This window comes from Girardinichthys multiradiatus, chromosome 24 (assembly GCF_021462225.1).
Source record: "Girardinichthys multiradiatus isolate DD_20200921_A chromosome 24, DD_fGirMul_XY1, whole genome shotgun sequence".
Taxonomy (NCBI): domain Eukaryota; kingdom Metazoa; phylum Chordata; class Actinopteri; order Cyprinodontiformes; family Goodeidae; genus Girardinichthys; species Girardinichthys multiradiatus.
The window spans coordinates 24,121,317-24,193,405 of record NC_061816.1 but is presented as its reverse complement, the minus strand read 5'-3'; the positions used below and the strand labels follow the sequence as shown (position 1 = coordinate 24,193,405).

The 72,089-nt window shown below is 41.0% G+C and overlaps 2 protein-coding genes across 3 annotated transcripts; one reads left to right on the top strand and one right to left on the bottom strand.

Moving 5' to 3' along the window:
- Positions 1-24,115: 24,115 nt before the first annotated feature.
- On the top strand, positions 24,116-54,194 carry dhrsx (dehydrogenase/reductase (SDR family) X-linked). 2 transcript variants are annotated; one of them, XM_047354940.1, is made up of 7 exons: positions 24,121-24,358; positions 27,402-27,509; positions 30,832-30,900; positions 44,542-44,643; positions 44,803-45,010; positions 45,092-45,299; positions 51,240-54,194. In XM_047354940.1, exons 1-7 carry the CDS (start codon positions 24,259-24,261, stop codon positions 51,420-51,422), a joined length of 978 nt encoding a protein of 325 aa, XP_047210896.1. In that variant the 5' UTR covers positions 24,121-24,258; the 3' UTR covers positions 51,423-54,194. The 2 variants fall into 2 exon arrangements, with proteins under 2 accessions (XP_047210897.1, XP_047210896.1); XM_047354941.1 differs by lacking the exon at positions 44,542-44,643 and having other exon boundaries at positions 24,116-24,358.
- Positions 54,195-63,537: 9,343 nt separating this feature from the next.
- Positions 63,538-67,114, bottom strand: LOC124861204 (ankyrin repeat domain-containing protein SOWAHC-like). The gene has a single exon (XM_047354735.1). The coding sequence runs from the start codon at positions 67,112-67,114 to the stop codon at positions 65,729-65,731; it is 1,386 nt and encodes a 461-aa protein (XP_047210691.1). The 3' UTR covers positions 63,538-65,728.
- Positions 67,115-72,089: the final 4,975 nt, after the last annotated feature.

The following is a 72,089-nucleotide window of genomic DNA, read 5'->3' as shown; positions in this document are numbered from 1 at the left end:
CATCAGCGCGCTTTCCTCTCCTATCCGGTACCTCTGGAAGGCCACGTGGAAGAGAAAGACTTGTGGAAAGGTGGGGGCTTTTATTTGGGTAATGGCGCCACAGGAAGTCCGCAGTTACCCCCTTTCCTGCCTGTGCTGGAAGAAGGTTAATGCACTTTATTTTGAAAAGTTCCAGGAAAGTATGTACCGGAGTTTTAGTGTTGAAACCCATGGCTGTGGTCCCAACAACACACTAAGCTTATGCTTTGTTCTTCGACCTCGTTTAACTTTCTCTTTGCTCCTTCACAGATTCAGAAGATTTAAGTTTTGGATTTTTGTTATTGTGTATTGACCATTAAAGAAAGGAAATGTTTGGTTATGGCAGAAGGGTTGAAAATGTTGTGTCTGGCCGGGGAGGCCAGACCAAACCACCAAGTGCCAGAGCCCGTCCACCCCAGAACGGGCCACGTGTAGGGGCACTAAGTAAAATAATAAACTGATAAAGTTTAGAGCCCATTGATGGCAATTGTTATACTAAAAACCACAAGGATTGGGATACCTCTCTCTGTCAGACTGATTATAATCATTGGAAAAGAGAAGGGGCCATACAGGTAGCAGATATGGAGGGTGTGTTTGCACCTCAACCATAACTGAGCCGGTTTAGGCTAAACCAGACTCCCCCTTACTACATCCAACAGAGAGGGAGGAAGGCGAAGGTAAAAAAAAATAAGGAAGGTAGCTCAGGATAACCTAAGGCACTCTAACTATAAGCTTTATCAAAAAGGAAAGTTTTAAGCCTAGCCTTAAAGGTAGACAGGGTGTCTGCCTCATGGACCAAAACCGGAAGCTGGTTCCACAGGAGAGGAGCTTGAAAACTAAAGGATTTGCCTCCCATTCTACTTCTAGAGACTCTAGGAACCATAAGTAAACCTCCAGTCTGAGAATGAAGTGCTCTGTTAGGAATATATGGAACAATCAGATCTCTGATGTATGATGGAGCTAGATCATTAAGGGCTTCATATGTGAGGAGGAGAATTTTACATTTTACATTGTGCGACATAAAAGAGAACAACAAAATCTTACGTTACACTAAATACACATTTACATACTAAATAAGGATAAAGCATAGACTGTAATATTGTATTATTTCACCATTAAAGTTAATGAAATAGTTTGAACTTGATCCAAGACTTTGTTCCCTTCACAAGATTATTATTGAAGTTGATGATTTCTCTGGTGCCTTTAACATCTAAAAACTCAAAATATGCCAAAAAATAAGGAATATACTTTGATAAGGAGAAAGTCCTGATTCTATACATTTAGGAAATTTCTTTCCATCAAATTTCTACAAGATGTGTTATTAATTGCGTGATTACATTTTCATTTGTCTTTATAGAAGGCAAATCAAAATAACGTGTAACCTATTTTATCAGTAAAACATTAATGAACTACATTGCAATGAAAGGTTGACAGTAGAAATTCTGGGCCCGGCCCCCTTTGAGAACCAGCCCCGTGGAGGGGTATTGAGAGCCCCACTTCTACTTTGCTGCTGATTTTCTCTCACCCGCTCAAACACCCAGTGGATTTCCTTATACACACAAACACTGACTCCCATACAGACTTTCACAGAAGTGCAACACTTTTCTCCATTTCAGAATTGTTCTTCAGTTAAACATTAAGTTAAACCCAAACAGACTTAAATATACCAGTTGACTTTTGATGATTAAGAAAATATAAACACTTTACTTTGTATTTACACAAACGTCTGCTTGCTTCAGGCACTTAACATTTAAACTCAGACTAAAAAAGTTAAAAATTAGATAAAGCCTGGATTCTCACTTGAATTATTCACATTATTTAAATTTTTTAATTTTCTTGCCCATTTTTCCTTTCTTCTTAAATTTAAAGGTAATTTAGACTCCAAGGTAACTGCAGACCACTCCGCACTCACTTGAATTTAAACTTCTCAATTATTCAATCGTAAGTCCAGACTTTGTGAGCGTTTAGAGGCCAACACCCCCAAGGAGTTACTAAAAATCTGTCATTCTTTTGTGAAACAATTTCTTCTCAAAAATAAAGAGAAAAGGGAAAAAAAAAATGTGGATAAACAAATGTTAGTGACATTTAAACCCACATGTATAACAAACGGATTCAACACTTAGACGAACACTTGTTTTCAGAACAGTTCCAAATCTCACAAAAGAAGACATTTAGGAGTTCATGTCTGTTCAAATGATGCAATAAGCCCCAAAATGACAGACTTCACATTTTTATTTAAAAAAACAATCTGATTTGTTTCTATTATGTTCCATATAATAACTGCCCGCTGTCACGATATGGTTTTGGGTTGGACCAAAGCACAGACAAGAGCTTGGGAAGCACATTTCAAAGCAGTCTTCAGCTTTATTCAAAAATGTCAAAAAAAACGTAACAGAAACACTGCAGGTACTAACCAGAGTTGGATCCAAACACTTACATAGACACTGCAGGAGTTCATGGCATGGACAAGGGTAGAACATGTAGAAGTGAACAAGTTGTAATGCAAGGAACCCACAAAACATAATGAAACAAACCAACTAATATACAGAGAGAGAACAAAGGCAGGTAATCAAAGGAACTAAGGACAGGTGAGGCAAGGAGGCAGGAAGGCAGAGGTGAACCTAATACAACTAATTAAGAAGACAATGAGCAGACCTAAAACAAAACTATAAACCAAGATAAATAAAACATAAGAATCAAGAATAAACATGAAGTAAAGGAAACTGAGAACTTTGAGGGAACACCACAACCTAAGGCATAAAGACTAAACAAAATAGAAACCAAAAAGGAACCCTGACTAAAAAGTAAACAAACCTAAGCAAACACTGACTGAACCAAACTGAGGATGAAGCAGGGAATGTGAGGACTAAATACAAACCAAGATGTAAGAATAACTAAAGCTGGCCAAACAGGAGGGAGAACTAGAACTACAGAAACTAAACATAAGGGAACTATGCTACAAAGAATAGTATAAAGGGAATGAACACAGAATATGAATAAACCACAGAAGGGGAACCAGGACGAGGAGGAACAGAGAAAAATAAACAAGAAGAGTGCACAGCGAACAAATACCTAACCCGTTCTACCTAACCTGAAAATGAAAAGGGAAAAAAAGAGGGAAAGTGGTTATTTGCACACATGCGGTCCCGCCACTGCGCAACTACGAGCACAGGCTCAGGCGGGGTGGTAATTTCTGGAGAAGTCCAGAACAGCTGTTCAGTCCAGGAGCATTGGACTGCCTTATGAATGTGATATCTTCACTATCAAGAAGTAGATTCACTCTCACTCAGCTCTTTTTATTAGCTCTTGAACACAGCTTACAACTCTTAGCATATAATGTAGCTTCTGTATGCTTCTGGTTCTTTTATTCTTAGCTGCTCCCCCTAGTGGTCTGGGGGTGGTAACCCAACTAAAACGCTAGAACAATTTGCGTTTCCTGCGAAAAGGCAGTGTGAATGCTGTAAGCTGAATTTTTTAGCTGAAAGCTGGCAGAAACAAGCTGAAATTGACTGCAGACAATCTGCTAAAATTTGATGAATTAGAATAAAACAGAAATGCTAAACTCCTGTTGAAAGCTGGCAGAAAGTGGCTAAGGTTGACAGCAGAAGATCAGCTGAAATCTGATAAATTAGTAGAAATAGCAGAAACAGCAAAGAAAAACTGTCATCTGATCTGTTTAAGCACCCAATAAAACAGCGTAAAAGGTGAAGTTACCTCAAAACTACTTGAAAACATTGAAAAGCAGGAAAGAGCTGCCCATAGATGTGCTAAAAAACATAGACTGAAGCAAAAACATAGTCTTAAGACGTTGAAGTCAGTGCTAAAATATATTAAAAATGGCAGAAAATTCTGAAAAAGAATGAATTGACAAAAAATACGCTGAAGAAACACAAAAACAAACATGAAATTGCCCAAAAAACGCAAAAGTGTTCTTCAGCTGAGAAGCAAGAAGACAGAGAAGCTAAAATGCTAACATTAGCATATTGGCTATCACTAGCATGAAGGCTGATATTAATTTACCCCATCTACAATGCAAAAAGCAATGTATAAGCTAAAATTAGCTAAAAGTCTAATGCTTACTTCAGCCTATATTCAAAAGTCTATGGAATTGCCCTTCAAATTATTCACTCTTGTTCAGGTGTTGGAACAGCAGTAGAAGCTGTTTAAGTACCTGGCATCAAATGGTCACTGTTTTGATGCTCCCCTGGGACCTATGAAGATGGTCTTATCGTCATAAGTCACAGAGTAGTGGTTTCATTCTGGTTCTGATAGAAATTGGACCTGGTTCTGATGGTGGTTTGTTCCTGATTCTGATAGAGGGTTCCTCCTGGATCTGATGAATATTTGTACCTGGTTCTGATAGAGTTCGGACCGGTTTCTGATGGATGCTTGTACATGGTTCTGGTGTAGATTTGTTAAAGGATCTTATGGAGATTTCTGCCAGGTTCTGGTGGAGCTGGGACCTGGATTTGATGGAGGTTTCTTCCTGGTTCTGATGGAGTTTGGATCTGGTTCTGATGGAAATCTGTATCTGGTTCTGGTGGAAGTCTGTACCTGGTTCTGATGGATCTTTCTCCGTGGCTCTGATAGAGTTTGGAACTGGTTCTGATACAGGTTTGTACCTGGTTCTGATACATATTTGTACCTGGTTCTGATGGAGGTTTTTGCCAGGATCTGTTGGAGTTTGGACCTGGTTCTGATAGAGTTTTCTTTCTGGTTCTGATTGAGTTTGGACCTGGTTCTGATAGTGGGTACCTAACTGGTCCTGATGGAGAATTCCTCGTGGTTCTGATGGAGTTTGGGTCTGGTTCTGATGGAGGGTTCCGAACTGGTTCTGATGAATGTTGGACCTGGTTCTGATAGAAGGGCCCTCCAGATTCTGAAGGAGATTTGGACCTGGCTCTGGTGGAGTTTTCTTCCTGGTTCTGATAGGTTTGACCTGGTTCTGACAGACTTTGGACCTGGTTCAGATAGAGGTTTGTACATGGTTCTGATGAAGATTTTTACCAGGTTCTGATAGAGATTTATTTCTGGTTCCAATGGATGTTTTTTCCTGGTTCTGATAGAGTTTCTATCTGATTCTGATGGATTTTAAACAAGGTTCTGATACAGTTTGGGTCTGCTTCTGATGGAGATTTGTTCCTGGGTCTGACAGATTTTGGACCTAGTTCTGATGGAAGGTTCCTCATTGGTTCTGATGGAGATTTCCTCTTGGTTCTGACGGAGTTTTTGTCTGGTTCTGATAGAAACTTGTTCCAGGTTCTGATGTGTTAACAGCCTATATGCAAAAGTATATGAAATTGCCTTTTAAATTTAATCACTGTTGTCTAGCTGTTGGAACAGCAGTACATACGGTTTAAATACTCAACACAAAATGGCCGCCATGTAGTTGCTTCCTATGAAGGGGTCGGGTCAGGTTTAGGCCATAGAAATGAATGAAAAACAATGGAAGTCAATGGACAGTAAAACAGGGATGTGTGTGTGTGTGTGTGTGTGTGTGTGTGTGTGTGTGTGTGTGTGTGTGTGTGTGTCAGGGCTTTTGTGTGTGTCTGAGTAGGAGACAGGGAGAGAAGAAAGGCAGAGTCACATACAGACATATACAGTGGAAGATACACAGGGCTATAAATAGAACAGTGAGGAGTGAATCAGCCATTCAGCAAAGAGTGTCAGTGTAACTTGACACCTGCAGCATTTCTAATGCAGCACCTCACTATCGTCTCCCCGTGGCCTGGGCTTTTAACATGGAGGTGCATGCTCCCGAACTACCGCCCATAACTCGGAAACCGTAAGGGCTATCGACGTCATTCTTGGATTGTTTCTCTCAGAACAGACAGATTTGGTGCTCCTAAACAAACCTTTTTTATGACAAAACGATTAAAGGTATCAAAAAAATTATTTCACTGTGAGGCTCATGTCTCTAGCTCGAACGGTTTACGAGAGGCGGTGATTCAAAAACGTGAGTTTAAGGATTTTTTACTCAGATTTTTTTCTGAAATTCCTATAGATTACCTATATACGGTGTGTTGACTTTGCGTTGCTGTGGGATGTGTTGCCAGAAAACTGTTAGTCCCATGTCCATGAGGGTGACATTTTCTTAATCGCAAAAGAGCATCCTACGTTTTGATGTATAATTTGTGTACGTAGAGTGAAAATTGAGCGAGTGAAGAGAGTTTGTTCATTCTTTTTCAGGGTATTCAAAAATTTAGAGTGTACGCTCTAGCGACACGAACATTCCGTCATTGGATTACAATATAAAACTGAAAATCTGAAAGAATTTTAATAAAGTTTTAATCTAAATTGTAGAAAAACTGTAAAAGATATCAAAACGTTGAATTAAACAGTAATAGCAGAAGGTTGTGAAAGCATTTTAAAAGTTGAATGGTGTTTCTAGCTGAAAGTATGCGGAAGTAGTTAAATGGCAAAAACAGTGAAGTTTTAGCAGAATATTTGCAGTTTCCCATTCATTTCAATGGGAGCAAAAAAAAAAACATAAAAAGCTGAATATTTTTTCAAAAAGCGTATGGAAGCAACCAGAATAAGAATGATAAAGAATAAAGAGAAACAGGATCTCAATAGTGTGACACAACCAGAAAAACTTGCATTTCCGGCGAAAATGCAGTGTGAATGCAGAGATGAACAGATTTTGGTAATACTGTGGGAATCGACTCCAAAACCAAAGCTAGTGCGGATGCTGCTGAAGTTGCTAGTCTTAAGGACAACAAATCCATGTTACACTAAATGTTAGGGGATAGGGTGTCCTAACTTTTTCCTCAGTTATAAAACACATCTTTGTTTAGATATTTTGTTTAATGAGTAAAACAAGGTTCATTTTTGGTTTTTACCAGAAACTATATCACCTTTTTTCCAGAGATGAGTAAATATAAAGAGCAAAATACTGAATAGATTGTCCTGATTTTTTCACATGATTCTAAGGCTGAATGTAAATGATATTTAACTCTAGTGGAAATGTATTGTTTCATGTAAAAATTTTGTATGAAGTTCAGTTCTTTAGTGTCCCACAAGAAGACATTTGGTGCACAACAGCAGTCAAACACAGTCAAGGCATAATTCACACATCAACACAATTTCCACACTTAATTATAATCAAACATATCAAGTATTAAAAAATAATAATAATTTAATCATTGTAGAAGGTTTGGTCAAAGTTGATTAAGAACTTAAATGCACTTGGGACAAAAGAATATTAGTACGATTGTACCTTAAAGTTGTTAACCTGTACCTTCATCCTGATGGAAGGAGGAGAAATTTGTCTAAATGCCAGTGGCCTAGCAGCTTTCCTCAGCTCAAATCTGTCAATTAACAGCTTGAACAGTTCAGATTTTTTTAGATTAAAATCTTATACCTGTCAGAGCGTGGGATTTTGTTTTGTATTTTTTGCCTGCTGTTTAGTCTGCTTTACCACTAGATGCCACGAGTGCTGCTGGCGTCAGAGAGCAACAGGTGCAACCTGTTATCCCCTCATCAGGAGGAGCTTAAAGAAGCTGGGCAGTCAGCACTCCAGCTCCAGAGTTTTTTGCCAATGTGGTAACCCCTTGCTGGCCAAGCTACTGACTTTCTACATTCCCTGGAAGTGTAGTTCTCTGATCTCTTGTTGTGTTCTTTCCCAGGTTATTTCCAAGCCCTGGCTCAGTTCCTGTGAACCTACCAGACCAAGTACTAGAAACCTGAAAGATTCTCCTGATCAAGCTCCAGTTGACTGCCCATGGGTTCTCAATCCTTGGACCAGCCTCTAGCGAATCCTGCCCACCCTCCAACAAACCTCACTGGCACCGGCATCATCTAAGCACGCTCAAGGAGAAGCATCTAGTGGTTTTTTTCATCTCAGACTGACTCAGCCTTAAGGCTGTTCATCTAGCAGTGCTGTTGGAAACCAGACGGCAGCTCCACCTCCCTCTCCGGGCTCTGAGTATATCCCCCCTCAAGCTGGACTCCTCCACTTTCTGTAAGCATCACCTCACATTCAATCACAGACTTTTCCATGTACAATAGCAACCAGTTCACCAGTCCTCTGTTTCTGTGTGGAGTGACGACTCCATTTCCGGTTCCTGATCCATTAACCAAACCTTCAATAAACTTGTTAAACTTTTCTCTGTCTCCTGAGTGTTCCTCTGCATGTGGGTCAAAGCTATTAAAACTATGACAATACCAAATTTATGGGGAAAGTGTTGAGATAATACATTGGACAACAGTGTTATTTTAACAGAGCTTTTAACTCCTGTTAATCTCTTTAATTATATTTAATTGATGGTCTTACTATCAGAGCACCTCAGAGCAGTCAGGTCTTCTGGTGTCAGAACTAAATCTTTAAATTTAAAAAATCAACATTTCACCTCTTTTGAGTTTGAGAATAATTTTAATTGCAAAGTATTACCTTTCAGAGATGATTTTTAGTTTAGCTATAGATTTAAAATTGCAACCTTTTTGGCTAAAGCACCCATTGGTACAGTGTTTGTGTATTGTTTGCATGTTGTCATTTTTTGCTGAACTATTTAGTTTGTATAATTAAAATGTTTTGTTTATTAGTTTTAGAAATATGTTTTATGTTTTTATTTTCGTCTATGTACATAATTGCTCAGTTTTGCTACGTTACAGAACTATGTACATATGTAAGTTTTTGGCTCGACTCATGTTTGTACTTGTTGGATTATGTTACGTTTTGGAGACCTTTTAATTAAAGAAAAGTCTTCCTCTCATGATAGTCTTTGTTTTTTTTCTCTTTTTTTTTTTTTTTTTTTTTTTACCCGCCTCCTGCCCATAGACTGCAGGAAATGGGCACCTGCTACCCCGTGACCCATTATGAAAGAAGCGGTAGAAAATGACTGACTGATTTTTCTTTTCTACCAAAACTTGAACATGGTGTGGGCCAAGATTTAACACTTTCCCCAACAATGTGCTTCCTTGTCTCTTTGTCTCCCTTTTTAATAGTGTGTTTTGTGCTTGAAATGAATGAAAATAACTTCGACATTTTACTAATTGAGCTTAATAAATCCTGAACATATATATGCTTTTTTTCAACTTGATCCTTTCAGAGCCTGGTGATATCTTTGTGCCATACTTCTGCTTTTCCAAAAACTTTCTGTTGCTACTTTTTGAGTTAAAAATGTATTATGAGCAGCAGATTACTAGTTGCCTATATACATTATGTTAAAATAATAGAATTAGTTGACCCCATTTTACATATAATCACATATTTACACATAACTGTCATCCTTGACAAATTGGTTGAATTCTTAATCTGCAGACTATGCTGATGTGTAATTTGTCAGCAAATCTGAGAAAACAAGAATCAAAACTTTGGTTCCTCAACTTCCATTTTTCGGGCCACTTCTATTCAACTTCATGCTCCCGTTATCTCATATTATAGCTTCTTACAACACTTTTAGCCATGGCTTGTATGATGCCATGAAACTCAATGCACTGTCTTGGCAACATGTTCAAACATTGTGAATTTATATTTTATATATATTTATATAGTTCATCATTTTGAAATCAAAACACTTTAGGTGGATTTTATGTGATAGACCAGCACAAAGTTAGGTATAATTGTGTGTAGGAAAGACTACAAGAAAAGTGTGGCATGCATTGAAGTACCATCCCCTGAATAAACATTTTGCAGATCCATCTTTCATTTTGTATGAGTCCCTTTGAACATAATCTTTTAGGTCTTGGCACAGATTCTTATTTTGATTCAGGTCTGTTTTTATACAAGCCTCATGTTGTCATAAACATGGGCTATAGCCTCTTTCAGTATAAATACAATGCCCCTTCTTTGAGTTTTCTCTCCACATTGTCTTTCTTTTTGTCATTCTCTTTTCGGCTGCATCCTATAAGATGAGGAATAGTGGAGTCGATAGACAGCTCCCAGAATGCAATGTGGTGTGACGTCTGTGCTTATTCTCTATAGTCTATTTTCAAATCAGTCTTCTACCATCTTAAACACACATTCAGGGTAATGCATTTCAGTATGATTAATGTCAGTATTAATTAGGCAGCTTAAGCTCATCCAAATTGCTGCTGCTAGAGTCCTGATCAATAGAAAATAAATTTTATTACTGGCGTATAATAAGGCAGGGAATGGCCTTTGGCGCAAATACAGCCCACAGTTTATTTCAGGTTGAAACCATGTAGACTTCACAATGATCTCAGGGGAGGTAATGCAGTAATTTTAATTAAATTCAAATATTTTTGAAACGTTCATTTATTTCAGTAACTCCATCACTAAGTGAAACCCCTTTTGTAGATTAATTCAGCTCAGACTGATGTTTTCGATACTTTATTACTGTTTGATATGACAATTTTCTGCTTCCACCGCATTTTAGAATATTACATCAGACCAATAAAAAAACATGTTTAATACAGAAATGTGGGTTTATTTTAATTTTAGGATGTGAACATTATTTTGTTTTTGAAGTAGGAGATTAACTTCTGTAGGCCTTATGATTAAATGGAATTGCACTGAAATATCACCCGCCCAATTATATTGAATTACATCAAAACACCCTACCCTAGCGTAGCCTAGCCTAGCCTAGCCAAAGGCTTCTCATTAAAAACATCAGCCAGTTTGTTGAAGAGATATAGATATATATTTTCAAACTTTAAGATGAACTGTAGAAGCTACTGTTGTGACAAAGTATTTGTTGCAAAAAGGTGGAGTAGAGCTGCTCCTCCACATCGAGAGGAGCCAGTTGAGGTGGCTCGGGCATCTATACCGGATGCCTCCTGGACGCCTTCCTCGGGAGGTGTTCCAGGCACGTCCCACCGGGAGGAGGCCCAGGGGACGGCCCAGGACACGCTGGAGAGACTATCTCTCTCGGCTGGCCTGGGAACGCCTTGGGCTCCCCCTGGAGGAGCTGGAGGAGGTGTCTGGAGAGAGGGACGTCTGGGCGTCTCTGCTGAGTCTGCTGCCCCCGCGACTCGGTCCCGGATAAGCGGAAGACTACGAGTACGAGTACGAGGTGTAGAAAATTGTGGTTTTCCACAGCCATGCAGATGACTCTCAGCTTATGTCTGTGTTTCAATTCTGAATGACAAGCTTTATAACTACAAAGTTAAGGCTGCCAAATTCTTCTTTTTGGCTGAACCAGGACAAAACTGGGATCTAAGTACATGGTTCTAAAGCTCAGAAAGAAGAATTTATTAGAAAGCTTTAAGCTGCGGGAATGAACCATCAGGTTTGAATTAGATTAGACATTACACTTGGATGTGTGTATAAAACTGGATCTTAAAATCTGAAAATTATTTCCAGAGTAACACAATTTCTCTATCAAACCAACACAAGAATACAAAGCAGTAATAGGAATCGCAAATTTCAAAGTCAAGATGGTGCCAGTGTGTTTCGCTGCTCCTCTGTCTCAGCATGATTTGTGTTTGTTGTGCTTTTAAATTTGGTCATATACTAAAACCTTCTGCTGGTCTCTGCTGGTGTATGATCGGCAAACATTGCTGAACCTGTAACCTCCTTGCTATGACCTAGCCATATTTAATAATGATGGACATTGAACTCTGCCTGTCAGGAATTCCGACTCACCTGTTCCAAGTTTCCACGCTACCCTCACGGCAAAAGTGCTATCGCTGATGTGGAAAATGAGGTGGATGGATGGTAAAATTGAAGCTCACCTTACCGAAGGATTGCTGCTACTTTAACTCACCATGGATTTCAAGAAACTGAGGTGGAACAGCAGTTGTCTACAATAAGTATTACAAATGTTAGCATTTTCCACTGCCTTCATTTTCCAGCTTTGAGCAAACCTCGTTCAAGGTGAGCTTTACAAACCTGTTTTTTTGACATCCATAAACCTGAGTCTTGGTTTAATGAGAGAACTCGTGCCGACAGGAGGGAATGTCACAGAGCAGAACAGAGATGGAAAAAGAACAAACTGCAGATGTCTCACAAAATCATGAAAGAGTGCTTCCATCAGTACCACAACTCTTAAGAGAGAAAAAAAACAACATATTTTGAAAATGTCGAGTCATCCAACAGAAATAACCCTTGTGTTTTATTCAACACAACTAACTCTGTTCTTAATCCTCCTCAGAACTCTTGTTTGGAAGCATCGGCGAAAATATGTAATCATTTTTTGATGTTTTTTATCGAAAAGGTTGCTGCCACAAGGGACCTTATTATATCTCCTGACTCTGACTCTTCTGTATCAGCCCATTGATCTGCTGTTTTTAATCATTTAAGCCTGTGACACTAAAGAATTGTGGAGCCCAATGGCTTATTATGCCTCACCACAGCCTCTTAAAAAGGACTCCTAGTATTACAATGTGTTCTTACCATTATAAATTGCCGTCTTTTGTCTTCAGGTGTGGTCCCTGCTAAACTTAAACTCGCAGTAGTTCACACTCTTCTTAAGAAATCTGACCTTGATCAGTCTGTATTGGCTAATATTAGACCTACGTATTTCTAAGCTGCGATTTGTTTCAGAAATGTCAAATACACTCATTCTTAGATGAAAATGGCATTCTGAAAATCTTTCAGTCTAGTTTTAAAACCCACCACATTATAGAATCAGCATTATTAACACAGTCATTAAAACATCTTGTTGGCACGTGAATATACAATCTTGGTTCTGCTGGACCTAACTGCTGCTTGTGACACTATGGGCCACAACATTTTAATATCACATTTAAATCACTTAGTGGGCATTCAGAACACAGCACTTGACTTGTTCACATCTTATCTGGCTTATTGGTTTCTGTGTGTAAACATTTTAGACTCAGAATCATCCTGCGCGCTAAAGTGTGGGGTCCCACAGGGCTTAATTTTATGGCCACTAACATGTTCATTGTATCTGTTGCCTCTAGGTTACATATTTAGGAAATATGAAATTACCTTCGACTTCTATGCCAACAATTGTCGGCCCTTAAAGCAGGTCAGCTGTTCAATGAAAGCCCTATTGGATTGCTTGGAGGACATTAAAGCCTGGCTGGCCCTAAACTTCCTAGATGTTAATGAAAAGAAAACAGAGGTTAGTGTTTAGACCAAGCGGCCTATTTGAGTCCACCGCTGTCAATTTGGGACCACTTACAACATATTTTAAAACCGATTTGGGTTTTAAGTTACACAGTGATTTTAAAATGGACTGTCAAATTAGAGCAGTTGTAGGGTCCTGCTTTTATTACTTATGGCTTTTGGGAAAGGTGAAATCTTTCCGGTCCAGGCAACCTTTTGAAACCAGATTCAAAAGGTCCCACTTAGTGTAATGGACTTTATGTCCTTGCTCTCCTGCAGATGGTTCAAAACATTGCTGCACGTCTAAACTGGTACTCCAAAAACAGAGCCTGTTCTGGCCTTACTTCACTGGTTGCCTTTGCATTTTAGAGTTCATTTTAAACTTCTTATTTTCACTTTAAGTGTTTGAATGACCTTGTCCCGCCGTACGTCTGTGAGCTTCTCTGACATGAGCTTACCTACTCGGTCAATCAGGTCGACCGAACAATAGCTCCTGCCAGTACCAAGATCTGGCAGAAAACTCAGAGGGGGCAGGGCCTTCTCTGTTGTTGCTCCTCAATTGTGGAATAACCAACCCCTGCACATTAGAGAGGCTCCGTCACTGCCTACTTTAAAAATCGTCTTAAAACCCATTTTAACATTAGCGAGACTTAATTTGACCTTATTTGTTTTAATTGGTTTTATTATGTTTATTTTTTTTAATCATTCTCATGCCATAAAGATTGAGTTCAAAATCTCTTTAATTATATTTAATTGATGGTCTTACTATCAGAGCACCTCAGAGCAGTCAGTTCTTCTGGTGTCAGAACTAAATCTTTAAATTTAAAAAATCAACATTTGACCTCTTTTGAGTTTGAGAATAATTTTAATTGCAAAGTATTACCTTTCAGAGATGATTTTCAGTTTAGCTATAGATTTAAAATTGCATCCTTTTTGGCTAAAGCACCCATTGGTACAGTGTTTGTGTATTGTTTGTATGTTGTCATTTTTTGCTGAACTATTTAGTTTGTATAATTAAAATGTTTTGTTTATTAGTTTTAGAAATATGTTTTATGTTTTTATTTTCGTCTATGTACATAATTGCTCAGTTTTGCTACGTTACAGAACTATGTACATATGTACGTTTTTGGCTCGACTCATGTTTGTACTTGTTGGATTATGTTACGTTTTGGAGACCTTTAATTAAAGAAAAGTCTTCCTCTCATCATGCGGCTGCCAAGCTCTTATCTGCACTTTGGTCCGATCCAAACCAAGAACGTGATACCACCTGTCAGTGGATCACCTGCTTCCTGACTGACTAGCAGCAGCAGGTGAGGCTGGTGGGCATCATCTCCCACACAAGTAATATCAGCACCGGTACCACCCAGGGGTATGTTTTTTCCCCTCTCTTCTTCTCCCCTGTACACTAATGACTGCATCTCAGCTAACCCTCTATGAAATCCCTGAAGTTGGCAGATGACACCACTGTCACTTGTCTGATACAGGACAATAATGAGTCAGAACAGGAGGTGGACTGGTGCGGTCAGAACCACTTGGAGCTTAACCCGCTCAGGACAGTGGAGATGACTGTGGACCTATAGAGAACTCCCCCCACAATGGCTCGCCTCATCACTCTCAACAACACTGTGTTGACTGTGGATCACTTTTGCTTCCTAGGAACCACCCTTTCTTGGGTTTGTAAGAAGAGACAGAGGCAGAGACAGTACTTCCTGTGGCAACCCCAAAAGTACAATCTTCCACAGGAGCTGCTGGTCATTATCTATACTGCCATCATTCAGTCTGTCCTGTGTTCAACTATCACTGTGTGATTTGGCTCATCCACAAAATAGGGCAGGTCCAGACTGCAAGTAACAATTAGGTCTGCAGACAGTATCATCAGGGCTGACTTTCCCTCCATACAGGATCTGTACAGGACTAGAGTCAGGAAAAGTGCAGCTAACATCTCTGCAGACCCCACATATCCTGGACACAAACTGTTTACGTTTTTACTTTTGGGTCAGCGTAGTGCTGACCCAAAAGTCAGCACTACGCTCTGGTTTTGTACTACAGAGCACAAAAACCAAAAACCAGCCACCACAGAGACAGTTTTTCCACCAAGGCTGTGTGTATGATGAATACAATGAACACCTCACAGCCTTAGTAGTGAGCTACTCTGCTAGGAAAATAAATAAGCATATTTGCACTACCACTACTTTTCTTTGTATATAAAATTGATTGTACATACACATACATGTACATACTTTTTCTTTATACTTAATTTTCTTTCCACTAATGTTTATATATTTATTTAGTTTTATCTATGTCAGTACTTTGTCTGCCATGCCATCATGTGTCTGTGTTTGTTTATTTCCTGGTGGGGCCTCTGTTTTCCCTCCATTTATCACACCTGTTCCTAGTCTTCCCTGATTGTCAGGTCTCGTCTCTCATTGGTTCCCCCTGCTGTTCTATTTTGTATATATGCCTTTTTGTTTTCATTGTTCCTGGCTGGATCCCTGTCATACATGTCCTCGTCTTACCCTTGTTATTGTCCTTGTTCCTATCTAGGTCAGGTGGCTCTCTGTTCTGGTCTGGTTTTGTCTTGTAAGTTCCTCGTTTCCATGCCTGGCTCAGTGAGTAAGGAAATATTAAAATCTTCGTCGTCTCCTGGCATCCTTCTCTGCACTTTGGTCCTGCCACAAACTCAACTTCATGACAGTGTCGGGCTTTCACTTCCGCCTCTCTGCTCGCTCAGACGCTTTCTCCCCCTTCTCTCTGTTTGCTTGTATTCTATTACTTTTAAATTTCTGTCTTTCAGCCGAGGACTACAGAAAGACTGGGCTAAACTACTTTAAATTAGTGTCACTTAAGGATTTTTCAAAGGATTCTCGCAATAATTTATTTTATTTTGATCAATTTTGAAAGAAGGACCAGACGACGCTAGGAACAGCTGCACCTTTCATGGCAGCAGAAGCTAGCAGTATAAGATGCCTCCCTTTCCCACAGATGACTGGGACAAACTTCTTCAGAAAATTACAGTAATGGAAATAAAAATTATTCAGCTTAAAATGAATGTGGAGGTAAATAGTACCAGCCACTGAGTCACTTAAATTGGCTCTATTAAACGTTTGATCTTTTTAAGGATAATCACTTTTAATCAATGACTTCATTACTGAGCCTAATCTAGATGTTATGATTTTACACTGACAGAGTCAATGCCGAAGCATAGGAGAAGTGGCCATGTTGTTTCATGATTTACTAAAGTTTAAAATGATGTTCCTGGGGGAATTCTGTTTATTTTGAGTGTCTCGCTGTCCAGGCAAAGGGTCCTGCTCAAGCTATGTTTAAGAATGTTTACAAGCCTCCAAAATTCAAATCAAACTTTTTCAATGATTTTAATGATCTTCCATCTGTGATATGTGTTGATTATGACTGTTTAATCATTGTGGGAGACTAACATCCATATTGACAACCCTCAAGACAAAGGGGCAAATGAATTATGTGATACACTTAAAAGTATTGGTTTGACTCAACATGTTAAACAGCCAACACACAAAGAAGTACATATTTTGGACTTGATTATCAGTAAGGGTCTGAACATTTCTAAGGTCTTTGTCCTGTAACTCATTAAATGAGCTTGTAGATAAATTCCATTCAACAAAATCAGACGTCATTGATTCCATTGCTCCCATTAAGGTGAAGGTTGTCTTTGGTAACTCTCCAAAGAACTCTCCCTGGAGAAAGGCTCCACCGGTAAGTGACAAAAGGAAGTGTCAAAAAGCCGAGTGAAGGTGGTGAAAGACTGGACTCCAAGTTCACTATGACTATATCTATATCCACTATCTATAAAGAGATAATTCACAGATATAACTTAGAACTGTACAGTGCATGGGAATCTGTGGAGTTCAGAGTGGACCCCAGAATGCAGAGAAGCAGGAAGCAGTGTGGCGTCGTGAGTAACCAGATTTTTAATAAAACAAAAGAAAACTCACAGCAGGCTGAAGGTGGCAGATGCAGGCATGGACAAGCTTGGCAAAATAGGGCTTGGTAAACAGACTTGGCATTAACAGATGAAATGTTTCCGCGAGGAGTAAACAGAATGGAGGAGTGTATATAGAGCATGGTGCAAGTGAAACAAAGACACTGATTGCATAGTGGAGGTGGACCAAATGAAGCTGATAACAAGCTGTGGTAGGAATGAAAACAAAACATGACTGGAAAGAAAAATTACAAAGACATAACCAAACCTAAGAAACATATCTATAACAGAACATAAATGCACTTGAAACAGACTACAAGAACCATAAGAAAGTAAACCTAAGCAAAGAACTAAAGCACCACCTGGAAAACAATGAACAGAAGAAGGATCCGAAACTCAACTGTGACAACAACATAAGAGGAAAACCCAAAACCAAACACCCCCAAATCAGGACAAAATCTTTCTTTCCTGAAATCATCAACAAGAATATTAATAATACTCGTGCCTTGTTTGCTACAGTCGACAGGTTAACAAACCCTCCTGTGTCTGTAGCATGTCAAGTCCACTCTAACAAGGCCTGCAATGAATTTGCTTACTTCTTTACTGAGAAAACTCGGAAGATTAGAAGAGTAGTCTGTACATTGACATCAAGTTTAGCACCAATGCTGTGTCCAACCAAATCAAACATTTCCAGTATTAAAGGACTCAGCAGGATCTCGAAAAACTCATCCATGCATTTATCTGTAGTCAAATTGATTACTGCAACAGTGTCCTCACAGGTCTGCCTAAAGAGTCCGTCAGACAGCTGTAACTGATCCAGAACGCTGCAGCTAATGTCCTCAATAAAACTAGAAAAGTACAGAACATCACCCCAGTCCTTACAGAGTCCATGTCAGAGAATAGACTTTAAATACTTCTGTTAGTTTATAAGTCACTGAATGGCTTAGCACCAAAATATATTAACGATCTATTGCTGCTGTATCAGAGAATACAAAAACTCTCAATTCCTGAGTTATTTTAAAACAAAGTTTTGTTTTGTAAAATGTTAACTAAAACATCCATCCATCCATCCATCCATCCGTCCATCCAGCCATCCATCCATCCATTTTCTATAACTGTTTCTTCCATACAGGATCGAAGAGGAGCTGGTGCCTATCTCCAGCAGTCTATGGGCGAGAGGCAGAATACACCTTGGACAGGATCACCAATCCATCATAGGGTAACACAGACAGACAACCATGCAAAAACCTACTCACACCTAGGGGCAATTTAGAGAGACCCATTAAGTTAATAGTCATGTTTTTGAACTGTGGGAGGAAGCCATGGTACCTGAAGAGAACCCACCCACATGCAAACTCCATGAAAAAAGACCCCAGGCCAGGATTTGAACCCAGTACCTTTTCGCTGCAAGGAAACAGTCCTAGCAACAGCGCAGCCCATTAACTGAAACATCTTGGTAAAAGTTTCAACTGGGGCTAAAGGTTAATCAGGATTTTCCACCTTGGAACAGACAGCGTAAAAGACCTCGCTGTCCACAGTGAGAAGCAGTTTACTGTTCCTAGAAGAAGTTAGGAGGAAAGTGCAGAGCACCAAGTTTTGACTCTTGGTCTAGACGTGGACCAATTTTAAAAGAAAACAATCCCCCATTGTCAGATGCATAATGGTTCAAAACAGTTCCAAGGATTTGCCTCCTCCCCAGGGAGAAAGGTTTGATTATATGTTAAGAAAATATGGGCCTAAAACCGTACAGTAACACAGAATATAACCAAAGGCCTAAAAAGCAAAAATAAAAAATTACAAAAGGTCTAAAATAATAAAAGTTTAAAAGGTTCTGCTAATTACCGGTAAATGTTTAAAATTACACCAAAGTTTTCTCCTGGGGACAATGGTTATTTGGGAATTTCCACTTTGGAACTGAACAAGGCAGACCTCGCTTTGTGCAGTAAGAACCAGTTCATTGCGGAAGACCTCTCCCCGACGGACCAGGATTGAGCTGGGCTTTCCTAACAATAGTTAGGGGGAAGGTTACAGAGCGCCAAGAAGGCTCTGACTCTTAGTCCAGATGTGGACATGTTTTAAAGGAATATTCACCCTTTATCCAGACACATAATGGGCCAGAAGGGTTCAAAGGAATTACTTCCTCCCCAGGGAGAAGTGTTTGATTTTATGGTGAAAAAAAAATGGACCAAAAAGCACCAAGTGCATCAATGAATGGGTTAAAGATGTAAATTCAATTAGTCTTATGATTTTACAAAAAAGTTAAGGTCATTAATTTCAATCTGTAGTCTAACTTTACTTTTCTTTACTTTCCTTAATCCTGCCACTGCAATGTACTTTTTTAAAATGTTTTTTGTCAACATGTAAAGCACTTTGAATTATCATGTTGCTGAAATGTGCTATACACATAAAATTGCCTTGCCTTGACTTGTCCCGCCTCGCCTCAATTTTTTTGCTTGTGCATACAATTTTGACAAAAAAGATGATTTGACTTTATAGTCATTGTCACAAAAAGGACTGTCCTTAAGTCTCAAAACATATTTGGAGTACCTACCTTTTAATGTGAAACAAGAGCATCACTGAGCTCACACGCATAACAATAACAGGAACAAGAGATGTTTTATTTCAGTTTAAATTTACTAGTCTAAAATGTTGGTTTGTTTATTTTACGCATATCTTTAAAAATACTGTACTTTTTATTAGTGCCTGTGGGGATATATATAATTTTATGTAGAATGCATCCACCACAATTCCAAAGGCATGTTTCACTATGGGGATGGTGTGCTCCTGACCTGAGAAGAAATTACAAGTTGTCATATTTTCCATTGCCGGGTTGTAAGAAGGCTGTAAGTTGAGCTATAAAATGTAGAAACAAGAAACAGGCAAGAGAAAAACAGTTGACAGGTCAAACATTTACAAGTCTGCTATCAGCTGAACAAAAGTTGGCGTTTATTCTAAAGTATGGTAATGTTAACTGTGCAGGTCTAAGAACAATGACAAAAAGAGGATGTGGAGGCAATGATGTGAAGAATGTATGAGAAATAAAGTGTTAGGTAATATTCAGTCAACTCAGAGGTAAGAACGATACAGAGTCAGTTTTACTTGCAAGGGTAGCTCACTTTGCAGTGCAGACTACAAAGTATTGACACCCTATCTCTTTATTTATATGCTGTGGTCTAAACACAGTTCAACAGACAGTTCAGACAGGGTGTGTGTGTGTGTGTGTGTGTGTGAGGCTGAGAAGAGGCTGGTTCTCATGGGCCTCTGGTGTGTGTGTGTGTGTGTACAAATAGATAACGGAATCCCACACACACACAGGGAGAGCTGCATACCAGAGCATGATACAGAGTAGAATGCAGGTGCCTTGCAGCACAAAGTTTTTACATGAGTGATAACAAGTCCTCGCACCCATCCAACATAAAGGTTTTATAGTTTGTGTTCTCTAAGCAAGAACCACTTTAGCCAAATGAGTGAGTGAAAATGCCTTCTCTCCCATTTCATTCCCACTACTGGCAATCAGAAGACATAGATTGCATAAGAAACTATGCATATTTCCTAAAACTTGCACAACCTGTAATGCGCCAGAAATGACTAAATAGAATTTACACAGTTAAATCATAATATATCTTCTCAGGTAACATCTGTTGAATCAATAAGGCAGGTCATGAGCATCAGTTGTGTATACGAGAGCAGGCAGCACCTCCACCTTCTGGTCTTATTATACACCAAGTAAACTCACTGAAGCACTGTCTTGTTCTTTCCATGCCATTTTTCTCTTTAAGAAAACCAAGAAGCCCTGAAATTTACCCTGAGCCATTTCTGTTTCATATGACTGTAAAAGGCAGAGTGAATGTACATCTAATACAACATGTTATCTGTAAATACTGCAAGTACTGTAGGATTCTCTTTGTCTTTTTTATATCAGAATACTGCATGTCGTAGACCAAACAATGATCATCAGTGATGATCTGGAGTATCCAACAAGCTATCACTGAAGACACGGGTAGATCCTTGACCCAAATTAAGACCCAAATTAATGACATTTCTGAAGTTATGCAGTTGAATGGAAGGGCTCATTTTTTATTTATTTATTTTTTTTACCTGTCATGTCCGGCAGAGTAGCAAACAGAAACAAATTAATAGTTGGAGTCAGTCTTCACTAATTCTGGTCCTGTTGTTTCAGGACAGTTCTTTCAATACTCCTCAACTTTTAATCTACCCTCTCTCCTCCCAGAATGAATTAAAATAACTGTGTGGATTAAGACTTGAAGATGAAAGGGAAACAACTAATTGTCATTGCCTCCTTTGTTACAATAAACCTTCCTGAGTGTCGTAACTGGTTCCTACTAAGGAGTAAACACTAAAAAATATGAAAGTTATACTTGGAAATAAATGTTATAATAAATAAATAAATAAATGTAATCACATTTTAATCTCCTCTGTATCATGACTTACAAACTAAGCTTCAAAATGCAAAAAGAAACAAGAGCAACCAATAGCATGGGTTGTTACTAAAAACAATATCAGGTTCTGATATGTGTATATACTTTTGCTTAGGATCAATGGGCGCTAAATGAGACTGAGATCACACTGAGCTTCCAATACAGATGGCTGCTCTATATATGTCTTAGCTGGGTCTTAAATACGTTTTTGAGAAGCACATCTTTGTCCCAAATGGGTCCCACTTTGTTTCTAGTTTTATCCTGCATCAAACTTATATTGGTTATCAACATGTGGCCATTATGTAAGCTGTCGACATTACATCTGAGGCCCAGTATGTGAATATTGGCTGGATGAAAGCCAGGCGCTGCAAGCCTTTCATGAATGTCATGCCTCAGCAGACAATAAGTCGACTTGTGAACATCATGAGATGCAAGGGCACATGACATATTATTGAAACATTGACATTTTTTGTTGTGATATACCCATCACTGTTGTTGGCTTTTGCTTCAATAAATTGTTTATAGTGTGAACTCTTTACAATTTTCATAAATTTCACCCAAAAGCCAAATATCCCTAACTTTTTGAGTTGTGTATGACTGTACTGATATGCTGCATTATGCAATAAAAGTGCAACAGCCATGTTGGATTTTGAGGTTGCTGCAGAACCTTAAACCTTTCAACTCAGCTGTTGGTAGAACATACACTACTCAAAAAAATAAAGGGAACACTCAAATAACACAACCTAGATCTGAATGAATGAAATATTCTCATTGAATACTTTGTCTGTGCAAAGCTGAATGTGCTGACAACAAAATCACACAAAAATCATCAATGGAAATCACATTTTTTAACCAATGGAGGCCTGGATTTGGAATCACACACAAAATTAAAGTGGAAAAACACACTACAGGCTGATCCAACTTTGATGTAATCTCCTTAAAACAAGTCAAAATGAGGCTCAGTATTGTGTGTGGCCTCCTCGTGCTTGTATGACCTCCCTACATACAGGCATGCTCCTGATGAGAGGGCGGATGGTCTCCTGAGGGATCTCCTCCCAGACCTGGACTAAAGCATCCGCCAACTCCTGGACAGTCTGTGGTGCAACGTGACGTTGGTGGATGGAGCGAGACATGATGTCCCAGATGTGCTCAATCGGATTCAGGTCTGGGGAATGGGCAGGCCAGTCCATAGCTTCAATGTCTTCATCTTGCAGGAACTGCTGACACACTCCAGCCGCATGGGGTCTAGCATTGTCCTGCATTAGGAGGAACCCAGGGTCAACCACACCAGCATATGGTCTCACAAGGGGTCTGAGGATCTCATCTCGGTACCTAATGGCAGTCAGGCTACCTCTGGCGAGCACATGAAGGGCCGTGCCGCCCTCCAAAGAAATGCCACCCCACACCATTACTGACCCACTGCCAAATCGGTCATGCTGAAGGATGTTGCAGGCAGCAGATCGCTCTCCACAATGTCTCCAGACTCTGTTAAGTCTGTCACATGTGCTCAGTGTGAACCTGCTTTCATCTGTGAAGAGCACAGGGCGCCAGTGGCGAATTTGCCAATCCTGGTGTTCTCTGGCAAATGCCAAGCATCCTGCACGGTGTTGGGCTGTGAGCACAACCCCCATTTGTGGACGTCGGGCCCTCATACCATCCTCATGGAGTCCGTTTCTAACCGTTTGTGCAGACACATGCACATTTGTGGCCTGCTGGAGGTCGTTTTGCAGGGCTCTGGCAGTGCTCCTCCTGTTCCTCCTTGCACAAAGGCGGTAGTAGCGGTCCTGTTGCTGGGTTGTTGTCCTCCTACGGCCTCCTCCACATCTCCTGATGTACTGGCCTGTCTCCTGGTAGCGCCTCCAGGCTCTGGACACTATGCTGACAGACAGAGCAAACCTTCTTGCCACAGCTCGCATTGATGTGCCATCGTGGATGAGCTGCACAACCTGAGCCACTTGTGTGGGTTGTAGAGTCTGTTTCATGCTACCACAAGTGTGAAAGCAGCACCAATATTCAAAAGTGACCAAAATATCAGGCAGAAAGCATAGGTACTGGGAAGTGGTCTGTGGTCCCCACCTGCAGAACCACTTCTTTATTGAATGCGTCTTGCTAATCGCCAAAGATTTCCCCCTGTTGTCTATTCCATTTGCACAACACCATGTGAAATTGATTGTCAATCAGTGTTGCTTCCTAAGTGGACAGTTTGATTTCACAGAAGTTTGATTTACTTGGAGTTATATTGTGTTGTCTAAGTGTTCTCTTCATTTTTTTGAGCTGTGTATTTACCTACATCTCCCATTCTAAGTCAAAAGGCCCACTTGGAAAATACATCCCACCAGCAACACTGTAACACAATGATGGAAAATGCAGGGTTCCACAAAGAAATGTAGGCTACATCTGTTTCACAGCTCTGGACAGTTTTCATGTGAATATGTCTCTAGTGTTTTTTAGTACTTCATAATTATTTTTCTTTTATAATTTGTTGACATTTTATTGCTGTTTGGAATCTCTGGATTAATCCTTTTTTGTACTATTCTTTCACAACTTTACCCCTAGGCAACAGATATATTTAGTTGTGGAGTCTGATGCCAGTAAAATGGAACTTTGTTCCATTTTACTGGCATCTGCTGAAAATCGTAATCAGATGGTTTTATGCTTATAAAAACAACGTTTTCTTATCACATGGGTTTGACTAGGGGAAAAAAAGGAACGATGGAAGTCTTACACTTCTGCTTCACTGCCTGCTGCACCGTGTGACGCAGACGTTTGAAGGGCGGAACACCAGATATGTTCTGCTGGTGTTGGAGGCGGCGTGACTGGCTCATTTCACCGCTGCGTCGCGCTGAGCCACACAGGCTGCAGGTTAAAGGATGTGGCTGTTGTCAGTTCTGGTTCCTCTCCTCAGACTGTACCTGTGTGGGATCAGAGTTCTGCTGTACCAAATGTTCCACCGATCCTTTGAGATGCCAGGTCAGTCTGTGACACGTATAAACGGTGCTGCTCCTCAGAGCTCTGAACGTCTCATTTATTCCTCCGTGCTGGGAAAATATTACTGCAGGTGTACATTGCTTTATAAGAGTAGACGGATCATGTCGGCACCCAGTCTACACCAGGGAAAAGGTTCGAACTTATATGATCTCAGACCTTATTAAAATGTCCTGCAGCCAGTCGCGTTGTTAGACCTGGGCTTCCGGGGCGGAAGCCCCTAATGTTTTCTGAATAGCCCCGGACTTCTTGATAGAAGAAATGTAAAAGCATTAAAAAGATGCAGCCACAAAATGGTATTGGACTTCCCATTTTTATTTTAAAACAATCAGATTTTTTCCAATTGTGTTCCATATAATCACCTCCCGCTCCTCCTAACCTGACAATGAGTTAAAAGGAGAATACAAAAAATTGTTATTTATCTTGCGCTAATGCGCAACTATGCACACAGCCAGAAGCGGACTCCATTCTGGAGAGGTCCAGAACTGCAGTTTACACCAGGTCGGCCTGCCTCCTTCATTACCTGTAAAGTTACACTGGTCGCGTCGAACAGGGCTCATTTCAGAGCAACCACGGAGCCAACCAGAGAGAGGGAGGCTGGTGGGTGCGTGTGTGTTTAGGAATAGGTGGACGCCGAGCGGTATAATCCAGACTAAGATAGCGGTAAAACCTGAATGCTCACTCAGGATGGGCTAATTGTAAGTTACAGCTAATCACTTATTCACCCAGCAAGACATGAGGTGGAGGTTCACTCTAATGAGCATCTTCAGGGTCATGATGAGGAACTTTCACCTGAGCTACAGGTAAAGTTAAATGATCTGGTTATGATAGAAAACAGTAGCAACCTTCTCTGTGAGCTTCTAGCGGGATTTGCATCATAATGTGAAAATATCTGGTCCTTTACTTCAGTCAAAATAAAAGCATTTAATCCTAACGTAGCTGAACACATTAAAAGGTCCTTTAGATCAACATATTGCATCTCATTGCTGCAGCTGGTCTTATAGTCTAGTTCTACATGTAGACAGAAACATATGTTGCTCATTATACCAGGAAAATATCTCCTGGTTCTAGGAAGACGTAGTAGAAACTGCAAAAGTAAGCCTCCCTGTTCTCTTTCATATCTTCTGTGCTGATTCTGAACATACAGCTCTGGCTTTAAAGATGCAGCATAATTAAGAAATAAATCATAGCAATTAATCACAGGTGGACCATTGATTAGTTAACTATTTTATTTTTCTGAATTGCACATGTAATATTATATAAACTAAAGTAATTAAACTTGGATACAGTTTTACTGAAGGTGAGACATATGTATACAGTTATTAATACCTATAAGGTCCAGGATGAGGCTATATGCTATATTTTAAACACCACAACTTAACACCCTTTCCTCTCAAAGTGTTTAATAGTAAGAACTGCACTAATGTCTCACATGCTCAGTGCAGAACAAAAGACTGGGTTGTAAAATGTTTCTTTTATTATTTTTGGCAGGCCAAATCTTTTCAGAAGTGGAATGAAGGGCTGAAAAGATGGCGATAAAAGAGAACAGGTTCATAAAAGAAGGAACGATTTTAATAAAATGTTTCAAAAGCTCTTGGCATCATAAAATAAATGTGTTTTAGGATTTTACCATTTGACCAAGATTAAGGAAAATCAACTTTATATCACTTTCCTTTTTTGAAATATAAGAATAAAGACAATTAGATGACAAAAGAAGCACATTTAACTGGCCCAGAGTAAACATCTGAGTTTAAAAAAAACTTTAGTCAGCAAAAATTCAGATTACGTTCTTTTCTAAATACCTCAAAATGTGTCATTATTTGCTTCAGCAAAATGGTTTTTCATCAGGCCTAAACTCTGTTTCTCCTTGTCCTTCATTCAGCTTCTAACAAAAAAAAAAGTAAAATTATTGCAAACTTTTTTGTTTGATTCACAATAATTCACATTCAGTCTAAAACCAGCCGAAACAGGGAACTGGTACAATATGTCCTATATTATTTTAATTTTAAATTACCAATAAATTGTCTTATTGAAATATTAAGTATTTTGGATGTGGGCTAGAGCCCCCAATGTTTTGAGACCCTAAAAACACCCCTGCCTGCAGCTAAACTCAAGTGGCTCGACTTTCTTTATGCGGGTTTATAAATGATTCCTATAAATGATTTGCTGATAATCAGAGAGTTTCGCTTCATTTGAGGAGATTTTTGACCCAGTTTGGTGACACAGGTATGGTTCTCCTGCAAGAGTTGTCAGAGCCGCAGGCAGGACTTTTGCACAGGTTGCATTGCTGCATTACAGCACTAACAATAGATGGAAAACAATGAGCCCATTTTCTCTCTACTAAATCAGACTAATCCTTTCCTGTCTTAGCTCAGCGAGGAGAGAGAGAGAAGTTGCATAATAAAAACTGCATAATGCTGATTATGCAGTTTGCATATATATATATATATTACAGGATTATACTGAGTGGTAGGGTAAATGGGATAAAGAGCGACGGGTTTCTGACATTTGTGCTGGTTCTGTAAATACACACAGTTTAATTCTCCAAACTGGTGTTATGGACTGCTGTAAAGTACAGAACACTCTGGTGCATGAAATGGAACGCTGACTGTGATCCCCACCATCCTTGCAGTTTGGACTCTTTCTTATTCAGGTTTAACCTTTCTAAAAGTTTTAATCAGCTACGTAAAAATACCCCCCCCCCAGCAGTGCTAGTGGTTACCATGGGTACCAGGTGCCATCCAAGCTGGGCTATTTGCGGCCAACAGTTTTGTTTGGTAATTTTAAAATCTAGATAAACTCATTTTCCAAACTAACTCAGAAACATATGTGTAGTTGTCAGTGTGAGATGTTCAACGGTTTCATTCCAATGAAAGCCTGGACTTGTTTTAGAATAAGCTGGACCTAGACTGTGATAACTAACAGTTGGACTGGAACAAGCTGAACCTTTCTTTACACTGTGCCATAAAAATTATTCCCAGAAGAACCACAGCTTGGAAATGAATGGCTTCTTCTCCTTCTTGTGCAGTCTTACCCAAGCAAAATAAACGGGTTGCCATAGTGACCGGAGGTACCAGAGGAATGGGGTTTGAGACTGCAAGACACCTGGCAAGCCTGGGCATGCATGTCATCATAGGTAGGCTGTTGTCTCATTAATCTGATGTTCCCATTGGTAAAATCTGTTAAAAACTCTGGCTTTGATATATTTTCATTCTACTCTAATTGTTGTGAAGAAGCAAGCAGAAGATGACAGCAATGTGTGTATCTATGGATTGTTTCATTTGAACTTCCTAATACATGTGAAAGAACATCAGAACTGGACTTATCTGTTTATTGGAATTAGTTTCTAAGAGGTTCTTCAGTTTCAGTGTCTCTCTGTAAGTTTATCATGTCTTTAGCCTACAGTGCCCTGCAGAAGTCTTCATACCGCCTAAACCTCCACCACAAAGTTCAATCTATGTTACTGGGACTTTATGTGACAGAGCAAGATTAGGGGTTTGAGTGTCCCAATGATGCTAGGAGCTATGTTGTCAGGGGCTTTTTGCCCCTGGTAGGGTCACCCAAGGCAAACAGGTCCTAGGTGAGGGATCAGACCAAGGGCAGCCCACAGACCCCTTATGATGAATATAATAGATGGAAACAGTGTTCCATCTCCCAGACGCAGGTCACCGCGGCCCCACTCTGGAGCCAGGCCTAGAGGTGGGGCACGCTGGCGAGCGCCTAGTGGCCAGGCTTTCACCCATGGAACCCGTGCCTGTGCCGCATGGCAGAGTCTCTCGTGAGGTGGGGCATCAACTCCCACCTCCGGGAGAGCTTCAAACATTTTGCGGGGGAGGTGGGGGACATTGAGTCCTAGGCGACTTACTGGAGCTGTGGTCGCAAGGTTGTTGGTGCCTGTCGCGGGGGCAATCCTCAAACCCACTGGTGGACAAAGTATTTTGGCCTGTGGGACTCCGGAAGCAGCTGATGGATACTGGCAGTCCAAGCGGCATGCGGCTCGGTTGGTTGCTGAGACAAAAACTTGGGCATGGGAGGAGTTTGGAGAGGCCATGGAAAATGACTTCGGTATGGCTTCGAGGTTATTCTGGTCCACCATCCAGCGTCTCGGGGGAGGTACACCGCCAACACTGTTTACAGTGGGGGAGGGTGTGCTGCTGACCTCAACTTGGGACGTTGTGGGTCGGTGGGCAGAGTACTTCGAAGACCTCCTCAATCCCACCGGCATGTCTTCCACTGAGCAGGCGGGGCGTGGGGACCTTGGGGTGGGCTCTCCAATCTCTGGGGCTGAGGTCACCGAGGTGATTAAAAAGCTCCTCTGTGGTAAGGCCCCGGGGGTGGATGAGATTCGCCCGGAGTACTTTAAGGCTCTGGATGTTATGAGGTTTTGTTGGTTAACGTTACTCTGCAGCATCGCGTGGACATCGGGGGTAGTTCCACTGGATTGGCAGACTGGGGTGGTGGTCCCCCTATTCAAAAAGGGGGACCGTAGAGTGTGTTCCAACTATAGGGGAGTCACACTGTTAAACTTCCCTGGTAAGGTCTATTCGGGGGTTCTGGAGAGGTTCAAACCTCGGATTCTGGAAGAGCAGTGTGGTTTTTGTCCTGGCCGTGGAAAACTGGACGAGCTCTACACCCTCAGCAGGGTCTACATGTGCTTTGTGGACTTGGAGAAGGCATTTGACCATGTCCCTCAGGGAATCTTGTGGGGGGTACTCCGGGAGTATGGGGTACCAGGCCCTTTGATATTGGCTGTTAGGTACCTGTACGACCGGTGTCAGAGCTTGATCCACATTGTTGGCAGTAAGTCGGACTTGTTTCCGGTGAGGGTTGGACTCGCCAAGGTTGCCCTTTGTCACCGATTCTGTTCATAACATTTATGGACAGAATTTCTAGGCGCAGCCAAGGTGTTGAGGGGATCCGTTTTGGTGGCCTTAGGATTGCGTCTCAGCTTTTTATAGATGATGTGGTCCTGTTGGCTTCATCAGCTCCTGATCTACAGCTCTCACCAGAGCAGTTTGCAGCTGGGTGTGAAGCGGCCGGGATGAGAATCAGCGCCTCCAAGTCCGAGGACATGGTCTTGAGCCGGAAAAGGGTAGAGTGCCTTCTCTGAGTCAGGGGGTTCCTGCCTCAAGTGGAGGAGTTCAAGTATCTTGGGGTCTTGTTCACGAATGAGGGAAAAATGGTGCGGGAGATCGATATAGGGAGTGGTGCTGCGTCAGCAGTGATGCGGGCGCTGTACTGGTCTGTTGTGGTGAAGAAAGAGCTGAGTCAAAAAGCGAAGCTCTCGATTTACCGGTCAATCTACATTCCTACCCTCATCTATGGTCATGAGCTTCGGGTCATTACCGAAAGAACAAGATCACGGATACAAGCGGCCGAAATGAGTTTCCTCCGCAGGGTGTCTGGGCTCTCCCTTGGAGATAGGGTGAGAAGCTCGGTCATCTGGGAGGGACTTAGACTAGAGCCGCTGCTTCTCCACGTCGAGAAGAGCCAGTTGAGGTGGCTCGGGCATCTGGTTAGCATGCCTCCTGGACGCCTCCCTTGTGAGGTGTTCTGGCCACGTCCCACTGGGAGGAGGCCCAGAGGAAGACCCAGGACACGCTGGAGGGAACATGATTCCCCCGGAAGAGCTGGCCCGAGTGGCTGGGGACAGGGAAGTCTGGGTCTCTCTGCGTAGGCCGCTGCCCCCGCGACCCAACCCCGGATAAGCGGAAGACGATGGATGGATGGATGGATGGATAGATGGATAGTTTTGCAAGGCAGTCAAAATGGTTGAAACAGTATAATGTGTTCATTCCTTCGAAACAGAGCTCTGATGCAGTCTGGAATACAGAAATGTTTGTTTTCATGACTTTTTTCTTTATTCTGCAATACAAAAGAAAAAAAACAGATTCCTTGAAATGTAAATTTAGATTATGTCTCTTATCTTTAGAATGCCACATCATTTTAGTTTTTAATTACTGCCAGTAGACTCAGGATGATTTCACTGCTTTTTAGGCCTTTAGGTACTCCTAGATCAAACAACTCTAAAACTGGAGCTACAGTTGTCTAAGTGGGTTTAAACAAAGTGTTCTGCTTTCCAGAATGTTTGCAAAAAAAAAAGGAAATCCAGTTTTAATTGATTTTTAAATAAAGCTGGTATCAGCTGTTTCATATGTAAAATAAGCTTAAATAGCTCTTTACTACAGTGCCCCACTGGAAGTATTTGTCTTGATTTATGGAAGATTGAGATAATAAAAGTTTTTTAGTAAAAATATTCAGGGTGTTGCAAACATCTGAGAGAATTCAGTGGAACCCTGTTTAAACATTCTAGCCTTGCATGCATTGACCCGTTGTATTTGGATTGTAGATAAGTTTGAGAATGTAGCCGGATGTACCAGACACCAGGGCTTAGTTAAAGTAAATCACCTACTGGACATCAGCCCATCAAGCCTCTCTGTGATCTTCATTATCTCCAGCTGGGAACGAGAGAGAAGAGGGCGCCTTAGCCGTCAGAAGGATAAATGAAGAGTCCAGTGAAGGGGAAGGTCTGTTCAACACTGCCGCCACAAATCTTTCTAATAACTACCAAGCTAAATAATAGATGTTCTACTTCATAACTAATTGGAGTGAAAATATAATTTATTCACATTATTATATAATATCGGGCCATAATACATTTTTGCTCCCTGCGAGTTTGCTTTAGTTTTTGCCATCTTAGCCCATTTAAATGTTTCAAGTCTTAAAGTCTGACAAAGATAACCTGAGTAAAATCAAAAAGCAGTTTTCAAAAAATATATTAAGGAAAAAAACTGATGCTGTTTGATGGTATTTTAACCCCCAGTCTCTCTTTCTTATTGTTGAATCATGACAGAGACTAAAATACACCCTTTAATCAAACTTTTTGACAGGTGACCTTTGATCTTAAGGGGGGTCATGGGGGATTGAGAACAGGTGGTGTGAGGGGTGTGTCCGAGGGGCGTAACAGTGGATGCTGATTGGTTGTCGTCATTAGGGGCGATACCTTAAATGAACCAATTATAATACAGGGGTGTGATTAAGGGTGTTACGGGGAAGGCCTTAAATGAACCAGTTAAAACACAGGGGTGTGTTTGTTATAAATAAAACAAGACAAATATGGTATTATCAGAAACTGTATGGCATCAGCACCAATTAAAAATAGAGGGCTGTGTTTGTAAGCCTCGTCAAACCTTGAATAACCCAATGAAAAAATTGGGGCGTGCTTTAGTGTTTACTTTAAATACAGGGATAAAACTCCGCACTTTACATGCAGCATTCGTTGGAAAAGAACACCCGTTCAGCAATGGCTAGAGTTAAGAGAGTTAATCATCAAGCGGAGGAGAAACGCAACGCGTGCCAAGATGATGAACAAGCAACTGCATCATCTATATCATCTACTTCCTCATCTGAGATACCTATCGGAATTCCCGTCATAACATACTCTACCGATGATGAGGATCCAACATCAACTTCAACAACCACGGTTGAAAATCAGACCTCGGGTCGGCCAAGAGGTACGTCAGTTCTGGGCGAAACCCCAGTGACCGTCTACCAGCATTCATCCTGTGAATTGAATGCTGGTAGTACCCTGCATACTACATCTGCAGGGTACAAAGACCCCCGTTCGACACTCTGCAGGAAGAATGGTCTTTGGAGCCATATGGCCTGAGTGGTAGCTGGGGTTACATTTTCATGTATGAAATAGGAGAGCTTTGCCTGTATCAATTGGATCAAGACGAGGTATTTAATGGATCATTGGCTCTGTGTACTCTCACCCACAGCGACTGGGCTGTGTTAAGGGTTGCAATCCCGCACCTTAATGACAGCCCTGAAGCAGTCTCAATGCAGGAGAGGGAGGAAGAAGAAGAAGAAAATGAACTGTCTCCTCGACCTGCAAAACGGGCGAGAATGTTTCATAAACCATCCGATGTTGAAATAGCTGAGAGAGAACCTCTCTTTAGCGCAGTGTGGGGGTCAAAAACCACAGCAAATGGTTGCTGGTCTTTTCGGGCAAGCAGACGCAGGAACAACCGGACAAACACCTCAGATCTGTTTGTGTTGGAGGCTTTCAATCAGGACTGCGGCATATTCAAGACAATGCTGGCTCTGCCGTTTGAAACTTGGGCAGAGAAGATGAGTGAAATTGGACAGCGTCTTTTTGACCTTTTCCACAACTCACGCAGTTGGATTGATGTCATGTCAGTGAAAAAAATCTCTGACGTTTCCTGTTTTACATCTAAAACAAACCCTCTTCTGAGGACACGCCCCCTTCCTATGATATATATAACAGCAAGCTCACAGACACTGAGAACCAAATCCTGAGAATGAGTGAGCCAACACCATACAGGGATCTCTACAACCACCGAGCAGAGATTCACTTCTCTCCTGAGCACGATGAAAGCTTCAACATTGGACCATATCATTCGCCTTCCCCGGACCTCTTCTCACCATCCACCTCAACATCCTCATTCTCAGAGACCCACTTCAGTCCTGCATCACCTACAGGATACAACATGAAAATGTATCAACCGCTTTCTCCAGACCTCTACTCACCATCGCCGCTATTCATGGCTGAGTCTGTAGACGCGAATGTCCTGCCTGAAGACATGAAGGTGGTCGTGGAGGATGAGGTGGCTACCAGCTACCTCTACCGAAGCCCCTACACAAACCCTGGAACCGATGGAGGACCCTCAGCTTTCAGCAGAGGATGAGAGTAACCAGGGGGACGAAATTGACGGTTGGTTCTCAACCACCCTCATCAATACGGTGAAAACAGGGATACTTCATTTATTCAACATAACCTCTTTGAACAATCTCAGAGAAAACTGCTATGGGTGCATAACAAACCACCCAAGCCAGCGTCAGCACCAATGCCTGGAGGTATTGGGGGAGGATTATTACCAAGTCAACTTTCAACGCATCGTACGACGACTCGTAACCCCCAAACTCGTTTCTGCTATTCAGAATCTTCTGGTACTTCGACGCATACAAGCTGATGACTTCAGAGTGAAGACGATTGCAGAGACGGTTTTATATGAACTGAAATCGGTACAAGGCATCCACAGTGCAATAGCGCACGTTTATGATCGCATGGTCGAAGAGAAACACCTCAAACAACTTAACTCTGTTTCAGAGTGCTACGGACTGACAAACTGATCTCACATGTTTGATAACTTGTATCATTTTTGTATTCCAGTACTTTAATTAATTTTTTCTTCTTTTTTTCTTTTTACTATTAAATACATTTAAAGTGGGAACATATTAACCTTTCCCGAAAGTGTTGTTTAAAAGCTAGTAGTGTTTGAATTCATCTGCATTATCTGATTCTTCTTCTTTTTTTTTTCTTTTTACTATTAAATACAAATAATAAATAAAAAAAGGGATAAATCTACCCTCCGGTGTGTTTTTTTTCTCACTATTATCATCTCACTATTTAACAAGTAATCGTCAGAGTGAGCATAAGGCAGAGATGGCAGGAAGACGGTTGATGAAGAAAGTATATTATAGCCCTTCAAATCCGGGAAGGTTTGGGGGTGTAGATAGACTGAGGAGGGTTATGCAAGAGGAAACGGGAAAGAAGGTTGAAAAAGTTAGATTTTTTTATCAGGAGAAGATACTCTACATAAACCTGCAAGAATAAAGTTCCTGAGAAACAGAGTTTTTGTCACCAGACCATTGAGGCAGTTCCAGGCTGATCTCTGTGACATGCAAGCTCTGGCCAAGGAAAATGATGGTTATAATTACTTATTAACCGTCATTGACATCTTTTCAAAAAGGGCGTATGTACGGGTTTTGAAGAGGAAAACAGCCGCTGAGGTGGTAAAGGCATTTGAATCAGTTTTTAAAGAAAGTCAGATCCCCAAAACACCTCAGACTGATGCCGGTAAAGAATTTTTTAACAAGAAATTTAAGGTTTTAATGGAGAAACGCGGTATTGAACATTTCGTGACAGCGAGTGAAACAAAAGCTTCAGTGGTCGAGAGATTTAACCGCACATTAAAAACAAGGATGTTGAGATATTTTACAGCTAACAACACCCGGCGGTACGTCGATGTCCTGCAAAACCTAGCTAGAAGCTACAACCATACCTACCACTCCAGCATTAAAATGAGCCCTATTGAACTGACCTCAGAAAATGCCTTTCAAGTGTATCAGAATCTGTATGATGTCAAGTCCAACAGATATTGCAAGGACTCAGGGACAACGTTTAAACAAGGGGATCTTGTCAGAATATCCAAGGTCCGTGGAGTGTTTGACAAAAAATACGAACAGAGTTTTACGGATGAAGTGTTTACAGTGTATGAGCGGATACCCCGATCTCCTCCTGTATACAAACTCGAAAGATTTGGATGGAGAACCTATCGAGGGTTCCTTTTACGCAGAGGAGCTTCAAAAAGTAAAAATATTTAACGACAAGATGTATCAAGTGGAAAAAATATTAAAACGACGTACGGTCAAGGGTGTCAAACAGGTTTTTGTAAGCTGGAAGAACTGGCCTGAGAAATTCAACAGTTGCATCAGGTTTGATGAACTTCGAAACATATAAAAAAGGTTTGCACTAAACCTCACAGTTGACACAGCATCATGAACCGTCAGGTAAAGGACGATTGCTTTTACTTTACCCTTCCCTCTAACGCTAGCATGGAAGTGTTTAAAAATAATACCAGTTCGAGTTTCCGTGTAAATTTAGCTCAACATATTGATTTAGAAGGCCAATGGATGGTTGCATTAGCAGAGATTTCATACCCTCATACATGGCATAATTTACCGGATCATGATGCCTACTTTGAATGGAGGAAGGTTGGTGATGTGGAGATCAATACGCAAAGGATCAGAAGTGGCTACTATAACAGCGTTATTCAACTCGAGACAGAGATGGAACTGTTTTTCAAAAAAATGAACTCGGGTATCCGCATTCAATTCAGCAAAGTTCAAAAGAGATTTGCATTTCAAGCAAGCAGTCCGTATGAAATACGCTTCTTCAGCACTCTAGCTTATATGATGGGCGTGAAACCAGGGGAATGGATTCATGTATCTGAACCAAAACTGGCTCCTTTTCCGGCGGATATAAAGGCTGGTTTCCATCACCTATACTGCTACAGCGACGTGGTCAGCCCGCAAATCGTAGGCGACACTTTTGCAGCTTTACTGCGGACCGTCGAAGTACAAGGCAACTTCAGTGATATGGTTACTCTGACGTTTAACCCCGCCTACTACCTTCCAGTTTCCAGAAGACATATTGAAAATATCAATATAGAAATTAAATCGGACCAAAACGTTCCTGTAAATTTCGTCTACGGAAAGACCATCATAAGACTACACTTCAGACCGGTGATATTACAACGTAGCCTGAGATAAATTTTATTTGTATAAACTATTCCAGAGATATATATAACCTCTAAGTGATTGGTTATCATTCATATTACCCTGGTCCGTCAACACTGCATCAAGCAGGCAAGAGAAAACATGGCACAGCTAAGTCTGAGACGTGATCCAAATCGCTTTGTAAATTACTATGTAAGTCAATCAGGCGGTAATCTGCCAGGTTTTTATGGGGCTCCGGTAATGTACGGACGCAGAATTGGATCATTATTTTCAAAATTATTCCGCTTCATATCCCCTCTCGTTAAAAAAGGATTTGCTATTGCAAAACCCCATCTTAAAACAGCTGCATCAAATATCGCTTCGGATATCATAGGTAGAGCCGTGAGTAAAATGAGTGGTTCTACACACACCGAAGGTCAAGAAGGTTCAGGAATTATGGTTTTATCCAAAAGACCCAGAACAAGACCCCCTGGTGATCGTTTAAGGATGGTTAAAAAACAACGACAAACACAAAAAAGATCAGTCGCAGCTGGCAAACGAAGAGGACGGAAGTCTTCCGCATGTTTTGATATATTTAAATAATGGCTCTTTTACATAACAAATCATCAGAGTGCACGCTGGCAGAGCTGGACTTATTTTCTTCCCCGGTGACGCAGCTATCGATCGAAGATAAAATTTACACCGAGATCCAGCCTTTATCAGCAATCACCGATGGAGGCCCGATCGAGTTTTTCATTCCGGGAGACGGAGAAAAGTATCTGGATCTCAACGATACGCTGTTGCATCTCAGAGTAAAAATTACTAACGAGGATGGAACAAACCCGCCGGATGATGCACCTGTAGGGCTCATCAACTACCCGTTAAACACCATCTTCAGTCAGTGTGATGTCACTCTCGGAGATCGATTGATTTCACAATCCAGCGCCACCCATCCGTATAGAGCCATAATTGAGACATTGTTAAACTTTTCTGAGGATTCTTTAAAAAGCCAGTTTAGTTCTGGTCTTTTTTATAAAGACACAGTCGGGGCTCTGAACTCTATTGTTTTAACTAACGGCCCTAACCAAGGTCTTAACAGCAGAGCAGGCTTTACGGCAAATTCCAGGGAGGTACATCTCCTAGACCCCCTGCATGCAGACATATTTTTCTGTGAGAGACTTCTTTTAAACTCTGTTGACCTCAAAATTAAACTTACAAGAGCCAACGATGCCTTTTGCCTCATGGCAGCAAGAGACTCCACTTACAAACTTAGGATATGAGGAGCCTCTCTTTTCATCAAAAGTTACTGTCTCTCCAGCCGTTCGATTGGGGCACGCTTCGGCTTTAATGAAAGCAAATGCTCTCTATCCACTTTCACGTGTGAATGTAAAAACATATTCAATCTCTGAAAATTCAAGGGTGTGCACCCAAGAGAATCTTTTCTTAGGCATCTTCCCCAAGTATGTGGTGATTGCATTACTGGATCATGACGCTTTTACAGGAACACGCGATCTCAATCCGTTTGACTTTAATCATTTTGATATGGAATATTTAGCTTTGTGTAAGGATGGCAGACAAATTCCAGCTAAGGCCTTCCAGCCCAATTTTAACCAAGGTAATTCAGTGAGAGAGTATTACAACTTGTTTACAGCTACAGGACGACATCTAAAAGATCTTCCGCTGAGTATAACACGTCAGGAATTTAATCAAGGATACTCTCTATTCGCATTTAATCTTAACCCAGGTGAGGACACAGATGCTCTATCTCCAGTTTCCAGTGGGAATTTAAGATTGGAAATGCGCTTCAGAAACCCGTTGCCTCATACCACCACGCTGATCATCTACACTTGTTATGACTCTATTTTAGAGATCGATTCAAAGAGGCGTGTTCTGGTGGATTATTATTAATCTAATCAGACATGAATAATCATGAAATTGAGAACCTGCTGCATCATCTGCTGGGAGATTTGTTTTGTGGTGTGTGGCCGTGCGACCAGCTCCCGCTGCTAGCTGACAAATTCCCAGGGCCGGGCTACTTTATTGTGAAAACACATCCTTCACACATGCCTGGAGAACACTGGTTAGCTCTGACTTTGGATGAGAATGGTCAATCCAGCTTTTTTGACTCTTATGGATTCTCTCCGGATTTCGAGTTCTACCCGTCAAGCATCGTAACATTTTTAGAAGACAGATCCTCAAAAATATTGTATCATAATAATTAGCTTCAAAACACTCTGTCCACTGTGTGCGGTCACCATAAAAATTTTTATCTATGTCATAGAGCGTGTGGATTATCACTGCAGCAAGTGTTGTCAAAATACACCGGAGATGTGATTAAGAATGATTTAATGGTATCTAACTTTGTGAAAAAATATCATAAATGTGTCATTAATCAAAGTTGTACATTTATACTCACGGAACATGCTCTCTGGAGATGTTTCTGGATTGTTATGGAATTTAAATTGTCATTTTTTTTTCATTGTTTGTTTTTTCTGATGATTTAATATTTGTGTTATGACATCATATGTTAGTGTGTGAAGTAAAGAACGAAGCTAGACTTGAAAATACATACATGGGTTGAAAAGAAGTGTAAATCCATACAATATTTTCAGGTGCAACATCCATGACATGATTACAATTTTGTAAAATACTTTTTACAAAGAAAATTTTCCCGCAGCCGCTGGGTCCAACAATCAAACATGAGAAAGGTGCTCTAAATCTAGGATCGAAATCAATCTCCTGTAAATCCATGGAACTTTTTTTTAAAATTATTATTATTTTTTTTTTTTCTTCTTCTTCTTAAGCTCTAATAACCAAAAGGCAGAGTTGTACCGTCAGAAAAAAGACGTCTCTTATCATAGACCAATTGAAACCTTTTAAGAAATGTTTGTCAAACGGAATCTCTTTTTATCCCTCCTGATCGTGTGCTGAGGAATTTCAATGACACCCTCACTTGACCCCTGTGAGTAGCCCTCGACCAGCCCTTTGATGCTGTCCAAATTCACCCTCTCGCTGCATTCATGCATCTGAGTGATGCCTTTAGCACGTATCACTACTTTTTTACGGTTTTTAGTTTGCTATGCATAACTCTTGGATCCTGTTGATGCAAACTCCAAAATAGTGTCACCATCTAACTCGTCAGTAAGATCACCCAGATAATTTCCAAGCTCCAAAGGAGTTTCACCACTTTTTGTCACATAAATCAAACTGTCCGTGTCAATATAAATCAATCTGTCCTGTAACTTCTCCATGCTGCTGAGAAGTTTTAAACGTGCATAAGCGGTGGTGACACATTGTTTGCCTTGCATGGTGAAGAGATGACACGTTTAGTGAAATTTCACTGCACTACACACATTTCAGGGTTGAAAAAATGAAAGTAGTTAACTCTATATTTACTCGAGACATGAAGCTGAAAAATTCATCAGGGTTAGTGATGACTGTGGTCTGAGACAGATCACTTCTTTGCGCAAATTTCCCCCAAAAACTGTTTAAACACAGTTTTGCCACCTGCCTTTTGGCAGGGTTTACCTCAATTTTCTCAGGGTCTAATTGGATGCCCTGATGGAGTTTGTAGTCTCTTACATACTTTGACACTTATGATCATCGCATGTAATGTCTAGGCCGGGAGGTACATTTTCACCGCAAATACAGCATTTTACATTACACACGCGTGGTTTATTCGGTTTACTAATTGGAATAACGTATATCCTTTTGCATATTTTACACAGTTTTACCAACTCACAGTCACTCATAGGTCTTTCAGCACTATTTCTGTTGCGCGGTTCCCTGTGTCTGATGAAACATGAAGAATTACGACAGATTCTTTGACAACCTGCACAGGTTACGGGATTGCTAATTTCTTGCATACATTTATATGTTTGACACACTGGACAATAACCTTCACAATGGTGTGTGTTTGCATTCTCATATCCGCTGTAACAGTATCCACAGATATATCTGGAACCTATAAAACCTTTGAGATTTTTTATCCCATAGTAATGACCTTGAAATAACAACAAAAACAGAGGGTTTGAACGATCAGGGAAACTGGTCTCAAATTTACACAGAGCTGTAGAGCCTGTGGTTCTGTGAAACACAATTTCTCTTCAAAATGTTTTCAAATATACCAATATTACTAAAAGTAACTGCTGTCTGCTCATCGAGGCCTGCATCATCATCCTGCCATTTCCTCCCTAGTTCTACAGCACGGTCATCAGTAAGCTCAGGGTCAGAGACGTGTGCGAGGCAGATTTCAAAGCATAACTGATTACCGGTATTATCTACAACATACAGGTTACGCATTTTCTTATTAATCAGTTCACAGTCTAACGTTCCTGTAGCCTTACGTTTCGACCCTCCTGTTGGATTATTAACTACCTGAAGAACAAATTCCAGGTTATTATCTACAGGTACATCTGCATTTGATTGTACTAAATCGTCTAGAAAGTTCTCAAAAGCAGGCAGGATCATATTTCCATCATCTGTAACAGTAAATGTGACATGACGATTGAGATTTTCACCCACTAATTCCAGCTGCACAACGTCGTTACGTCTGGTTAAAGATGTTGCGGCGTCGGCTAATTCAATGAGAATACGCATGATGTTTGTTAGAATGCAGCTAGATCCGGAATGTTACCTGGACAGGGCGGCGGGATGGTAAAAGGTCTCCTTATTTCATGGTTATTAAAACGTTCACGTTCAACAACCGCTGGAGGATCTCGCCCTATTTGATCAGAACTGACTGCTACCTCCTGATTGAAATTACCCCCATGCTGATCAGCATTGTGTGATGTTGAAGAATTTTGATTACTGTCAGGTGGAGACGGTGTATTTAAATTTTCATGAATCTGGTCTAATAAGTTAAAATTTTGGTCAGGTGGTGACGGCCTGTTTAATTCTTCAATAGCCTGATCGATTAACTTTAATTTTTGGTCAGGTGGTAACGGCCTGTTTAATTCTTCAAAAGCCTGATCGATTAAGTTTAAAAAGTCACCGTGCTGATCTTCATTGTGGTTGTTAACAAGAGATGCTTCATCCTCTAAAACATGTGCAGCTATAGGGATTTCGTTAAGCTCAGTTATTACATTTTTTATTTCATCCAGTGCAAGTCTGATTCAGTTATCCATTTACAGGGGTTGGACAATGAAACTGAAACACCTGGTTTTAGACCACAATAATTTATTAGTATGGTGTAGGGCCTCCTTTTGCAGCCAATACAGCGTCAATTCAGAATCAGAATCAGCTTTATTGCCAAGTTCGTACATACAAACAAGGAATTTGCCTCCGGTACACTTTGCTCTTTTGTTCTGTTTTTGCATTACAGAATATACAAATTTACAATTTACAATGTACAATATACAATGTACAATGCAATATTCTGCATTACAGAATATACAAATTTACAATGTACAATATACACATATCTAATAGAAAAGGTGCATTTGCAACATCTGTATGCTGTTGTTCTTTACTCTATTGAATGTTCATCAGAGAAACAGCCTGGGGGAAGAAACTGTCTTAGTAAACAGTGCTCTGTAGCGGCGGCCTGAAGGTAAAACTCTAAACAGTTTATGTGCAGGGTGTGTGGGGTCTGCAGAGATTTTGGCAGCTCTTTTCTTGACCCTAGACCTGTATAAGTCCTGGATGGAGGGAAGGTCAGCTCTGATTATTCTCTCTGCAGTAGTGATTATTTGTTGCAGTCTGGACCTGTCCTGTTTTGTGGATGAGCCAAACCACACTGAGATGGATGAAGACAGGACAGACTGAATGATGGCAGTGTAGAAGATGACCAATAGTTCCTGTGGAAGGTTGAACTTCTTGAGTTGCCTCAGGAAGTACAGTCTCTATTGGGCCTTCTTTCGAACAGTGTCTATGTGTGAAGACCATCTCAGGTCCTCAGAGATGGTGGTTCCTAAGACCCTGAAGTGGTCCACGGCCGATACAGTGTTGTTGAGGATGGTGAGGGGTGTGTATGGGGGTGGTGTTCTCCGAAAGTCCACCACCATTTCCACAGTCTTGAGTGGGTTCAGTTCAAGGTAGTTCTGACCGCTCCAGTTTACCAGCCGATCCACCTGCTGTCTGTATGCAGACTCATCACCGTCCTGGATCAGTCCAATGACAGTGGTGTCATCTGCAAACTTAAGGAGTTTCACGGACGAGTCCGATGAGGTGCAGTCATTTGTGCACAGAGAGAAGAGGAGTGGGGATAGGACACACCCCTGGGGGGCACCAGTACTTATTGATCTGGATCGGGAGAAGAAGCTCCCCAGTCTCACCTGCTGCTGTCGGTCCGTCAGGAAGCTGTTGATCCACTGACAGGTGGAGGCTGGGACGTTGAGCTGTGTGAGCCTCTGGTGGAGGATGTCTGGTATGATAGTGTTGAAGGCCGAGCTGAAGTCTACAAACAGGATCCTGGCATACGTCCCTGGACGGTCGAGGTGTTGCAGGATGAAGTGTAGACCTAAGTTAACAGCATCCTCTGCCGACCTGTTTGCTCGGTAAGCAAATTGAAGGGGGTCCAGCCTGTGATGTCTTTCAGGTGCTTCAACACCAGCCACTCAATGGACTTCATGATCACAGACGTCAGGGCTACAGGCCTGTAGTCATTTAATCCTACGATGGTGGGTTTTTTGGGAACCGGGATGATGGTGGATCGTTTGAGGCAGGAGGGGACCTCACATTTGTCCAGTGACTTGTTGAAGATCCTTGTGAAGATCGGAGCGAGTTGATGTGCGCAGGCTTTCAGGCATGATGGGGAGACGTTATCAGGTCCTCCAGCTTTCTGTTTTCATGTGCTGAAAGAGCCTGTTTACCTCTTCCTTGGAGATCTTTAGTGCAGGCAGAGGATCTGATGGTGGGGGGTTGGTTGCTTTATGGGAGGAATTTGTTCCTGAAGGGGATGTAGAGGGGATGATTTGAGGTGTGAATGGCTTCTTGTCATGTCTGCAGTAGAAGCCATTCAGACGGTTGGCCAGGAGACGACTCTGTTCAGGATGGGTGGAGGGGCTCTTGTAGGCAGTCAGGTTTCTCAGACCAGTCCATACAGTGTCACCAGTAGAACGGCTGTTCTTAAGCTTCTCACTGTAGCTTCTCTTAACTGCTTTGATCTCTTTTGTTAGTTTGTTCCTGGCCTGCCTGTACCGCGCCCAAACTCCACTGCTGTGAGCTTCTTCCTTTTCCCTGCGCAGATTCCTGAGGTGTGGAGAAAACCATGGCTTATTGTTCCCAAAGGTGCAGAAGGTCTTGGTCTGCACACACATGTCCTCACAGAAACTGATGTATGATGTCACCACATCAGTTAGTTGGTTTAGGTCAGTGGCTGAGGTTTCAAAAACAGTCCAGTCTGTGCAGTCAAAGCAGGCCTTTAGCATCTGCTTTGATTCCTCAGTCCACTTCTTAACAGTGTGAATCTTGGGTTTGGAAGCTCTTAGTCTCTGTCTGTATGTTGGGATGACATATACAAGTCCTGCACAGTGGTCATGGGAATTTTAAGCCATTCTTCTTGCAGGATAGTGGCCAGGTCACTACGTGCTACTGGTGGAGGAAAATGTTTCCTGACTCGCTCCTCCAAAACACCCCTAAGTGGCTCAATAATATTTAGATCTGGTGACTGTGCAGGCCATGGGAGATGTTCAACTTCCCTTTCATGTTCATCAAACCAATCTTTCACCAGTCTTGCTGTGTGTATTGGTGCATTGTCATCCTGATACACGGCACCGCCTTCAGGATACAATGTTTGAACCATTGGATGCACATGGTCCTCAAGCCCATCTAGCACAAGTATTGTGTTTTAGAAAAACTACAGGTAACTAAAATTATCATTCCTTTTCCTAAAATGGAGTCTCTCATGATTCAAAACAAACACATCATCGCTAGAGTCAATTTATAACTTGGAAACAGTATACTGAGGGCTCGTAAAGTTTTTCTGTTAATTTCATATTTGTCTTACCTCTTTCTCCTGGTTTCCAGTCTGTTGACGCAGAAGTGGAAGGTTTGCTCGTTCCACCGATGTAGAGAAGCACAATCTTTATTTAGTTTCAGGTAATTTCTATTTTGAACTGATTTAGACTGGCTCATCATATATTCAGCAAATAGGTCCTGCTGTAAAGCAAAATTAACTTACAATTCTGTCAGGTTACACAGTTCATTTTATTAGGATTTCATGTGACAGGCCAGCATTAAGTTGATTATACCTTTAAAAATATAAAAGGATGCATGTCTTTTTTAGATGTATTAACGCCTGAAAAGCATACAGATTATTAATAACACCCTTAAACACACCCCTGGGTTGTAATTGGTTAATTTCCCATAACACCCTTAAACACAACCCTGTATTATAATTGGTTAATTTAAGGTATCGCCCCTAATGACGACAACCAATCAGCATCCCCGGTTATGCCCCTCGGACACACCCCTCACACCACCTGTTCTCAATCCCCCATGACCCCCCTTAGGGTCAAAAGTCACCTGTCAAAAAGTTTTATTAAAGGGTGTATTTTAGTCTCTCATTACCTCTGACCTTATCTGAGGTAGTGAGGCTTGCAGAGCTTTATATGTTGTTGTGTCACCTTCTGGATGAGCTTTTGATGTACTCTTGGTGTAATTTCCAGAACTCACAGAGATGGTGTCCACCTCAGTGTGTTCTGGTGGTCCTGGATTCGTCGGCTCCTTGTAAATCCAGTTATTTCTAGAATCATTTCTGGTCTTTATATGTACTAACTCTTCCACAGTGGATGAGGCCTTTTAGGTGCTTAATAACTGTCTTGTCAGTAAGTGTGACTTCAGTCCGCAATATTGCGCTTGGTGCTCAGCAGTTTTCTGTCAGACCTTTGGCTGAGAGCTAACATGTGCTTTTCTGTTTCCAGCTGAGTTTATCTTTGTGGACCTGACCTCCCTGAAATCAGTTAGAAACTTTGTCCAGATGTTCCGAGACAGAGCTCTGCCGCTCCATGTTCTCATTAACAATGGTAGGCTCCATATGTCTCTTTCATTAGATGGTCAAGGTCAAAGACGTTAGTCCCCTCAGCCAGGGTGACTTCATACTTTTGGATTTGAGACAGAGTACACTATTGTGTCTGACTCTGAAGAAAGACAAAGACTCCCTGATCTGTTCCACTTTGATGTAGCTGGGACCATGCTGGTTCCTGAGAAACGGACAGAGGACGGGTTTGAATTCCACTTCTGCCTGAACTACCTGAGCCACTTCTTGTTGACCAACCTGCTGCTGGACCTGCTGAAGAAGTCTGGAAAGAATGGCCGCAGCTCCAGAATCATCAACATGGCCTCCGCCACACACTACGCAGGAGAGATAAACCTGGAAGACCTGAACAAGAGGTGTGAGCAATTATGAAACTGAGAGCCTTTTTCCATTGCATTATTGACATGATTGTGTTACTCTGCTCCTCTCCCCCACAGAACCATCTATAGCTCCCATGCTGCGTACTCCCAAAGCAAGTTGGCCCTGGTCCTCTTCACCTACTACCTTCAGGCGCAGCTTATGGCTGGGGGCTTCGCTGTCACTGTAAATGCTGTGGACCCTGGGATGGTGGATACGGCGCTGTACAATAACCTCTGGACCTTAGCACAGATGCTGAAGAAACTAGTGGCCAGTGTTCTGTTCAGGGTATGTGTTTTGACACCCATCTTGTCTGTTGGACACACAGATTCATTCCTTATTTCCTGCTTCTGGTTCTTTATTTCTAGCTGTTCTCTGTTGGGCCACCAACAGAACATGGTTCTAGGGGGAATTAAAGACATTTTTTGTAGTAAGAAATCCAAAGTTTATAAGCTGCAAAGTATTCAAATCCACTGAACTTTTTCACATGTAGTCACATTCCAACCACATCCCTCAGTGTGTTTTACTGGGCTTTTATGTGAATGGGTCAACAGGCTGCCATACACAGGCGCCACCGACTCATCTGACCACCATTAGCAGGCAAGGCAGGTATAGTGTCTTGCCCAAGGACTCAACAACTGAGACAGACATAGCGGGGGCTCAAACCGGCAACCCACCGGTTAGAAGACGAACCCCTGCCACCATCGCCACGGCCTTCCATGCCGGCCTTTCCATGCCGGATATGGACACAGCATTGCATGCACAAGAGCATAATGACGTCAACAAAGCAAGTATCGCTGATACGCGCTGAAAGCGCTCGAAAATATGGCTCCACTTTTCAAAATGCGATGCAAATTTATGGAACTAAATTAGGGTCATAAAGTTTGTTCAAAAGACAAAAATTTGAACCTGAAAAATAAGTTTGTTCAAAAGAAAAAAATTTGAACCAGAAAAATAAAATTTGGTTCAAAAGAATAAAAATTGAACTTAAAAAATAAAAGTTTGTTCAAAAGAAAAAAATGTTTTACCTGATAAATTATTTTGAACCTCCCCCCAAAAAAATTTGAAAACTGGAAAAAAGTTTTTGCAAATGCAAAAAAAGAAGTGAAACTGGAAAAAAAAAGTTCAAAACTACGTTTCAGATTCAATTTGTTTCGTCACTTGCAGATTTTATTTTTTCAGCTTCAAACTTACGGCCCCGTTTTTGTGTGGGGGCGGGGCCTCAGATCATGGGGGTGTGGAATCATGAATGACATCTCAACACAGCAGCCGAACAACAAATTCCCAGCAGTTGCATTCAGGGACCATGGAAACTTGAATTATCTATAACACATCATCGATATTATTTATGTATGTGATTGGTTTTGAAGGATAAGATGCTTCATCAATAGAAGCAGCTTACGTGAATACACGACACGAATCTCAGAGGAGAAAATATGATCTTGACAGATTTGCACAGCTAAAGTCCGTGTCCAGTTCCCTTGCTCTCAACGTGAAGCAGAAGAACCGCCAGACTGAGTGGCGGTAGTATTCGACCGGAGCTCTAGTCGCCATGGCCTCATCTTCATCTGCAGGCGCTAGCAGTGAACCAGTAAGATCAGAGTGTGAAGGTTCAATTAGCAGGGTAAGAGCACAGTTTTGCTCAAAATATTGAAATGCACACAACATTATGGGTGACATAACAGAGTTCAAAAGAGGAAAAATTGTTGGTGCACGTCTTGCTGGCGCATCTGTGACCAAGACAGCAAGTCTTTGTGATGTATCAAGAGCCACGGTATACAGGGTAATGTCAGGATACCACCAAGAAAGACGAACCACATCCAACAGGATTAACTGTGGATGTAAGAGGAAGCTGTCTGAAAGGAATGTTCAGGTGCTAACCCGGATTGTATCCATAAAACCCCGGCTGCCCAAATCACGGCAGAATTAAATGTGCACCTCAACTCTCTTGTTTCCACCAGAACTGTCCGTCGGGAGCTCCACAGGGTCAACATGCATGGCTGGGCTGCTATAGCCAAACCTTTGGTCACTCATGCCAATGCCAAACGTTGGTTTCAATGGTGCAAGGAGTGCAAATCTTTGGCTCTGGACAATGTGAAACATGTATTGTTCTCTGATGAGTCCACCTTTACTGTTTTCCCCACATCCGGGAGAGTTACGGTGTGGAGAAGCCCCAAAGAAGCGTACCACCCAGACTGTTGCATGCCCAGAGTGAAGCGTGGGGGTTGATCAGTGATGGTTTGGGCTGCCATGTCATGGTATTCCCTTGGCCCAATACTTGTGCTAGATGGGCGCATCACTGCCAAGGACTACCGAACCATTCTTGAGGACCATGTGCATCCAATGGTTCAAACATTGTATCCTGAAGGCGGTGCCGTGTATCAGGATGACAATGCACCAATACACACAGCAAGACTGGTGAAAGATTGGTTTGATGAACATGAAAGTGAAGTTGAACATCTCCCATGGCCTGCACAGTCACCAGATCTAAATATTATTGAGCCACTTTGGGTTGTTTTGGAGGAGTGAGTCAGGAAACGTTTTCCTCCACCAGTATCACGTAGTGACCTGGCCACTATCCTGCAAGAAAAATGGCTCAAAAAATGGCTTAAAATCCCTCTGACCACTGTGCAGGACTTGTATATGTCATTCCCAAGACATATTGACGCAGTATTGCCCGCAAAAGGAGGCCCTACACCATACTAATAAGTTATTGTGGTCTAAAACCAGGTGTTTCAGTTTCATTGTCCAACCCCTGTACATACATACAGTACAGACCAAAAGTTTGGACACACCTTCTCATTCAAAGAGTTTTCTTTAATTTCATGACTATAAATATTGTAGCTTGACAGTGAAGGCATCAAAACTATGAATTAACACATGTGAAAATATATACTGAACAAAAAAGTCTGAAACAACTGAAAATATGTCTTATATTTCTAGGTTCTTCATGTAGCCACCTTTTGCTTTGATAACTGGTACGCACACTCTTGGCATTCTGTTGATGAGCTTCAAGAGGTAGTCACCTGAAATGGTTTTCCAATAGTCTTGAAGGAGTTTCCAGAGATGCTTAGCACTTGTTGGCCCTTTTGCCTTTACTCTGTGGTCCAGCTCACCCCAAACCATTTGAACTGGGTTTAGGTCCGGTGACTGTGGAGGCCAGGTCATCTGGTGCAGCACCCGATCACTCTCCTTCTTGGTCAAATAGCCCTTACACAGCCTGGAGGTGTGTTTGGGGTTATTGTCTTGTTGAAAAATAAACGATGGTCCAACTAAATGCAAACCGGATGGAATAGCATGCCGCTGCAAGATGCTGTGGTAGCCATGCTGGTTCAGTATGGCTTCAATTTTGAATAAATCCCCAACAGTTTTTTGGGAGCGAAGCGGTCGGATCTCTGAGCCGAAATAATTAAAACACTACTCAGAAATATTCTCTCCTCAAACAATACTCACGAGAGGGTACTTTTATTCTTCAAAAAGCGCACAGTGTCATATTCATCACAAATTCCAGAAGTCACCCTGGCCTCCAGTCTGTGCAGGGTGGTTTTTGTACAGATACAAAGCATTGGTGTGTATTTGGGCCTTAACCAATTGAAATCATTCTTCTCCTTTACATAACATTCCTTGGCACATTCACACTGTTATCTCTACTTTTCCGAGAATACACTCCGGCCCAACATCTGGAAAACATCAGATTGGCGTACGTGACAACACTCTCATGACTTTATTAAGATTGCCAGGTCAGTTGACCTGGCAGTGTTCACCAGTTTTCCTGGTTGCCTGCAATAACAAGTTCATTTGTCTTTCCTCTCGCCAAGAACTTTCCTCTAATGTAATCTGTTTCCCAGCTTGCATGTCTCCACTCAGAGTGAACTTATCACAGAGTTCATTTTATTATGGTAAAGACAATAATAACACTTTTGTCTACTTAAACAGAGCTTTACGCTTCCACAGTTTCACCAGCAAAGCAACCCCACACCATCACACTTCCTCCTCCATGCTTCACCAGGCATATAGAGTCCATCCGTCCACCTCTTCTGCGGTGCACAAAGACACGGTGGTTGGAACCAAAGATCTCAAACTTGGACTCATCAGACCAAAGCACAGATTTCCACTGGTCTAATGTCCATTCCTAGTGTTCTTTAGCCCAAACAAGTCTCTTCTGCTTGTTGCCTGTCCTCAGCAGTGGTTTCCTAGCAGCTATTTTACCATGAAGGCCTGATTCACACAGTCTCCTCTTAACAGTTGTTCTAGAGATGTGTCTGCTGCTAGAACTCTGTGTGGCATTGACCTTTTTTCTAATCTGAGCTGCTGTTGAGACAGAGAGAGAGAGAGAAAAACAATTCTTACTGGTTGTTAGGTGATCAAATTCTTCATGCTATCATATCATGCTATTGCATTATATAAGCTAATTAATTACCGTATTTTCCGCACTATAAGGCGCACCGGATTATAAGGCGCACCTTCAATGAATGGCCTATTTTAGAACTTTTTTCATATATAGGGCGCACCGGATTATAAGGCGCATAGAATAGAAGCTACTGCAGTCAAACGTTTGACTGGGGTTGCGTTATGCATCCACTAGATGGAGCTGTGCTAAAGAGAATGTCAACAAAACAGTCAGATAAGTCAGTCAGTCAAACTTTATTAATACACTACAAACCAGCGTTCTGATAACTCCATTCACTCCCATGGTAAAGTCTCCTCTACATAGAATTCTATTGAATAGAGCCAACCGCACATTAGGAATGCATTGGAGTCTATGAAGTTGAAGTTGAAATCAAACGTTAGTTAAAACGTTAGTTAAAAGGGAACTTTTCCCTGATTCAGTAAACACGTAAAAGAAACAGTTTGAAAACGTTAGTACTGTTAACCTTTCCTGTTTCTGTCCCCTGACCGTAGTCTGATGACACAGGGGAGACGCTTTCTCCAGGGCCGAAGTTACTAGTTTCCTCGGGGTTAACTCCCTCACTCATACGTTGCTGAGTTGAGCATGAAGAAACAGCATCAAAACACTGAGTTGTTGACGAGATTCGGGGTTCTTTTTAATGACTTTGCAGCACGTAAAACCACAGGGCTTACAGACTCATACACCGCTGCTCCGGTCGCTGTCTCTACCCACCCCACACACACAATAATACCGACGTCACTCCTTCACTCTTGATTCTCAGCTACGGCAGCACACAGCGCCACCTCTGTCCGGAGGAGTAATGTCAACATCTTCCATACACACACGAAACATACACCCCACACACTGAGCTTCTAATCACATATAGTTCAGGCAATTCCTGCAACAGTACATTCAAACGTTATACACACACAAGTGGTGTTGGACTAGGAGTAAGCACAATACAGGTGTTTACCGCTATTACTTCGGCGACGCCCCTGACTACGGTAGCCGTAATGCTGCAAGCGGTGCGGCTTTGTAGTTTACCAGTCGTACTGAAACATTTTGACAGAGCGCCGTGTACAACCAGTATGGATCAACCAATTAACCAATTGATCCATATATAAGGCGCTCCGGATTACAAGGCACACTGTCATTTTTAAAAAAAAATTAAAGGTTTTTAAGTGCACCTTATAGTGCGGAAAATACGGTACCTAAAAATCACACAAATGTGATTTTCTGGATTTTTGACGATTCTGTCACTCATAGCTGAACCTATGATAAAAAATTAAAGACTTCTGATAAAAAGTAAAGACTTCTACATGTTTTGCATGCGGGGAAACTTGCAAAATTGGCAGTGTATCAAATAATTGTTCTCCTCACTGTATGTCACTTAAACACATTGCATGAAATCAACACATTTATTTTCACATTTGATGTCAAATTTAAATCAAATCTTCAATCTCACACTTGAATCACAGTTCATCAGTCAGATTCTTAGTTTGCTAAAAGTCCATAAACCAAAATGTTTTCAGGAGCCAATATTTTCTAGGGACACTGCAAACATGCTCTTCTCAGACATTTTCTGTGGCAGAAAGGTAACATCAAGCACCACCCTGAACACACTATGGCAACAAAGAAACATGGTGGTGGCAGTATCATGCAGCCAGAGCTACAATAGCATGTTTAGATGAAAGCATATTTATGTGTTAGAATGGTCTAGTTAGTCCAGACATATGTCCAACTGAGAACGTTAGGGTGTGAAACCCCCCAACCTCTTTCACTAACGTGCACTGATCAGCAGCCTGTTAAGCCTAGGTGTTTCTGTGTGCCATCCTCAGGCTCCAGCAGAGGGAGCCTCCATATCGGTGTATGCTGCAGCTGCGTCTGAGTTGGAAGGGGTGGGAGGCTGTTACCTGTACAACGGTCAGAAGACACAGTCCTCAGATCTGTCCTACGACTCGGAACTGCAGGCCCAGCTGTGGAAGAAGAGCTGCCAACTAGTAGGACTTCAGGAGGCCTGACACCACCTATCACATTGGAATACACACATATAAAAACACCTTCAGCTTCAGAAGCCTTTACATTGTCTTCTCTGTCCTCTGCATGTTATTCTTTTGAGAACATAAATTCAGTTGCCTTCAAATAACCTCTGTCATGTTGCCTGAACCTTGATCCACTTACCATCATTGTGAATGATGTTTGCAAACCGCTATTTCTGGACAGAGTTCAGAATTTGTCAGCATTTCAGTCAAGTTGAGGTGTTGACTTTGACTGGACCTTGATTGTTTTTTCAGACGTTCTTTTGTAGATTTGCTGCTGTGTCCAGTTAATGAGGCAGTTCGATCCGTTTCTCAGACTGGTGACCTCACATTTGACTCCAGAGTACAGAAAGGTTAATGGCCTGCTCAGTGACTAAATAATGAACAGGTCCTGAGGTGCTGCCTTTTAAAGTTATGGATAAAATCTGTTGATTCTTCACCCAAACACTATGCAGCAGCATTTCTGTTGTGCAATGGGTGGGTTTCACATGACATCATGGTCACGTGACCGCACTTTGTGAATGCCATCTTAGGTTGCAGCTGCAGCCTGTTTTCGCTGTGAAGCAAAACTCCGGACCATTCATTTAACTATGGGGAAAACTTGCTTAATTGTGTGTTGTGCTGCGCGTGGTGGTCAAGACCAACGTTCATTCTATCATCTGACAGCCGTGATAGATCAGTGTGAGAAAACACAAACACTGAGTACACAATGCTGACTACTGTGGCTGAATCGGATATCCAGGGCGGATTTGGACGGTTTGAACCTCACTCACGCCCGAGTGTGCAGTGCACATTTTTTATATTATTCTGGAAAGTAGTCTGCCAAGACCGTGAGCCAATCAGTTGATTCTGACCCAAGTGGCAGCACTCAGCACTGTGACCTACTTCAGTAAGCTGCCCCCTTACGCCTTGACCAGTTAGATGTAGGCTGCAATTTACCTTTACTGTTATGCTGTAAATGAATTATGTAGTAATATACCTATTATGTAATTATCCTATAAAAGGCAATATGAAACTTATTATGGATTTTTGCCTATGATGTGGCTATGAAAAAAATAGTTGTTCAGCCAATCGTCCGGATTTGCGCTAAACAAGCCAACATATGGATCCACCTTGTTGATGACCGCAATTTTCATGAGGTGCATGGCCTTATCAGGAGGCTGTAACGACTCCAGATACTTATCCATGGTCCTCCGGCTCATCAAGATGGAGTTCTGAATGTTCTGCTTATTTCTCTAATCTGCTTTAATTTTTGAATGTGGTTACCATGCAGCGCAGCTCTCAGTGTGTCCTTTATTTCTTTCTCTTTTTCAGATGTTAATACTTTGTGGCTTTGAGTTTTTGTTTGATCAACTATTGAACACCAGGTTTCTTATCAACCTGCAACTGATTGACTTGTACACATAAATGGCTTGAAAATTGTAAATGTTCATCATTCACACAGCCCTTTCTAATAGACAGAGGCCTACAGAAATGCAACTCTTCAACTCTTTCACATTTGGCCCTGTTCCAGCCACAAATCAGATTTTATTGGGCTTTTAAGTGACAGACCAACACACTGTAGCGTGGAATATGAAGTGGAAGAAAAGTGGTTCATGCATTTCAAAATCTGAAAAGTGAGTCTTAGTGTTGTGTTCAGCCCATATTTTGTAGAACCACCTTTTGCTGCAGGTCTTTACTGGCTTTAAACATCTATAGACAAAACAGTTCAAGTTCACTCGGATATGATGGAGCACATCTTTTAGCGCCAGTTTCCAAGACATGCAACATTTTCTAAGTTGGATTTAGGTCTATACTTTGATTAGGCCATTCTATTACATGAATAAGCTTTGATCTAAACTATCCCATTGTAGCTTTGGTCTTATTTTTAGGGTCAAGGAAAGCGAAGAAAAGCGTCCCCACCACATGATGGTGCCACCACCATGTTTTACCTGTAGGGTTTTATTTAGAGGCATCAGAGTAAGGATGGGGAGCTGCTCTTTGTTGGTTCTTCATATAAAATCCATTGATGTTTATGGTTATAATGTGACAAATTTGAAAAGTTAAAAGCATGTGAACACTTTTGCAAAGCACTGTAGGACTGGAAAGTGATTTAACAGTAATTTCTCCTTTGCACTTTACATCAATCTCTATATTTACTTGGCAAATCTGCAGCAAGGAATGAATCATGTCCAAATAATATATGTTCTTGCTGTCGGTGCTGGTTATTGTAGACAGTGGACAGTTAAAGGTTTTGCCCTTCTGTCAATTAAAGCTTGAAATAAATACATACATGACTGTGTGTGACGTTTCAGTTGCTCCATTTTAACGTGTTAATTCAGAAAGTGAAGAAAATTCCTCCTGGATTACTGGTGATAGTGGAAAAATTCAAATAGGTCACCCTGTTTAGTATCTGATTTACTATGTGTGTCCTAAATGAGCTTGTTGTTTATGAGATTGCCATTTCAGACTTGATCTACTCTTGGACCTTGCATTTCAGGCATCTCTTTCTGATATGAACGTAGTGTTTACCCAAGAGAAGATACCTCTCTTCTCTCCGAGGCGTCACATCATGCTCACCTCTGAAGCGCAAGGTCTGTTTTATCTCCCTGTCTCTGTAATGTAAACTACTTTCTCATTTTGTGAGTGGTTATAAAAAGTCTGTTTACCTGTTTACGGCAGGACAGGCAGACTGAGATACTGGTTTGGTTGTATCCTCTGTCCGTTCTCAATCCTTGCAAGAATTTAATAAACGTGCCACTTTGATTCTCACCATTCTCCTTGTTAAGTGAGTTTATTAATGTGCATTTCGTTTTTTCCATTTACACTGGGAACACAACACGATACAGGTTCAAGGAAAGGTGGCTCCAGCCTTGGGTCTTTCTGCATGTTCTCCCCATGCATGTGTGGGTTCTCTCCTGGTATTCCAGTTTTCTCTCACAGTCCAAAACAGCGTTAGGTTAATGTTTCTCTCTAAATAGCCCTTAGCACTGTGTGTCTCTGCTTTGCCCTGTGATGAACTGTCAACCTGTCAGGGGTGGACCCCACCTCTTGCCTAATGACTGCTAGACATAGGCACCAGCCCTTAACCCTCAACCCCCACTCTGCATTCCAAGCGGGTTTAGACAATGGATGGTTGTCTGGATTATTTCCAAATTGTATGGATAAAATATATAGTCAATTGAATCCAATCATAGAAATGATTCCAAGTCACGTACGTCCATCGCAAGTGATAGTAGTTATCAAACAGTGCAGTCAAGTTCAGTTGGTAAATTGGTAATTGGTTTTCTATCTAAGGAAACCCAGCAGATTGCATCAAGTCAGTAACTTGCAGCATTCACTCCTCTGGGCAGTGCATGTAGAGACAGTGGAGAGGAAAACCCTTTACCAAGAGTAAACCTTCATCAGAACCAGAACCTGGCTCAGTCTGAGCCAAGTTCAAGTAGTAAAATGTATGGGAAAAAAAACAAAGAGTTAATTGCAGTAAAGCTCTGTGAATAGTTATGTCTAGGAAAGAGACCAGAGTTAAAACTGAAACAAAGGGCCAATTGTATCCCTATAGAATTAAAACAGTCCGTTGTTGGCAGGAGAGGCTCAGCCAATGTCCCTCTCCAGGAAGGTGCTACTGTTAAACACAGAGCTAGGCCAGGTGTAGCTTCTATGAATAGAAAAAACAGAGAGAGAACATAAAATTAAAAGCAACAATAACTACAGATTACTGCTGCAAGCAGCATTGTAGGCTCTCGCAACTCAACGCTGCTTGGCCTGTGCAGGGACCGCAGGAGCCTGGCATCGCCGCCTACACGCCACCGACGAGGCCGCCGCTCGATTCCACATGTTACCACTAGGTGGCACTGTGAGCGAACTGTCATATGATCTCTGGTCATGCAGAGTTCTGCTCTGGCGAGAAGGGTTCAAAATTTGGCCGAAATACAACCCTAGCGATGGAAGCTGCACTCACTTGGTTGTTAGTGGGCGGGGCTAAAGCAATTGACTGTGCCAACATGTTCAGCATTGTTCCACGATGATGCATACCAGGCTTGGTGTGTTTCCGATGGGGTATGAGGGAGATAGAGCAGTTGAAATGTCCTAGGGGGCGCTATTTCTGGAATTGTGCCGCACAAAGTTGCAGCAGGTTGGAGTAGCTCTGTTACTTTTGATTCTAATTTATTGTTTTTTCGGAACTCTTCCTCTTGTGGTGGATACAGTTGATTTTTTTTTTTTGGACGACTGTCCTCTCTGGTGTCGGATGCTGTGCAGCTTGGAGGATTTTTCCTGATATTTTTCTACTTTTGGACATTTGTTATGATGCATTGCCATGGCAACAGGGTTGTTTCTTACAACCAGGAGCAGCTGATTAATATCTCAAAAGCTCAAATAATACTTCAACTACAACCCCAAATCCCTGATGAGTTGAAAAGGAGACGCCGTGGATGCAGAGCAGCTGCAAGGGGAAGACAGAGAAGAAGGAAGTTCAAACCATCTCTTAACGTCAATTCTGATGGGCAATGTGAGATCGTTGGGAAACAAGTTGGATGAACTCCAAGCCCTTCAAAGGACCCAGCCAGTGTACTGGGAATGCAGTATTATGTGTTTTACTGAGACATGTCTGCAGGATCATATCCCAGACTCCAGCGACTCTCTGCCGGGCTTTTTAACCATACGAGCAGACAGAGATTTAAAGAGGAGCGGCAAATGTAAAGGAGGTGGACTGGCAGTACTTGTGAATGACAAATGGTGTAATCCAGGACATGTTTCTGTGAAGTGTCATCTCTGCAGTCCAGATATTGAACTGTTGGCAGTAAGGTTTCGTCCATATTATTTACCCAGAGAGTTCACCAGTATTATTTTGGCAACAGTATACGTTCCATCTTCCGCTGTTGCCGACACTGCATGTGATGCCATCAGCTCAGTTGTTGCTAAGCTACAGATACAAAACCCCTATACTTTTGTGGCAATTTCCGGTGATTTTAACCACTCTTCACTCTCTGCTACACTTCCAACGTTTCAACAGTTTGTCAGCTGCTCTACCAGAGAAAACAAAACGTTGGATTTGTTTTATGCCAATGTCAAGGACTCATACATCTCTACAGCAAGACCTCCTTGTTGGAATAATTGAATATAGATTTATCTTATATTTTCTCCTATTCTTTAAGTTGACTATTTTATCTTATAATCATTCAAGATGTGTGTGAGTAAAGGATGTGTGAGTTTTGTCTGCAGGCAAAGATCATAAATAGGAGCTGAACTAGCAGAGAAGGAAGCAGTCCAGTTGAGGAGGTCATAAAGATGAAGGCTGATTACACTCAACAAAAGGCACAACTGACCCTACAAGTTGGAGGAGACTGTGGGAAATTTGTTGTTAATATATAAAGCTGTTTATGACCTGTTTACGATGCAGTTGTTGTTTTCCCCCATCCTTTAGAGAACAATGTTTTTGTAAACTAGGGACCCCCGAAAGACAATAAAAAGAGGAGGCGGACAGATGCTGTTCAGAGCGGTGCGAGATCTGTAACTGAGCATATCTTGACCGTTTCTCCTCGCAAAGCGAGTAAAATAAACTAATACTTTGTCTCTCTTTTCTCTTTGTGTTGTTATAATATTGTTAGGTTGGTTAAACCTGACATTAATTTGGTCCTTTCGAGCCGGAGTCCAACTACGCCTGATGGTTCCAGCGGGTCGGTAGACTCCAGGAAAAGACCGTGCGCACGGCTGTTTTCATCAGGAAGACACGAAGACCTTTCCGGGACTGGATTTGGGGGCTGGGATCTGACGGCTGACAGAACTGTGAGAGAGAGGAGAGGACAAAGTGGTGAGTTGAATCTGGATTTAAAACAAAAGTGTGACGAATGACTGGGGGTCATTGCGTGAAGTAAACAAACCCTGTGAATCCTAGGCCCTAACAGGTTAACAGCAGTGCGCCGGAGTTCTGCTTAAAGTATTAGTAAAAAATACTGAAAATTCCGAGGTTAACAGCAGTGCGCCGGAGTTCTGCTTAAAGTATTAGTAAAAAATACTGAAAATTCCGAGGTTAACAGCAGTGCGCCGGAGTTCTGCTTAAAGTATTAGTAAAAAATACTGAACATTCCGAGGTTAACAACAGTGCGCCGGAGTTCTGCTTAAAGTATTAGTGAAAATACTGAAAATTCCGAGGTTATAGGGGACGACAGAGTCCTCTTAAGTATTAAGAAAGTAATACTAAAATTCCGTGTTTCCAGAACGGCGGAGTCAGCGTTTAAGTATTTTAAACAACAAAAAAATACTAAGTAAAATTTGCGTTTAAGTATTTTAAACAACAAAAAATACTAAGAAAAAATCCGCGTTTAAATGTGTGTATGTGAGAAATGAATGGAGGATTTAAACCACTAGGTTTTGCCTCATACCAAAACAGTGGGATTGTTAGTGACTAACTTTTGTGGATGCAAAGGCAAGAATTCTCCACTCGAAAGAGTTGAAGTGAGAATTACCACAAAAGGAGATTTTTCTGTCACCCTACTGAGCAGAATAATCCAGTATTTAGAATACCCTAGGTATTTATATGCTGGACCAAATTTAAATAAAAGAAATGGGAAAAGGGTGATTTAAATACTTATACCAGACTACCTCAAGCCTACTGTGAAAGTCCAACTATATACTTTCAGGAAATGAGTGCAAGTATGGCCAAGTTTGACCTTCCAGAAGGTAGTCAGGTTTTACTATATGTTGATGATGTGCTATTAGCATCTCCTGATGAGGAGATTTGTAAAAATGACACAATAGCATTATTAAAACATTTAACAGAAGAAGGACACAAAGTTAGTAAAAAGAAACTTCAATTGTGTAAAAATTAGGTTAAATACTTAGGTCACAATCTTAGTGCAGGGGGACGCACAATTGTAAAAGAAAGAAAGACTGCAATATTACAAGTTCTAAAACCAGTAACAAAAAAGCAAATTATGTCCTTCCTTGGACTAACTAATTATTGTAGAAACTGGGTGCCAAATTATGCAGAAATAGTAGCTCCATTAAACAAATTCATGTATGAGGAAGAGCTGAAAATAACGCCTAAATTGAAATGGAGTGTAGAAGCTGAAGAAGCATTTACCAACATAAAACAAGTTCTAGTTTCCAGTACTGCTTTAGCATTGTAGTGTTAGAAAAGATGCAACAACAAAGCTCACTACAGGAGATAGCAATGTGGAAAAAACATGGAGCTGCATTAAAAGATGAAAACTATATATGACCAGATAATAAACCTGTCCTACCAAAGAACCTATAAATGGAAGCAATATTTGAGCCATCGTGTTTCATAATGTCTCAACAGGGGGGAATAGTAGGACAGATATATTAATATCATATAACATATTGATTAAATTCTAAATTCTTATTAAAAAAATTTTTGTAAAACATGTTTAGCATGTGTAAAACATTATCCACAAGGGAATTTAAGACCACGAAGGGGACAATTTGCAAAACTAAGATACCCTTTTCAAACAATTCATATGGATTTTATTGAGTTAAACTACAGTGAGGGGAAAAGGTTTTGTTTAGTCATTATAGATGCATTTTCTAAACGGATAGAACTATTTCCAACTAAACATTACAAGTACCTCAGGGTTAACACCCTATGAAATGTTATTTGGAAGACCATACAGATTACCACAGTTAAAAAATAAGTGGGAGTTAGATGAAGAAGCTAACCTAGTTGATTATATGAGGAGTATGTTAGAAACCAACAGAAATAAATTTAAGCTATGAGGAATGTTCTATTTCCCAGCAGGAAAACCAACTAGTGAAACCAGGAGACTGGGTGTTAATAAGGAGTGTAAAGAAGAAGCATTGGTATTCACCTAAGTGGGAGGATCCATATTAGTTATTATTAACCACTGCCAGGGCAGTAAAATAACTGAGAGATCAACCTGGATTCACCTTACACATTGTAAAAAGATCATTTCGGTTGAAAGCTCCGTCAGGGGAAGTGATTTATAGACTGATAATAGGGTGGACCCAGACATTTAGAGTCTGGAGAGATCCGAAAGTCAGTGAAGACAATTAAGACACTGGAACCATTTAGAGTAAAAATTTCAGCCAAAATGATTTCTAGATGGATGAACAATGCTTTCCGATGCTGGGTGGTTATATATATAATTTTTTCCTTATATTGATTTTTATTTTCGTGGTATTTCTGGAAACCAGTCAAGATGAATTAGAATGTAACAACATCTGTTATGAGTTATATGAAACAGCACCTGCTATAAATCAAGGTAGGCAAGATAACCCAACTATGTGTACTAAACAAACTTCTTATACTTATGGTATTCAAGTGTGCGTGAAATCTAATACCACAGCTGTGGTGCTGATCCCACTCATTAGCTTGACCAAATGAGGAAGGAAAGGGCAGGATTATAGAAGTTATAAATGGCACTTAACTAATGATAGAAGAGACACCTCATGGTCCATGATGGTAGCTGATGAAGGAAATAATTGGACACCAGAGTGGGGCACCACTGCTTATGCTAGTTATTAAAAGAAGTTGTTTAAGTTCCATAAAGCTGATAATGCAATCCAGGTAACAAAGCGAGGAGAGTGAAAATTATGTTAGGAAAGTTAACCACAGATGACTAAATTCCAGGTTATTACTGGAGTATCAGGAACAAATAATAACTGGTTATTGATGGTAGAGCAAGCGGCTAACATGACTAGAAAGAGATTGTGTTGTGTGTATGGGTCCCAGGCTAATTCCAGCTGTGATACCACAACTCTGTGTGATGGAAGTAATGAATCAAACTAATCCTAATGAAATGTGTTAGCACAAGGATTTTGTTTTTTCTGTAATTAGAGCAGATAAGGATAAATCAGTTTTCCATAAGCGAGTCACCACTGGAAACTATACATGTATAAATATGACAGAGAGAGGTAATAAATTGGGAAATCTCATTGCAGTATGGTGTATTACAATTGTAAAAGAAAATAAGTGTTTTAAACCAGTCTCTAGAGGAGACATTTGGTGGTAGTTGTTTGATTGATCACCTTCAAAAGTAACAGAACTCTGTGCTTAATTACTTTATGGTTATATCCTATGTTAGTAGATGGACTATCTAGTGTTAAATCCACATGATTGGTGTGATAGGAAGTGCAGAGAAGCAGCTTGGCAGACTGAGGGAGACTCTACATACATAGATGCTATAGATGAAGATAAATTAACTGATCAAGTAGCTGCAAGATTTGAATCAAGTATCTGTTGGTGGTGTACATTGAACAGAAACGTAGACAGGATCAATTATATCCATTACAATGTACAAAAACGAGGAAATTGGACACAAAGCGGGTTTGAACTGTCCATGACTAATTGGCTTCAATTTCCCTGATGGCATTCCAGAATAGAATTGCTTTGGACATGTTAGCAGAAAAAGGAGAAGTTTGTGCTATTTTCGGAGAAAAATGTTGCACATTCACACCTAACAACACTGCTGCTGGCTGATGGAAGCCAAATGAAAGCCATAGAAGGTTTGAGATCTCTAAATGGCAAAATGAAAGAGCATTATGGAGTAGACGCCTCGATGTGGGACTCATGGCTGGATATGTTTGGGAAGTATAACATTTTAGTATCATGAGTAATAATTTCCTTTGCAGTGTTTGCTGCAATTTAGACATTGTGTGGATATTGTTGAATTCCCTGCTTTTGTACTCTGCTTAACCGTCTTATCACCACATTTATCTTATGGAAAACAGAGTTACACAACTCTATCCGTTATTTAAACATCAGGATGATGAAGATGACGAGGATGGGACTGACCACTTTTCTGGCCTGTATCCAGATCCATTTCTATATGATTCTGTGATTTAAATGTCAGTAAGTACCTCTGAGTATAATTGTCTTTGTACTCAGAGGTACAAAGACAAAATAATCTTACAGTAAAAAAAAAAAACAATCTGACAGAAGTGGCTGTTAAGTGATATGAGAATATGAGCACATATAAGATATACAGGGGGGAAATGTTGGAATAATTGAATATAGATTTATCTTATATTTTCTCCTATTCTTTAAGTTGACTATTTTATCTTATAATCATTCAAGATGTGTGTGAGTAAAGGATGTGTGAGTTTTGTCTGCAGGCAAAGATCATAAATAGGAGCTGAACTAGCAGAGAAGGAAGCAGTCCAGTTGAGGAGGTCATAAAGATGAAGGCTTATTACACTCAACAAAAGGCACAACTGACCCTACAAGTTGGAGGAGACTGTGGGAAATGTGTTGTTAATGTATAAAGCTGTTTATGACCTGTTTACGATGCAGTTGTTGTTTTCCCCCATCCTTTAGAGAACAATGTTTTTGTAAACTAGGGACCCCCGAAAGACAATAAAAAGAGGAGGCGGACAGATGCTGTTCAGAGCGGTGCAAGATCTGTAACTGAGCATATCTTGACCGTTTCTCCTCGCAAAGCGAGTAAAAGAAACTAATACTTTGTCTCTCTTTTCTTTTTGTGTTGTTATAATATTGTTAGGTTGGTTAAACCCGACACTCCTCTAGGCAAATCAGATCACAATCTTGTTTTTCTCTGCTCGAAATATAAGCCCCTTGTTCAGAGGCAACCTGTAATAAAGAGGACTGTGAGAAAATGGTCACAGGAAGCTGAAGAAGCTCTGCAAGGTTGCTTTGAGACTACAGACTGGGACGCACTGTGACAGCCATATGGAGAGGACTTGGGAATGATGACCACACAGTAATGTCTGAATTATTTCTTACTTTCATTTATCATTGTATGGTAGCAATACATCACATCAAATCAAATGTATTTATATAGTAGGGCAGCTAATGATTATTTTTATAGTCGACTAATCTATCAATTATTTTTTCAATTATTTGGCTAGTCACGATCATTTTTATGATCTCCATCAGCGCTTTATGTGAAACTGATACTTTAGATACTTGTAAAAATGTTTTAACTCTCTTGTTCTAGTCTGCACACCTATGAATCTCCCTTTGAAGCCTCTTGTTGCTACTCTCATTTATTTAACATGTTTACAAATGAAAACCCATTAAATACGAATTTGAAATTTTATATTATTTTTAACAAAATATATTTTCTACATCTAAGAACTCAATAAAGATCTAAATATACTTAAAAACTTAATCTTTGGACTTCAAAGCTTTTAACAATGCTTCAAGTTTACAAAGCTTCTGAAAAAATGACCACATCAACATGTCTTACAGCCAGGCTTGCTCTCTTTTTTGAGGCAATGTTCCCAGAAAAGGTCTGATTAACTTTGTGGACCAGCCTTAACCTCAGGACAACTAGAACCAAATGATTATTAGATCCAAGAGATCTAGAGGGCACATAAGGCTGCAGGAGGTAAGAAAGGTGAAAAAGAGTATGTCCATTCAGAACCTTCTAGGTAATCAATAAAGCTTTAAAATCAACTCTTAAAACGCACAGGGAGCCATAGAAGGGGGCAAGCACTGGGGAGATATGTTCATGCTATTTTGTTCGTGTTGAAAGACGAGCTGCAGCTTTCTGACCTAACTATAGTCGTGAAAGGCCAGCCTGGCTAACAGCAACAGTTACAGTAATCCGGTTGGGAACTAATGAAAGCGTGAATCACCCATTCCAAACCATTAAAAGATAAAAATGGTTTTATTTTAGATAAAAGTCTCCGTTTACAAATTATTTTTACTACAGAACTAATCTGTTTCTCAAGGTTAAAATCAAGATTAAGACTTTAAAAACTGCTCCAGGCTACCTAGATCTGGAAAACAAGAAGCGCTTTGATTTCCACTGGGCCCAAAAATAATAACTTTGGTTTTTTCATTGAAGTTTAGAAAATTTGAGGCCATCTAACCTTTAACATCAGTGAGGTAGTCAACCAGTGTTTGTGGTGAGAAAGGATGTTTCCGCTTCAACTGAAAGTAGATCTGAGTGTGATCTGCATATGAAAGAGATATAAAATTTTCTAAAGATGGGACTAATGGGGGTATTTCAGTAGAAAAAATGGGTCCAAGATAAATAAGACTTAAACCAGGCCAGTTCAGTGCCTTTGATACCACAGCAGAACTTGTTATGGAGGTTGATGGGCCATGTGAGGGCCGAGTGATGAGTGATCTGAAATCATTCTAAGAGAAAAACAACAATAGATTCCGTGATTTCTTTCAAATAAAATTTATTTTGTAAAAATCAAAATTATGTTCAAAAACCTCTTCAGAGATATGTCATCCTGTATATTAAACCCCATTAAAAGTATTTGATTATCTGTGCACCCGAAGAGCAAGACACGCAGCCCTCATAATAAGTATTAGTGTAAAACGTCTTTACATGCTAACATCCCAAAGTCATTGTGTTCTGCAGGAACAGATAGAGATCTGGAGGAAAAACATATTTTATCAAAAATGTGGAGAAGATCTTTGTAAAAAAAATAAATCACAATGAGTTATTTCCTATGCTTAATTAACTAAAGACAGCGCAAAATGGCAGCAGATAACATCAATGACGTATGAAGAACAGCCAGCAGAATCCTAAAAGCAAAAATCAGAAACATGCATAGCAGCTGATCCTGACCCTGCTGAGCCAGGCATCTGATCCACTTTAACAAAACTGCTTCTGGCTGTAGGACACATTTTTAATATTTGACACATGTACTTTGGGCTAATAATAATGGTTGGGCGTTTCAGTAAAGGAGGTTTGCTTTGTGCCTGAAACAGTGTGTTTCTGTGAGCTGGCTGTGGCAAGTTCCAGGTGAGTAGCTGGGCCTGTGGTATGAGTAACCTGAGCAGCATGTTGGGTGAGGCTGAGCTCTGACATTAAACAGCATGTTGGTGATTAATACATTTCTTCATGTGGAGCTGTTACTCACAACAGGGCTGAGATTCAGTGCACATTTTGTCTCGTTCCATGTGACGGAATGGATCCTTGGTGAACTCCACTGAGGATCCAAAGTAATGCAGAACAACCGGGAAGGGAAACAAGGATGATACGTGTTTTCCAACATTGTTCAAAATTAAAATTTCAAATGTCTATTCAACGCCCTTTGCTCTGATACCCTTAAAAATCCAGCACAACCAACTGCCTTTGGAAGTCACCTTGTCAGTAATCCTAAATAACCATTTTCAAATGTAGTGGTTCTGTTTCTGCACTCAGAAGTTTGTTAGAGAACATGAGAGAACAAACAGCATCATGAAGACCAAGGACACAGCAGACAGGTCAGGAAGGTTAGGTTCTAAAGCTAAACTGATGGGCTGGGTAAGGAGAGTTAAAGTCAAAAGTTCTGTTTGCATTTTCCCACAAACCATGTAGGAGACACAGCCAACGTGGAAAAAGGTGACCTGATCAGAGGAGAGCAAAACTGAATTTTCTGGCCTACTTGCAGAATGCTATGGATGAAAGACAACTAACACTGCAAATTGAAATCTTGAAATCTGACCCAAACAGAAAGAGTTTGCAGGGCACTTTATGCTGTTCCCACCAGCTCACTGGCATTACACTTTATGTACACAAACATTCTTAGTTATGATTCTCTCTGATTCCAAAGCATTAGCTGTTAAACAGCTTTTATTTGACCTTTAGTCCAGAAAGGCATTTTAGCACATAGGTATATCCAAAACCAGTTACCTAACCTGTCAGTGCTAATGAACCACCTGAAAACCCAGATTAGCCTTGAATGGAACAGAGAAATATGCTTCCTGCTCCAAGTTACACAATGAGGCTTTAGTGTCAGCTGAGGATAGATAAAAAGAAGCAGGCCAACCTGGAGCTGGCTCAGAATGTCACAGCCTTTTAATCTGGATTAGTTATTTAGCTTCTTATGGTTCACTTAAACTTTGGACTGTGACTGAGCAGAACCAGTAAGGACAAATAACCCAGTAAACCCAGTATAAACCGTTCAGCCTGTTGTGAGGATACTGAGCTTCATGTAGTATTCCTCCTGTAGCAAAAACAGATTCCAGTAGAAAAAAATTGAATTTAATAATTTTCATTTGTGCATTCTGTTCTTCATAGAGTAACAAGTATAACAAATATTAGCTGGTTAATTATACACACTACCTGCTCCTCTGGAGCCTCCAGTCAGCTGCTCAACAGCTACGGTAGCTCAAAAGGGTTTGTAGGTGGTGCTGTTTAGTTTCCTGCTTTTCACGGTGAGAAATATGTCTATACAGATGAATTTGGCTTTGCTCTAAGGGATAGAGAAATGCGGTAGCCTTCTTTCAGCTGATCACCAGTGTGAAGCATCAGGTAGGGGAGAGAGAGGTAAGTGCTGAAGGTTACGACCCATGACGACCAAATGGATCCAAACATTCCATGATTAACCTGGATAAGAAGTATCATGTAGCAGACTTGGGCTCAACCTAGGAAATGTGTTTTGGGTCTTGACCTGGAGGACTTCTCCTCAGATTCGTCAGTCTCCTGTTTGTCCTGGAAAGATGTGCTGTGAACAATCTGGGATGCTCTGAGGCGCATCTTCTGCAGGTTGGGCTTCATCCTGCTCAGTGAAGACCTCCTCCTGACAGGTCTTTCCCTGAGACAGCCCTCCTCGTCTGTAGGGTCATTGTCCCTAAGGCTGAGCTGGTAAATGGGTTTAAGGTTGTTTGGGAGGACCTTAGAGAACCTCCAACGCCCTCCAACCCTGCGCTCTGCACCTTTGGATTTAAAGAGCTCATATGCTCCTATGATGTCTCGAATGTCCACGCTCACATTGTTGGTGACGTACTGACAGGCCTTCCTCCCACTGTAGTCTCTGATTTCCACATCTGCGTTAAAAGCCCCCACTAGGAGCTTCAGCACCTCCGTGTGGTTATGGATAGCAGCTATATGCAGCGGTGTGTAGCCCATGTTGGATCGAACATCCACGCTAATGGGAAGGTAGTGCTGTTTGGCGAAGTTGATGATCAGAGCTATCAGCTCCGCTTTGCCATGCTTAGCAGCCCAGTGCAGGCAGGTGAAACCAGTAACAAAGTCCCTCTTCAGGACCAGGGTTGGTTCTGTACAGAGGAGCCGATGGAGGCTGCCCCACTCCCCATCTGAGGCACACATCATCCACTCATGCTCCACGGGGTCCAAGGTGACAGAGGTTCTGTCCTCATCCAGGCTGGCAGAGACCAGTGAGGCTGAGTCAGCGTCACTCCTGGAAGTGGGGCAGACAGAGCGTCGGAGCACCACACTGTGCCTTACTTCAGGAGAACTGTTCATCATCACCTGGATAAAGTGTTTCCGGCTACCTTTTGGACTGCAGCTGTCCTCACTGCCAGACAAACTGCTGCACCCATCCACCTTGTCCTCTGTCTCCTGCTGTGTGGAGAGGAACATGTGCTGAGAACCAGAACCCAGCTGCTCTGCCTCTTCTGGGCCCTCAAGTGCACAAGCAGTGTTTACCTGAGCTGCAGTCTGTTCAGGCCCAGGCAGGATAAAGGCAGATCTGTCCGCAGGGAGCGGCGAAGCCTGAATTACTGTAATTTGTGGTATGTCAAGTTTCCCACCCTTCCCGGAGTCCTTCCTAAGCAGATTGAAGCTGTCTGTGTTCCCCATGTGAGCGGAGCAACTGTCAACCTCATCGAGAACACCAAGCAACCCCGGCTGTCCCCTGTGCTGCTGTCTCCAGTCCTGCTCTGGTTTGTCCGGCTGATCGCTCTCTGCAGTGAAAAAATGCGGAACCTTTCTCGAGTCATTTCCGTAACCTGAGTCGCCTGCTGCTTGCTGCTGCGCCTTACCACATATATCAAAGCACTTCATCTTAGTTTTACTTTGAATAATTCTACATTTAGTTTGTTTCGATATTAAGTATTGGACATGTGAAACAATTAAATCTTGTTAGTCAAATGATTATGACAGATTTCCAAAACAAGAACTAAAGAATAAATGATAATAATCACATAAACGCAACCATATGCAAAATGGCTGGTTGTTCTCTCCGTGCCTTGGAAGAATTGGACGCTTCCTGTCTTATCAAAGTCCAGAAAATAGGTTTTCTCCTAAGGCAACTACACCAGAATGAGTGATGTTATCAGGTTGTTATAGTTTTTACTTATTGTAGATCCTAGACAGAGTATCAGCTCTGCTAAGGTCCTGCTCCTGTAATTGTAAAACATACCCTAGACTGCTCCCCTCACTATAGTCTCCAGGGCCCTTATGTCTACCATATGGAGCTGGAGAATGTCACATGACTGCATGGAACTAGAGTTCTTTAAAGCTACCTGGAGCTTGGTCCACTGTCCTGAATTAAAAATGGACAAATGTGACCTCTCTATTTCTCTTCAGATGTGTTGCTGCAGCATTTTGTTTTAGCTGAAGGGCTTTTAGTGCTGTACAGATTTTCATCATATACCACAAAGCATGGAGGGAATACAGCTACATTTACAGTGTGCGTATTATTACTTCAGAGTAACTTTTTTTTTACTTTGGGGGAATAAGTGAACCTTAGACCAGTTCAGTAAATAACATCAGGGTTGTGGCAGTTGTTTGTTATGGGAAAATATGGCTGTTTGCTCTGTTGCACAATGTGACAGAAAGCTGAGGTGTGCTGCAGATAGCTCTAACCTGCAGACAGGGTGTGTTAGCATTTTTGCTCACACACACCTGTAAACCAGTCTGTTTAGTGCCAGGAAGCCCAGCTGGCCCAGTCTGGCCGGAGATGGTTCCGAGTTTCACACTACATTGGGTTTTCTTACATACATGAGCTCATTCTTAGTTTTCATTGCTGGGAGAGACAGAAATGTACATGGATGGCACTGAGACATTTTACACCACTGGGCCAACAATCAAACTAAACTTAGGTGAAATAAAACCATTCTACATTTAATAACAGTACCAACACACATAAGAGCCACCTTTCTTTATTCAATCATTTTACAGATTTACTGTGAATTTCAGAATCAGAATCAGCTTTATTGCCAAGTTCATGCATACAAACAAGGAATTTGACTCCGGTACACGTTGCTCTTTTGTTCTGTTTTTGCATTACAGAATATACAAATTTACAATTTACAATGTACAATATACACATATCTAATAGAAAAGGTGCATTTGCAACATCTGTATGCTGTTGTTCTGTACTCTATTGAATGTTCATCAGAGAAACAGCCTGGGGGAAGAAACTGTCTTTGTGGCGGCTGGTTTTAGTAAACAGTGCTCTGTAGCGGCGGCCGGAAGGTAAAACTCTAAACAGTTTATGTGCAGAGTGTGTGGGGTCTGCAGAGATTTTGGCAGCTCTTTTCTTGACCCTAGACCTGTATAAGTCCTGGATGGAGGGAAAGTCAGCTCTGATTATTCTCTCTGCAGTCCTGATTATTCGTTGCAGTCTGGACCTGTCCTGTTTTGTGGATGAGCCAAACCACACTGAGATGGATGAAGACAGGACAGACTGAATGATGGCAGTGTAGAAGATGACCAACAGCTCCTGTGGAAGGTTGAACTTCTTGAGTTGCCTCAGGAAGTACAGTCTCTGCTGGGCCTTCTTTCGAACAGTGTCTATGTGAGAAGACCATCTCAGGTCCTCAGAGATGGTGGTTCCAAAGAACCTGAAGCGGTCCACAGCCGATACAGTGTTGTTGAGGATGGTGAGGGGGTGTATGGGGGTGGTGTTCTCCGAAAGTCCACCACCATTTCCATAGTCTTGAGTGGGTTCAGTTCAAGGTAGTTCTGACCGCACCAGTGGGACCAGCCGATCCACCTGCTGTCTGTATGCAGACTCATCACCGTCCTGGATCAGTCCAATGACAGTGGTGTCATCTGCAAACTTAAGGAGATTCACGGACGAGAATTTATATAAATGCTACTCATCTCTCACTTCTAAAATATTAAAATCAGAAATTAGACCAGGCCAAATAAAAAAAATTCACAAGACCTTGTTGAATATATGTATATATGTATATATATATGTATTTAAAATAAAAATTCCATTTGAAATGTTTCAGTTTTTCATTTTAAACACTGACAATGAATGTCCAGACTGTGGTCAGCATTTTCTGGCTTAACGTCCAATCACAAAAATCAACATTCAAAGATGAAGAGCAAAGGTTTAAAACAATTTTATTATTCTGACCAGCTCTGGTGCTCATGGTGAAGTAGAGCCAAACTAGCTCATTGATTCCTTGCCTATGTTTAAAGTTTTGTCATTTTATGGGGATGGAGAGGGAATATTTTGATTTATTAATTTAATTTAATCATATATTGTCTTTTAACGGGATATTTCACAGTACATTTATTTATTTAATGGGACATTCACATTTATTTAATTTAGATTTGTTTTATTAATTTTGCCCCTTTTTGTCCCATATTACACCTCAGTGGTCACATCATGGTAATTCTGAAAATCATCTGGCGACCCCCTGGGGGATCCCGGCCCCCACTTTGAGAACCCCTGTAATAAGGTACTGCCATGAAAATCATCTTCAAGGTCTTTATTTAAAACAAGGTTTTATAAATCTAGATCTTTGTCTCTTAATACAGGAAAAAGTGGGTTTCCTTATCCTTAATTGAAATGAGCAAACATGAATTCCATGTTTTTAAGGGCTATGGAGGAACCCTGGTAAGGTTTTGTGACATTCCACACAGTCAGGTCCTGATCTAGACATCATTCACAGGAATCTGATCCTGTCGTTCCCACTGAACATCTCCAGGTCTTGGGGAAACACAGAATGATGTGATGTGTTTTTCTGCCAAGGCACACAAATCAGGACACTTCCAGTTGGCATGGTGACTCATCTGACAGATACCTTTGTGCAAAACATCTGTGTGTGTTGGATATATGCTCCATTTTAGGGATATGGATGCTGTATGCTGCCATCTGCTGGTGACAAACGTACTACAAGAGTCAGTGCTGCTTGGAGTTCTTCAGAATTTTATGGCTGCAGTCAGTGAGTTCTAAAGCATCCCTGATGACATCATAATAAGCAAATATAAGCAGACAGTCACTCACAGATCAATCTTTAATATTAACATATTGTCCATACTATATACTGTATTATTACCACATTCCACACATTTCTTCCATAATTATGGAAATATTATGGGAGTTAACTAAATCATCTGCTGCTAGGAGACATTCTCTGTTGGAGGAGGACTGGAGTTGGACATGCACTATTGTACATGTTAGCACAGGTGTTTTTGAATACCTTGAATACCTTTTGAATACCTTGTCAGAAATGTTGCAGGTTGTGCACATTAGAGGGTGACACGGGAGTGGATTTTCTCTCCTGTCCCATCCCGCTCCCACAGAAAAATGTCTTGTCCCATCCCAATCCCAGGCCATAAAAACAAAATCCTGTCCCATCGCACTCCTGGTAAATTGACTCCCACTCCCATCCCACTCCCATTTGGAACGACTCCCACTCCTGTGCCACTCCCATTTTTATTTTCTTCATTTAGTCTTTTGGCAATTTCTTTGAAGGACCAGTTAGGTCCCTGTTTTTAGCTGTAGTAAAGACCAGTTAATAGACCAGAATAATAATGAAGAAATAATAAAATATCAAACAAGGAAACAGACCATGCCTATCTCTAGGTCTAACTGGACAAAATTAATACAATAAAATCATCATTAAATCAATAAATGTTGTGAATGTCCCATAAGTGAAGTAAATGTAACATGAAAGAAATGTAATATTAAATGTGGCATTAAATTAAAGGTACCATTTATTTATTTAATACATCATTAGAAACAATAAATGTACCATTATGTCATGAAATAGACCATTATGCAATTAAATGTACCACTGAATAATTAAGTATAATGTTAAAGACGACATGACGTAATTAGTGGTACACTTAATATTTAATGATGTATTAAATAAATTGTACATTTAAAGGTTCATTCAATTTTTTTCTATTTCGCAACATATTTATTTAATATCTTCCCTTGATGAAAGGCTTACAAGCCTTTCTATACAAAGCCTGCGAGGGGACATGGGGGAATTCTTTTTCTTTTGCGTTCCCACGCAACAGTCTTTGCGTTATCTCACAGTACTTTGTGGGAGACCCGTTTTTGAGATTTATTGAGTTTTATTTTGAAATTGGCCTTAAATAAAAGGATCTTCAATCAGACTTAAAGACAGTTTTTATCCACAAGCTGTCAAACAAACTACTGAACTCTGGACAATAATACTGCACGAAACCACATCTGTGACACTTTATTTGCTTATTACTGCTGCATGATGTGTACTTTTTTTGCACGCCACTTTTGTTTTTATCGTGATTTGAACGATTCTTCTTATTCTAAGCATTTAATCGCATTGTTGACTGCATGTTAACCTGCATATGACAAATAAACCATATCAGTGCCATATCAGTGCTGTTTGTTTTGTGAGCAGTTTGTCATCTGTGCTGCTGCTCCAAAATGCACAGCTTTCTCAAGGTGATTAACAACTTTTGCGAGCGAACGCAAAAGTATTGCGTGGGGACGCAAAATAAAAAAAATCCCCCATGTCCCCTCTACTGTGGCAAAGGCTCTTAAATCTTTAGTGCACATGCAGCAATTTTGTTGGTCAGATGAGAGTTGACACGTGATGGTATTTTTCGTTTGATGAATGAAGAGATGCATGGCTGATTCAATCCAGAATTTGCCTTACAAGTGTGTCTTAATCACTGGTGTACTTGATTACGACTAAACACGTTTTACAAGCAGCATATAGCTTGTTAACACCGCTGCATTCAACTCTCCTGAAGTTCGGTAATATTTGCGACTTTCCTGTCAACTCTATGAGTTTAATAGATA

Excerpts from the sequence above, each read along its gene's own strand:
- LOC124861204 (XM_047354735.1), bottom strand. The coding sequence starts at position 67,114 with ATGAAGTGCTTTGATATATGTGGTAAGGCGCAGCAGCAAGCAGCAGGC.
- dhrsx (XM_047354940.1), top strand. The coding sequence starts at position 24,259 with ATGTGGCTGTTGTCAGTTCTGGTTCCTCTCCTCAGACTGTACCTGTGT. Across the intron at positions 24,359-27,401 it reads CCGATCCTTTGAGATGCCAG|TCTTACCCAAGCAAAATAAA; the intron begins GTCAGTCTGTGA and ends CTTCTTGTGCAG. Across the intron at positions 44,644-44,802 it reads CCATGTTCTCATTAACAATG|CTGGGACCATGCTGGTTCCT; the intron begins GTAGGCTCCATA and ends ACTTTGATGTAG.